Source organism: Mustela nigripes, chromosome 4 (genome assembly GCF_022355385.1).
Source record: "Mustela nigripes isolate SB6536 chromosome 4, MUSNIG.SB6536, whole genome shotgun sequence".
Classification (NCBI taxonomy): domain Eukaryota; kingdom Metazoa; phylum Chordata; class Mammalia; order Carnivora; family Mustelidae; genus Mustela; species Mustela nigripes.
In genome coordinates this window covers 16,601,988-16,674,076 of record NC_081560.1, presented here as the reverse complement: position 1 = coordinate 16,674,076, position 72,089 = coordinate 16,601,988, and positions in this window count along the sequence as shown.

Genomic DNA, 72,089 nt, shown 5'->3' with positions numbered 1-72,089 from the left:
GGTTGTTCAGAAGGCCAGAGAATAGTGATTCTATAAATAATAGAAAATTAAAAGGAAAATGGCATTTTTAATGGTCATTCTAATTGCACAGTGACTCCAGCCAGCAAATGGTCATCTGTTCACTAGCAATCCTTAGCAAGTCGTGGTCACACCACATAATGTACTTTTCTGTAGGTTCTGTTGCTCGAGAGAAATAATGCACATGGACAGTACGTGGGTTTAAATGTTCTTTATACAGAATTCTGTCATAAAGATGGTGAAAGAAATAAGTGGGGCTAAGTATTTATACTAAAATGGAAATGCAATGAGGATTAAAAAAAAATCAGCTCCTCTAGTAAATTTCCAGTATTGGTTTTTAATATGACTCAGAATTTTTTCAAGGGGCATAGAAACTTGGAATTCGTGGTCATCTAAAAAATATTAAAATATGAAGCTACACTAATTTTAATGGAGACTTAGGAAGAAACTATGACTCAATTGAAGATATTTTTACATACTCTTTTCAAAATTGCATTTATTTCTTATATACAGTCTTATATATACACTTAAAATAATGTAGATATCAATCAAAGGTAAATTTAAAAATGAGAAATAGAACTATAGAGTTGGAAGGGATTGAAAGTCATGTACTGGGGCACCTGGGTGGCTCAGTTGGTTAAGTATCTGACTCTTGATTTCGGCTCAGCTCATGATCTCAGGGTGGTGAGATCGAGCCCTGCTTAGGGCTCTGTGTTGGGGGTAGACCGCTTAAGATTCTCTCTCTCCGTCTATCCATCTTTTCCTCCCTCCCTAAAAATAGTCATGTACTCCAACCCCTCACCTGAGTTCTAATGCTTAAGCAATCATTGCTGTAAACAAACTTGAACAAAATGATCATACAATAACTTTTTTTCCTTCTTCCTCTTCCCATTGAAATTGGTCTTTCATGTTAGTTCTTCACCGTCCTGGATGAAACAAACACAGGACAGGTTGTAGTAATTTTTATGGAATGTGGAAAGATTTCCTGTTGCTAAAAAGCACAAGACATGGTCTCGATATTTAAAAAGGTCCAGTCTCATATAATATTCAGACTTTCTTTTTGTTTTACTCTTACGGATTCTCTCTCATCACAATATAGTTTTTTTCCTTGATGACTGGTCTACCTCTCAAAGATCAAAAGAGGGCATGGAGAGAGTGCTTCTCTCTGGCTGGTTATGATGTTGCTCCCATGCTCTCTACACTTGGCAGATGCCGAGAGCTCCCTCTTCGTCTGAGGGATGTTTGTGATGAGCTTTTCAGAGACTCCATCACTGGGGATCACGCAGCTCACGTTCTCTGGAGAATGGTAAATGCAGCTCTATTTCTGTTGGATACTTGATTCTTCCTTAGACCCTTTGCATCAGCAAAAATGCAAATTTTAACAAATGAGGCAATAGAACATAAATGTGCAGATGAGAGAAGTTGGGAAGTAGAAGGAGAGAAGATAGGTGTGGAAATAGATGGGGACTCTAAACTCTTTATTGTGCAAAAAGGAAATACAGAGAAAATCTCTACTTGTTTGAACAAGGAATAAATATTAACATATATTGTTTAAGTTGCAAAGATAAAAGAGAGATGAATTGTAATAGTGGATTAAATACAATAAACGAATCAGGGAGAGATTTACAGAGTTGAAACCTATCTCATTTGGTTGGAAGTTGATAATTTTTTTTAAAGATTTTATTTATTTATTTGACAGACAGAGATCACAAGTAGGCAGAGAGGCAAGCAGAAAGAGAGGAGAGAGGAGGAAGCAGGCTCCCCACTGAGCAGAGAGCCCAATGCAGGGCTTGATCCCAGGACCCTGGGATCATGACCTAAGCCGAAAGCAGAGGCTTTAACCACTGAGCCACCCAGGCACCCCTTGAAGTCAATAATGTTTGAGTAGACAAATTGTAAAATATATTAGCATAAGTGTGTTATTTTGAGTCTTAAAGGTAATTAACAAATGAATTAAAAACACAAACTGTTACAAGAGTGGAATCTAGTTTCTTGTGAGGAATAGGAGTGGGAAGGGTGAATTGGGGTTGAGTTTGTGTATTTTTTGTCTTCATCTTTTAAAAAAAATAGTGCATATATTTTTCTAACAAGATTTATTTATTCATTAGGGAGAGAGAGAGAGAGAGTGTGGGTGCACACACACACCCAAACAGGGGGAAGGGTAGAGGGAGAGGGAGAAACAAGCTCCCTGCTGAGCAGGGGACATACCCGCCCACACACAAGGCTCAATTCCAGGACCCTGAGATCATGAGCTGAGCGGAAGTTAGATACTTAACCAACTGAGCCACCCGGGTGCCTCTCTAACAAGATTTTTTAACCTTTATTTTAAAAAGATATATTTTTAATTATCTGGAAAGTATTTATAAAATACATTTTTTAATATGAAAAAGATTATTAGTAATTTAAATCTTTGCTGCAGGATATTAAATAAGTATGAAACTATAATATTTTGCTTAATGTGATACAACCCTAAGCATGTTCAGAGAGATCAAAGAAACTGAATCATACCAAGAGAGATCTTTTTGTATATCTATGAATTAAATATGTGAAAATGATATATTAAAAAAATCTTTGGGGAAGGAAAGGGTTATATAATATAGTGAGTTTAGGTTATTTGTTTTTTTTTTTTTTTTTTTTTTAATTTTTTATTTTTGATAAACATATATTTTTATCCCCAGGGGTACAGGTCTGTGAATCACCAGGTTTACACACTTCACAGCACTCACCAAATCACGACATAGGTTATTTGTTTTTAAACAAAAATTTTGTCTTCAAGTTTTATCCCATAATAAAACAAGTTCCAGATCATTCTTAACTGACAAATATTAAGCCAGCAAATGCCTAGAAGGAAAATGAGCTTATTTATCTGAGCTCTACTTTGCGGGGGGGTTCCCCTCTACTTAAACTGAAGGGGAGAATTGGCAAAAGCAAAAGCAAGGATTCAACTTATTTGGGGGAAGCGTTTAGACTTTGCACATTAAACTAAAAGATGGTGAAGAAAAGTCATTACAAGTATGAGAATGCCTAATAATATCAATTTATAAAGAAGTAATTCAATTAATTTTTATTTTGCCTTATACAGTGGTTAGGTTCCAGCACTAAGCATGAGACATGATTTTAAAAACCAATGAGATAAACCCCCAGCCTCCTGTAAATAAATGAGCAAAAACCATGCATGCTTACTTTACCAAAGACACAAATGCAAATAATTTTAAAAAGTTGGAAGAGTATCTGCCTTATTTCATGATCAAAATTTACAAGTAAAAACGAGATATAAATTGTGCTAATTAAATACACAAAATTTTTTTAAAGGGAATACCCGATATTGGGATATGTCATGAAGCGGTCACTCCGGACACTATTGAATGTTCAAAGTGCTTCAAACGTTCAAGAAGGTTATTTGGGAATATGAGTAAAGAGTTTTAAAGATGTTCATATTTTTAGGGCCAGAAATTCAATTACTGATGTTTTGGTAGGATAATTGTTAATTTATAATAGTGAAAAAGTTAAGACTTTTGGAATGCTCAGCCATAAGGAGCTGCAAAAGAAGAAACAGTTTATTTAAATTAATGTGCAGACATTAAATATGATAGTCACATATAGCTTTTAAGGACATGGAAAATGTTTATGATGCCATTTTAAAGCAGAACACAAAATGATACCAAGTAGGCAAAGCAATTTAGGTAAAAAAGTCAAGAAATTAATAACATGTAAACAATCTCTCTGGGAAACAGGGTTATGATTTTGAAATAGAAGATCTTTTCTAGTTTCTACTTTCTTCAAAATGAACATGCATTATTTTCAAATTGAGAACAAAACACAGACACTTAGCAGCTAGCTCCAGTTCCACAATCTGTTAATTGTGGGAAATTGGATAAGTAACTCTATTAGTGGGCCCTACACCATAGTCCACACAGTCTGGCAGCCAGCCATTGGACTATAATGGGCCCAGTAATTGTAAATGGTCACGAAAGTGATGATTTTGGTTGTTGTAACTTTTGGTTACACAATCCAGGACAGTTCCTCTTTTCTTGTCTTGCATTTTCTTTAATATTTCTTCATTGGGGGAAAAATCATACCCAAGGTCAGTGAAAATTTGATTCTATCAGTACATAAGCCCACCATCTCCAGACCTGGAGCTAGAAGCTGGTTTACAAATTTCAACACTTGCTTCTCCTAGCCTTTAACCTTGGATTGGTCTGCATTCCTCACTCCTTTTTAAGTATGGACTTTTGACTTCCACTGTGCACCAATAAACTTGAATTAGACAGAATGGGACATAATACCTCTCTAGAAGCACCCCCAACCTTTCTATCCTTGAAAAACAAATGGAATGTTCTCTCCACCTGATTGCCTCTTTGGATGACCTTTGGCTTCCCTCTTGTGATGGAATCAGCTTCTATGGTGAGCTCTGTGCTGTCTTGTCATTCTTGGATACAGCATTCTTGGTGACCCTGAAGGAGCCAAGGAGAAGAAATGGAGGAATAAGTTTTGGGCTTGAGGCTGGAGAGTCTGTTAGCAAAAATGACACTGGCTTTTGAGTTTGAGGAAGTTTGTTTTTGAGAGGATACAGTTGAAACTTCTTTTTGGTCCTCAGGAACTGGTGAATTCTTGACTCTTTCCAGTTGACAACATAACAACGTAATACTGAGCTAGTAGTTAAGTCAGAGCTCCATCTTTTGCACAATTCATATTTTAAACTTTAAAGAGGCTCACAACTGAGCTTTCACAAACAGTGGCTGTTTACTCTCTTTCCCCTAAAATAATCATCGCGAATACCCCTCTGAGAACGTATATTTTCAGATGCCAGGTAATCAAAGCTTAGTTGTACTCAGAGGCTTTTTTAGAACCAAATGGAAAATAATTGCTTTAAAGTACCCACTTGTGAAGATTTCTGCTCATCAGTATAATTGCCAGCAGCCACTGTCTTTCTACCACAATAAATTCACAATGATTCATTAGCTTCTATTGGGGGGGAAGAAATAGATCATCTTGTTAACATTGACTTTGATTTTTAAATGGTTTCACTAATTTCATATTGGAATTATAGTTTGTACATAAACTAAATAATAAATACCCCCCAACTTTAAATGGTATAGGTACTAGAAGAGGATAAAATTAGAACATAGCCAGCCTTGCAGGATTTAGATATGGGTTCTCAGTGTATTTACTCCAGAAGCGCGTTTACTTCTTCTCTTTTGTCCAAGGAATTTCATTTCTTGACTATAAGCCTTTGCACACAGAACCCAGCAGTTGGCAAATAATCCTTAGGATGGTCTCAAGTGCCTTTGTCCAGCCATCTCTCTGGTAGCGAATGAACAGGATGATTGCTGTAGGGAATTGCTGGATAAGAGTGCTTGTCAAGAACTCCATCGGGCGCCTGGGTGGCTCAGTGGGTTAAGCCACTGCCTTCGGCTCAGGTCATGATCCCAGGGTCCTGGGATCGAGTCCCGCATCGGGCTCTCTGCTCAGCAGGGAGCCTGCTTCCTTCTCTCTCTCTGCCTACTTGTAATCTCTCTCTGTCAAATAAATAAAAAAAATCTTTAAAAAAAAAAAAAAAAAAAAAAAAAAAGAACTCCATAATCTTGTTTAACAGATTTCCTTGGTTTGATGGGATCTTAACTAATGTATCTCAAGGCTGCTTTGTATATGCGGATATTGATCAAAAGTTAGCAGACCTTTGCTGATTTGCTGGTTTTTAAACAGCTTGGGAAATACATCCTGTCTTTACCTTTGCCATCAAAGTGGTTTGGAATGATTGACTACTTGGGCATCAGTTGCCTTGTTAGGATTCCACCAAGTCTTGGAAAGGTCACCCTGGCTTGACAAGGTCAACAGATATGGGCTTCTGTCCCCTCCAAGCTGGAACACGTCTTAGGATGTAATTTGCCAAGTGTGGGGTGGCTGCCTCTCAGTGGTACCATCCGTGTCCCTGTTCCAGTCTCAGCCTCCTCGGTCCATTGGAGATGCCATCCTCTATTCTCTGTGTCTACTGACGTGGCTGAAAGAAGAAACCTGAATAAATAAAACCCAAGATTGCTCACGGGTGTCTTAAAGTTTCAAATCCAAAGGGCAGATCGAGCTTTTCAAGATTGCTTCAAAGATAAATAAACAGACCAAGAGCCAATTTAACTATTTTAGGCTGTTTCAACATCAAAGAACAAAACCAAGGAAACTTCAAGGAAAAAAAAAATGATTTCCCAAGAAGTTATATGGAGACAACTTCAAGAGGTAACACTGAGAGGGGCTGAGACGGGCCTGTTTGTCAGCCAGCGGCCGGCCAACCACAGAGAGAGCAGGCGAGTCTGGCCAGGACCAGAAACAATGCTTGAGATGAACTCGGGCTTTAACAAGTTAATATCAAGTGTCCAGAATTCAGGAAAACAGAACAGTCAGATCGGTCTCTTCACTGGCACTGTGAGCAGGGGGCTCACTTCACAGCAAACCCAACACACCCTGCGCTGTGTCTAATCATTTGTTCAGCAGGCTATAGAGGTGGCCTATATCCAGCACAGCACCAGTGATTTATACGACTACAGTAAAGGGAAGCAAGAAGCATTTCCTTAAAAAAAAAATCAGCGGGTATTTCTGATTTAGAGTATGGGAAGCAATAACCTAGTTTCTGGGCTGGCAAAGGAAAAATAACAAAGTGCCTAATTTTTTTCAATGCTGGGTCATTTCTAGAAGAAATGACTAAATGAAAGGATACCCATCAAAGTCTTTCAGAGTTAAACCAGGGCAATTTTCAGCTGTTTAGATGAATAACCTTAATCCCCATTAATATAAGCAGCATTTTTCTGGTTGTGGAGGATCTGAAACACATTGTCATGCAAATTTAATTTGGTGGAAAGCCTGCGATGTCACTAACATTCTCAAAATCCTCATTTTAAAGAATTTTAAAGCTAGAGCTGAATAAACATGGGTACCCTGTGCATTCTCGTAGAATGATTTTTTTCCCCTAAGAAATGCTTTGTTAATTTAGATAGGGGTATGAGAAGAAATATTTGATCATATGCTATTGTATTAACCGTTTTTATCCTTAAAACATCAGAGAATAAGATTTGGAACAGAGAGTAGTGAAGGGATTATGGAGCAGCCGTATTTGTCTTTGATGGAAGATGGATATGGGTCAAAAGTGGGAGAAGCACCGATGTTTACATCTTGGCTTTATTAGCGGTTCTATAAATATTTGTTGTCTGATTGACTGGCTGAAGGAATAAATGAAGTAAACATTGTTTAGTGTCCTGTCCCATTTCTCCCGTGTCTCCTCCCTCTGTGCCTTCGAGGCCTTTGTGGTTCGCTGGATTTCCATAGAGCACTTCCCATGGACGTGAGAGGGCCAAGGGGGGCACAATCCAAACTTCTTCTGGGCGTCTACTCACCCTGTGACTCTGATTTCCACTTCTGCACCTTACAAAGCTCTGTGGGCATATCTTAATATATGACATCCTATTATGCTGTAAATTATCTATCTGTGTAGCTTAAGATTTACCCAAATGAATCAATATCTTCTTCACATTTTGGATGAAAAATGTGGGAGCAGAAGTTCCTGAGAAGAACACAGAAACAATTCGAGATGTCTGCCAAGAAATCAAGATTACTATCTGGGTTTCAATTCTCAGTTGAGGCTACAGTTGAAAAGAGAGAGTCTTCTCAGTTCAGGAAACGAATTTCTGGCTCAGATGGCTCAGTAACTATATACTGTATTTGACTGGTTCTCAGGTGCAAATTTGAATATCTGTGTTCTGTTGTAGTTCGCAATCAATAGTGCTGAAAATTACTGATGGGCAGGCCACAGTTGGTATATTTATGTGTCATTGCCTGAACTATGAAAACAGCAAAAAAAAAAAAAAAAAAGTTACCCCTCCCTCCCCAAAAAAGTAGTGTGTTAAGTGTTGACTCTTTTTTGTTTGTTTGTTTGACAGAGAGAGAGAGAAAGAGAGCACAAGCAGGGAGAGTAGCAGGCAGAGGGAGAAGCAGACTTTCCACTGAGCAGGGAGCCCAGTGCTCCCAATGCTGGGATCATGAGCTGAGCTGAGGGAAGAGGCTTAACCAACTGGACCACCCAGGCACCCTAAGAGAGAAATCTTGATTTGGGCTCAGGGTTGTGAGATCTAGCTCTCTGCATTCAGTGAGAGTCCGCTTGTCCCTTTCGCTTGGCTCCTCCCTGCCCCTGCCCCATTCCTATGCATGCAAGTGCATGTGCTTTCTTTCTCTCAAATTAAATGAAATCTTTTTTTTTTTTTTTAACTGAAATAAGTCAAGCAGATCAAGACAATTACATGGTTTCACTTATATGTGGAACATAAGGAAGAGCATGGAGGATATTAGGAGAAGGAAGGGAAAAGAGAAGGGTGTAATCAGAGTGGATGAAGAACCATGAGAGACTGTGGACTCCAGGAAACAAACTGAGGGTTCTAGAAGGGGGGGTGGGCAGTGAGGGTATGGGTGAGCCTAGTGATGGGTATCAAGGAGGGCACGTATATTTCGTGGAGCACTGGGTGTTATATGCAAACAATGAATCATGGAACACTACCTTAAAAACAAATGATATACTCTATGGTGACTAACATAACATAAAAAAATCTAAAAAAAATTTTTTTTTTTAAGTTGTAGAATGACTGTGATAGCGTCCTGGAAGGGAATTCCAAAGAAAATAGTGGATGGAACACTTTCCTAACCCTTAGACACCAAACAGTTGCAGGAAAAGGAGGTGCTCTAGCTCTTCTTGATTGCTAAAGATTCAGCATCAAAACAATTTAGTTCTGCTGTAGATTTTTTCTAAGATATACTGCATCAGCAACACTGTATAGAAAAACATGAACATCGACAACTCTGTGTTTAAAAGTAATCCCAAGAGTCAGACTCTGAACATGAAAAATTTTTGGAAACACACATTCGCCAATGTATTTTAGATATCCTTTATCTATATATATGTACAAGAGTAATAAATGATAAAAATCCGTGTTAAGACATCTAAGAGAACTTGCTCAGTTTCCATAGGATAAAATTCAATGTGACAAAACACATCATATCATTGTTTAATCAGTAGTATTTTTCTTTCTGGTTGGTACATAAAATAATAGGACCTCTTAAAATCAACCTTTGGTGTCAAAGTCAAGGGCATCTGATATATTCTTCTAAAAGTTCCATAAGAAACTTTCTTTATGTTAGGGTTTACAAATTATTCAAAGTAAAAAAAAAAAAAAAATCAATGACTTCAAAACACAAAGCCTAAAATCTAATCTACTGGTGAAGAAATCACGTTAAAAGCCAGATAGAGGGCGCCTGGGTGGCTCAGAGGGTTAAGCCTCTGCCTTCAGCTCAGGTCATGATCTCAGGGTCCTGGGATCGAGTCCCGCATCGGGCTCTCTGCTCAGCAGGGAGCCTGCTTCCTCCTCTCTCTCTCTCTGCCTGCCTCTCTGCCTGCTTGTGATCTCTGTCTGTCAAATAAATAAATAAAATCTTTAAAAAAAAAAAAAAAGCCAGATAGAATGCCATGTGAGTAGCTACAGAAAGCAGGACGGACCAGTATATTGGTAAATGTTGTGTTGGAATTTTTAGTTAATAGACCTTTACTACACCCACTCTGTATGCAGCATACTACCCTAGGTTATTACATTTTCCCTGCAGCTAATCTGAGATTGCTTCAGGTTCTGACAACCTAGAGGGGGAAATAGTCCATTCCTCTGATTGTTCGGCTAAACTCACCATCTTTTTTTTTTTTTTTTTTTTTTAAAGGAAGGACAAAGTTATTTATAGACACTATTAATTTAGCTTAAATGATTCTAGTTACTGGCCATGTGTAATCAGCTTTTTCCTCCTTTCTACTTAGAGTTGGCTAGAAATGCATCAGATGGAAGAATTAGAAAATGTATTGTTTAAGAGCATCCATAATGGCATCTAATGTCAGAATACAAGTGGGGTTTCCAGGCCAAATGAAAAATAGGCAGATTTAGCCCTCTGTGTAGGAGGCCAGTTTTTTGGCTCCTGCTTACAAATGTGTGGCCAGAGAAAGGCTTTTAACTTGAGAAGGGCCCTCTAAAGGTCACGTGGAATGGAATCTGAGCATACTTTTCTGTATTTTCAAGCACACGGAGTTAATTCACAATAGGAAAAGTTTTAAAAGATATTGAAGGAGATTGCTGCTGAGAAATTAGGGGAGAGATTATTTAGGGGGGACCCCTGGTGGGTTTTGTTTTTTCCTGGGTAACAAGCCTTCTGGTTTACGTAGTGTCCATCACTTAATTCAATGGTCCCAACTGTGTTATTATAAGAGAAGTAGGGGCCTGTTGCCTGTACCATCCTGGGTGGATGAGCAGATAGGGAGAGAATTTGGGGTTCTCGCTGATGGTGGGACCAACTGAGCCCTCTGCCATCAACCTGGTCATCCCACTGGGTGACATGCTCAGGAGGTGCTCAATCTGGTTGAAAACTCTGAAGGACAACTCCTTTCCCATTCACAGAAGGGTGCTCTACCCCACAAGGGAAGAACTGTGAAAGGACCTTGACTTTGTTTTTGAGGTAATTTCAGATTTGAAAACAGTTTTCCAAATGTTACAAAACATTTCTATTGAATTTAAAGATATATTAGCATCTTCTCCTATTTAATTTATCTTCTCCCTGTCAGGCCTTATAATTCTTTTTTTCTGTCTACAATATAAATTGTATCTATCTCTAGCATACACACACACACACACACACACACCCGCCCCCCCCAATGATTTCAGAACTTGGACGTGGAGGCCAAGACTGATCTCACCACTTCCAGCTGAGGGATAAGATCCTCATCAGCCCAACCTGGCTCCAGATTTTACCATCCTTCCATCTTGAACAACTACAGGGCTGTCCTGCTCCTGGTTCCCGTGGCATGGTCTCACCTGAATCCAGTCTGCTTAAATATCAGCCTATTCCTGATTATGCTCCTTCCATGACAGAACCCTCAAAGTTTGGTATCAGGTCTCCCCTTCTTTCCTTCCCAGGCTCCACACCTGTCCATTCCTACTGTCCCCACCTTCAGCTCATGGAACTGGGTTGGCTCTTGTGAGCAGGTACTCTCAGCCTCCTCTTGGTCGGGGACTTTGCATCTTTCTTGCTAGAGCTGGTCCCTGAATGACAGCCTGTGGACAGGCTTCCCAACCCTATGTATCTTATCTTTTTGCATTTAGACTGAGCATCAACGCCCTGATGGCCTGTTGTGAGGTTTTATGTCATGCTAGAACACTGGGCCATAGCTGATGTTTATTTATCCTTTCCTTTCATTCATACTTAATGATTACATCATTTAAACTCACCTATTCTGACTTACTTGGATTTTGACCACTTATTTCTCTCCCATTTGGACACTGCTGTTTGAGTTCATCCAAGGCATCCACTGTCAGCCTTAGCACATAGGCCTCTTTGCCTCATTACTGCTCATTTTTGTGGATGGCCCATGAATCTTTGTATCTTCTGTGATTCGAAAGTGCAAAAATGGCTATTTCCCCACCAAACCGGTCTTACCTCTGCACTTACGCAACACATATCATGGAAGGATTGACACCTCATTTAGATCTTAGCTCTGCTACTTTCTATTATGTGGCCTGGTATCTATTCCTTAACACTGTCTACAATTAGTTTTCCTCATTTGTAAAATGGTGATCGTAATAGCTACCTCACATTTTTTTGGGCACGGACTAAATGAGATTATCTGAAGCCTTAGGAAAGGTGTCTTGTAAATAGCAACTGCTTAACTCGTGGCATACTCTCTTGAGAGGTAAGGAGGAGGCAGTTCAATAAAGCTCTTTGGAAGAGGCAACAGTTCAGTTGCACTTTGAAGGATGGATAGGTCTTTGCCCGAAGGAGCAGAGGAGTCCATTCAATGAGGCCAATATTTCCTAAATCCAGCACTACTAACATTTTGGGCTTCAAAATTTTTGTTGTGGGGGCCTGTCCTATGCATAGTAGAATGTTTAGCCCTAGATGTTCTCTACCCACTAGAACCAGTAGCAGCACTTCACCCCTCCAGTCCAGCCATGACAATACTAAATGGCCCCTATGGGCTCATCCCCAGTTGAGAATTTTCAGTTGGTCCCATGGGGCAGTTAAAAACCTTAGAGTTGCTTTTGGTGCTTTCCCATTCTCACCCCTGGTCTGTCAGCCTGCACTTTTAAGAACATGACACATTAGTCTGGTGTCTTAACTCTAAGTGACCCTATTTCTCATCAGTCCTCCAAATCACATGTTCACCCAACTCGCCAAGATTATTTGGTATTTATGATGTGTCACAGGCTGTGCCAAACACCGAGGACACAAAATCCTTCCCCAGTCATAGTTAATGGCTGAGGCTCAGAGCTTGAAATTTCTGTCCTTCTTTTAGTTTTATACACACCAGGCATTTTTTCTGAATTCTGTTCCAATTTTCATATAATTCATTTATCACTGTAAATCATTCATTAATACGTTACTAGTAATCATTAACTCATGAAGATCATAATCGCTCATATAATTATTAAACATAAAATATTAACCACCTATACCTCCATCGATTTAATAATTACCATTAACTCTATGCCCTTCTCACTTTGGCTGCTTTAGGCTCTGTGCCTTCATATTGAGGCTCTTCTGGACCCTTCTGACCTGTGAGTCCAGGAAGGGGTGTTAACTGCCGTCCCAAGATCATACATCAAATGTTGATTACCCCAGGTCTCTTCTAGTTTCTTTTGCTGAACACCCATGTTGTATTCATACCCTGTGGATTGATCTGTTTTCTTTAGTTAATACCTGGCTCTTTATAGCATTACCATTCACCAACCCCTTTAATTAAACATGCATAGGATTTTTATTTTCAGTAATGAGACCAACAAAATTTGAAGGCACACACGTACTTAGACATTGGGATCGGGCCAGTCATGACAAAGTGGCATCTGGGATGTGGGCTTGGGTACAACGTGGACATACATATACATTTAGCCATAATGATTGCAAAGGGTTCAAGAGCAATTCCACTCTCTAAATAATATCAACTGAGAACTCTTAAATACCACCCACTCTGAATATTAGGTGTTTTATAAAAGGCAGAGAACAGCGAGTCCTCTACAATTGCAAGGTAGAAGATGGAGAAAGGTGTGCATGCTGTGTGAACGTGCAGGTTAGTATCCTTGGATCAGAGGCCTGTGTATTTTAATCTTCCCTCACAGCAGCTTAGGGATGGAACTTGTGGTCCTTGTGGAAATGGCATTACATGAAAGGACATCCCAATTGGGGGTGCTCACAGAATTGGAGAAGGACCGGTGCTGGTATACGGCAAACAATAGCTACCACACTTAACCAGCACAGATCCTACTTTAAGTTCTTGTAATCCAAGAAACGGATTTCCCACGGTTACCTTTACTCTCCTTCTAGTATAGTTTTGGCACTTTCTCAGGCTGGAAATTGATATGGAACATAAAAATGTTTAGACAGTTCCCTGGGAAACTTTTAAAAGCCATTAATTTAGAAACAATTTTGCTTTTATATTTTATTTCTCAATTGGTTATGATGGAAGTAATTGTCATACCCAAAGGGCAGCTTCGTGACTTCAGGCAACACATAAACAGCTACCCTCTTTGGAAACAAAGTCTTGTTTTCATGTAAATGTCCTCAGTGAGAAAGAAAAATAGAATCGATCTGGAAAGCATAATACTATGACAGAACCCTTTTTCAAAAATAATCAGAGTTGTCAGGTAATAAGAGAAAAAGATGTATTTTATTCATCAAGTCTTACTTGCTGCAGACATTTGATTAGGTCAGGCTGTATCTACGCACTCTCCACTCATTCTTTAAACACGCCACAAAGACATTCTTGATGTTACCAAACACCTGGGATTTCAGTGGCAAAAACATAAGTTACCTAACCTCTCTGAATTTTGATGTGCTATTTTAAGAGTAAGAACAAAGGTCCCTCCCTTGTGGAATTGTTGGGGGCTGTAGAAAATAGCACATTTAAATCAGTTAGTATATGCTTTGTGAATGCTTAATGACTGGTAACTATTTCTGTATATGGGTAGATAAGGTCTATGTGCATTTCTGTGGTAGATCATCAGAAGGACAATCAATCCTGGCCCTTCTGTTTTTGAATTTGAATTACAAAAAGTGGCTGTAATCATTAAAATAGTATGACAACAATGTTTTTTCACTTTGTGATACATCATAAAAGGCTTTGTTCACAATAGCATTCACGAAAAATCTGACCATGTTACATAATCTAACATTAGTTTTATCTGTGATGCTCAAGAGATAATACTAGTTTGCTCAAGAGCTAACATGGTATATTGGTATATTAAATAACTGGTGAGCCATTTCAAAAGTGTGAAACTGTTCTTGTCTGTACACCTAGCTTCCGGTTGTCTGTGCTGCGATTAGTTTTCCCATTTAGAAAACAACCATTCAGCAAAAGTCATTGAACATCTATAACAAGGGAGACAATCTGAGAGAGAAAAGAGATGAATGTCACAAATCTGAGTAGAAATTAATTGCAGTTCAGTTTCCCTTAGGGAAGTAAGTCTTCACCAAATTGCTTTATAGAAAGAACTTAATCAAAAGCCTAGAGGTTAGGTGAAGACACGACCTGCAAGCTGGAAACTGTATTTCAGCCTTCTCTGACATGAGCTTGACTGAAAATGGGCCGATGAGATGTGAAAAGTAATACGTACAACTTCAAGGTAATATTAAATCTGAACTGCTCTCTCTCTCTCAAATTCCATTTTCATCTTCTTGTACACCAGTCACAGATCCTGACCTTTGAGCTGGAGGCAGGAACCAGATGGGTCTGTGGAGTATAAATTCTGGGAAGGAGGGTTGAGGAAATGGGTGGGGAGATGAGTTCAGCTGGATACTTGAGTGGCTGAAAAGTATTTCCCATGGCAGATTCTTCTCTTTGTGCCCTAGCACACATTTCCTCTTTTGTCTTTGAAAAAGAGAATCTTTAAGCTTTAGCCTGGACACATGCATGACCATAGGGGGACTACATTTCCCAGCTTCCCCTGAAGCTGTTGGTGGCAGTGACGTATCTAAGAGTTGGCCAATGAATGTCTGAGAGGATGGATCCCCTCTCTGGTCCAGAATTTCCTCTTTCCCTTCTAGCAGGCTGGAAGATAGTTATGACTGTGAACATGGTTTTGATGGATGTGATAACTGTGTAGATGAGAACAACAGCCCAGAAGATGGTGGAGCAACAAATTGAAAGACATGTGGATACTTGAATGGCATCATGGAAGACAGTTGCTCTATGTACAAAGATACCCCCAAAATATCTTTTGGGGGTATCTTTGTACATAGCAATGTATTCCATGATTAACTAAACTCCCTCAGGTATATATTGTTTTACTAAACACTTTTAAATGTATTAATTTATTCTGCTGATTTTTTTTTTAACTGAATGCCTAAGGTAGGGTCAGTCTTACCCTAGGTTCTGAGGATACAGAAATGAATCACATATTCATCACAATGGGGCATAGTCGGAAAAGAAACAGGATGTTTTTTAGGATGATTGAAATCTGGGAAGACAGGCAAGGTGGGGCTTGCCACAGATGTTGGGGTTTCCCTTATGCTGAGGGAGGTTCATCTCTTTTCCTTTATTCAGGGGTTCCAAGCCCGTGTTTTTTGGCCTAGCAACATCAGCTGCATCTAAAAATTTCTTAGGAATGTGAATTTTCAGCCTCCCTTGCCTGGACCTACTAAATCAGAAACACTGGAGCCTAACCATCTGTGTTTTAACCAGCTCTCCAGGTGATTCTAAGGCATGCTTCAACTTGAGAATCGCTGCTTTAATCCTTACAGCAACTCTGGAAGCTAATTGAGGAAGTTTATAACGTACCCATTTTATGTGCAGAAGAACTGAAGTTTAGGGCATTAGGCAATTTGCCTGTGGCTAGTGGCAGACCCTGGATTAGAATCCATGTTCCAATCTAATCTCCATGTACTAGACCAACTTCACTATTCCAGTTCTCCATTTAAAAGTTTGGGATGATTCCGTATATGGTATTTCAACACAGTAGCAGCACGGAAGTGGATTTTAGACTAGAAACGGAAGTACAGTTACCGTTGACTTCTGCAGGTGGAGAGAAAAGAGCATTTTGCATCTGCTGCTTTGGTGTGTTTTGTGTTGACTCCACAATGGGCAAGAGTGGGCTCGGGGGCCTTTCTACCCAAATCTGTTGTCTGTTCCTGAGAGGGTATTGGCAGCCTAATGTGCCCAAAAGGACCTTTCTGCACAGGTTTATGTGGCCATGGTGACTTAGTGATTGCCTTTTATGTCCCCCTGATTGGTAGATGTCCAGGTGGTATCAGTTCAGAAACAGTATAATGAAATACTACCATGACTGTTCAGAAGGTACCGTAGGTAGACGTTCAAAAAAAATTCTTCCACATCCCCTTTCAAATATAGGAGTGACAGGCACTTATCACAAGCTGGTCTTTCATCATAGACAGAGTCGACCTGCATACGTATGCTTAAAAAGTAAGACAAGCAGCATTTCTTGGGGTTTTAAACTAGATGACCATTTCCAAGTTGTCGTGATACCTACAATGAATGAATATGAAAGTCATCAAGTTTTTTAAAAATTTCTAATCTTCCCTTTTCTTTCTAATAAGGCAATAGAATAGGATGTGATGACCTCGGTTAAAATGGTGAATAAGATTTTTAATATGGCTTCTTTATAAGTCCATTTTTGTTGGTTTGTGTAAAAAATGCTGCCACTAAATTGTCAGAAGTGAAGCCATTCTAAGTTCTGTTAAGGGGAGTGTTGTGGTAAGAGACTTTTCTATATAAAGAGAGAGATGACAGAACCCCAGAGGTACAATAGCCATAGCTTCTGTGAAGCTTCTGAAGGAAAAAAAGAAAATGTGCTCAGAAGACAATGCCCAGACAAGCAATATCGGGTTATTACCTGGGGCTTTGGGCCTAAACTGCATTGTGAGCCACGATCTTGCCTGTATTGCGGGGAAGGCAACTTTAATCCAGGTCTGAAATAGATCTATGTTCTCCAAATATGTGAGCACCCCCTTCCTCCTAAGTACACCCAGGAATCTCATCCCTCTGTGAGAAAGCAAGCAAGCCGACGAGGAGTAAATAAGAAAGCAATGACCTTAAAATCCAGACTTCTGCTAGTTCGGGCAGGCCCCCCTCAAGAGGAACCCTCTGGCAAGTGTGGCATCAAACACATCTTGGCAAGAGGAAAGAACACCTTTCAGCCAGGCTCACTGCAGCGAGAGCTCTATACTCAGGCACAGCTGATCAAGAAAACGTTTTTTTCCTTGACCCTGACCCATGCTTGGTGGAGAGCCGAGAATGGGGTGTGAGATGAAAACTGTGCCCATGCCGGCGGATGAACACCGTATCCGTGCTGTTCAGAAAACTCAATGGGGAGAGTATCACAGCCATGAGAGTTGCCTTGCAGACAAGTAACTTAACCGATGGAATTTTTTATGTTCAGACTTATCTTAGAACCCAGAAAATTCTAATTTCTTCCTCCAACAAATCTCTGCATTGAGCACTACCTACCAGAATAGCATATGTGGTTGCAACGATCACTAAGAAAAAGTCTTGACATTGTAGAGCTCCTTTCACCTTCCAGAAGCACGGTCTCTGGGGAAGATACCAAACCGAGGGACGGGATCCAAATGGAGGAAGAAAGGGAGAATGCCAGCTGAGCCTTCATGCAGGAGGGGTGGTCTCACTTCCTTGGAAAACTAACCCTTAAGAACGTCAGGCTCCATTCTCTGTAAGATACATCGAACAACTCCATGGGCTCCAGTGTCTCCAAGATGCCTGATTCATTCTCTCTCTCTCTCTCTCTCTCTCTCTTTTTTTTCCTTTGTTCTTTGTTTTTCAGAACTGACCTTTTCTTAATGATATTTTATTGTAACCCAGGTTCATGTTCCATCAAATAGTATGTTTAAAAAAAGAAAATCCCATGGGACTTTCCTGGTAATTTTGCAGAAGTTTATTAGAATTTTAAATACTTCAGAAAATGGCCTTAAAAACCCCACTTGAAAGAATTTGAAAGTGAAAAAATATTGACCTTTATAATAAATTGATATTGTTATAAAAATATACCCTAGAGGAGACTGAAAATGGTCATTGAGAGTTGGACACTAGCAAAGTGAGATCTTTAATGTATCTCATAAATATATTTTATGTGCCTTTCAAATGGTGAGAGAATAGTACAGGCTATTTTTTTTTCATCCATAATTATTTTCTTCTCATCATAGGTGTCTGTCCGGTATAATTTGTCCATGACATTTAGGTAGAAGTGGGAACATTTCCACTTCCTGTTTCTAAACACTGCAGCATTAACAATGTCAACTAGATCCTGTATATTGTAATAATGTTGATTCTAGGGCTGGTCATACAGTGAGAATAATTGCATGATGCTCTCTCAGAGTTTTTACCTCCAGAAAAGTAGTCATTGTTATTGCAGGTTTTTTTTTTTTTTTTAAGATTTTATTTATTTATTTGACAGGCAGAGATCACAAGTACGCGGAGAGGCGGGCAGAGAGAGAGGAGGAAGCAGGCTCTCCGCTGAGCAGAAAGCCCGATGCGGGGCTCGATCCCAGGACCCTGGGATCATGACCTGAGCTAAAGGCAGAGGCTTTAACCCACTGAGCCACCCAGGTGCCCCCGTTATTGCAGTTTTAACAAGGAAATAATATCTTGCCTTTTCAAGTATATAAGGAAGATCCTGGTTTGAGATTAAAGAGAGTTCACCTGGGCATGTTTCGGGATAGAAGAGGAATCACACTCCCCAAAAATGTTCTCTGCCTCTACACACCATGCCTACTATATCTCTTCTTTTTTTACCCCCTCAAATTCAGACTCTGAGTGCCGGTGGATCAAGAAATAAGGGCAGATCTAAAAGATCACCTAGAAACTTGGAGTGGAATCCTAAGTAAAGAACAGACAAGCCAAGGAAAGGGATTCATTAGGCAGAGACTGGCAAGATCTGCTGAGACAAAGCAGTTGTGCTAGTCAGGATATAATGTTGTGAAGAGTAAGTCCTCAAATCTTACGACTTACCCATTACGAAGGTGCATGTTTTACTCTTTAAAGTGCAACAGTGGTTGGTGGGGGGCTGACTTTTCCCAAGACACAGGACAGCAAGAACTTCTCAGCATGTGAACTCTGCAGTCGCTGTGGCAGAGGTCAAGAGGGCCAGAGGGCAGCTCATCCTTTCTTACTTTGGCTCAGACAGGATCAACATGTTTTCCATCATTGCCACTGACTACTATGAGTGGTCCCATTTGCAAGGGGTGAGGAGATATGCATTTCGTGACCAGCATAACTATCTGCCATACATTTTAAAGGATGGTCCCCAATATGGAGGTTGTACATGTGGCTGAGCCAGCAGCTCAAAGGAGCTACTTGGGGCTTGCTTTGGTTATCTCACTGTCTGGCTACAAGCTCAGCCCCTTGGTTTCCAATTCTACCTTTGCCTGGAAGGCTGCTGCTCTCCCTTGTGTGAGAGTGACCCTGGGTCAGACTGGTGGGCAGAGACCACACATCAACCTGCTGTAGGTTCCTGATTTATTTTGCCAGTGATACTGGTGGAGGCAGGAGACAAGGGAATGTGTTTGTGTGTGGGATTTCCTTGGTCTGTAGTCTCCTCTGGACTATGTATTTGCCTACAACATGTTTAGCACAGGGAAGAGTATACCAGAATTCCTCAAGAAGCCAAATTCTTTTGCACTTGGCCTATGGCCCCATTCCAGGAAATTTGCACATACAATCATAAGGCAGAGCTTACTATAATTTGACTCTACTAGTTCAGTATCTGCATGGCCACCTCCTCACAAGGGGAGGAAAATGCTCAATGCCAGGTACCTCTCGGCCTCCAGCTCTACAGCAGTTAAGAAAAACTTGTCAGTCCCCATCTTCAGACCAAACCAGAATCTTGACCCCTGTTTGTGCTGGTTGGGCAAACCTCCCCCAAGAGCAAATGAAAAGTCATGGCCAGGTGTTCTTGGCTGTACAGGTGACTGTGGAACACATGATATCCTTTGTCTGGTCATCTTCTGGTGAACTTCTTAGATTTGTATCAAATCTGATACAAAGCCTCTCCCTGGAGGGCAGCAATGGAAGACCAAAACAAACAAACAAACAAGAAAACATGTAAACAGGGTTAGAGCATGAAGAATTCAAAATATCAGCAGCGTTCATGTCAAAAAATCTCACAGCAACTGAAGACAATGCCAGCAGCTTTTTTAGGACAAGAGACTGGAAATTGAGCACAAGACTCATGACATCAGGCACAACTGCCCTCTGCTCAGATGTCAGCCCTTGACATGGGGCACTGGCAGCCTGGTGGGGAGGTGGCCAGGCCCTCTCTGGCACTCTCTGTGATGCCTTGCTAGGGCCGGTGGGGAGGCTGTGGTTTTGGAGGGCCCAGCTGCAGATTTCCTGCCATTGGTCTTGGCAAAGATAGGGGAGTAGATCCATAGACAGCAGGGCCCAAGGGAGGAATAAAATGGCCTACACTGTATGGCAGGCGAGAAGGCTGGCTCACAAAGCAAACCAGAGACTGTACACAATTCTCAGAATCACCTGGGAGAGAGATGAGGGGTCGAATATGCAAAAACACTTTTGGCCTATGAAAGTGACCTCGGACACCACAGAGACATATGGGCACAGAGGTGGTTCTTCTTAACTTTTGTTTCTTAAGTGTTCATTTAGCACGTAGTGGGGGCAAGTAAAAGATAGAAGCCCTCTTTATTTTAAGATAAGGGATTTTATATTATTTTATTTTATTATGATGTATAATTTGCATTTTGTTGATGATACCCATTTACTATGTGCCCATTTACTAAATTGTTTTGAACCCAACAACTTTTGGGGACTCATTTGGCACCACATCAGTTGATAAAATGAATAACTTATCTCTGTTGGCAGCCCTGAGCTGTACCATACCCGGTCCCAGAATACCAGTTGGTTCAGTGACGTCAGCAGGTAATTTAAAATCAGCTATGGCAGAAGTAGTCACACTTAGGGGAATCAGTGAACGTTAAAATTAGGGCTCTTTTGAGGGGGAACCAACAACATTATCCCCACTTACAGTACCATCCTCAACTATTATGAGGCACAAAGAGTCGAATCATGTTGAATTTTTCCTGTAGGCAACTGAGAGCTTTTGAAAGGAGGAATAATGTTCGGAGGAGGGTATTACAAATATGGATATTTATCTGGCATTGATACATAGGAAATGCAAGAATTGAGCGACCTGTGTGTCTAGTAAATAGTTAGGAGCCTCTTAACATAATCCAGGAACAAGGAATTAAGTACTTGAAGTTGAGTGTTCATGGTATAAATAAAAAGGAAGAAATGAGCCAAAGAATCTTTTAATTAAGACCTTAATTTTGGCACACAAGGTCAGGGTGATTGGAGCTTAGTAGATACTCTTTAAATACGTGTTGCACTAAATTGAATTTGAATGAAATTTTTATTCACAAATTTAATTCTCCGTTCTTTTTCTCCCCCACCCCTTCCACCCACCTTCTCCTGTCTTGGGTCTTTCTTTCATTCTCTTTGTTCTTTGCCAATGCCAATTTCTGTTTCTTGGGTTGCTATTCCCCTTTCCCCCCATCATTCTATTTTTCCCTACTTCCGTTCTAGAACAATGTGCTCAGAAATGTGGATAACAAAATCTCCTGGCAGGTGGGATGATAGAGCTTTCCCTTCCAGAGATCAGGTAGCTGGTATTCCCCAACAAAGATATATCAACACAGGCGATCTCTGGATTGAAAAATACTTCCAATGCTCGGCATGCTCCTTCATCTCATTTCAGTAACATTTTATAGGTGGAAACAACAAAATGAATGAAATATAAGTCACCTTTAAAACTTGCAGTGTGCCTGTCAAATTAATCGCAAAACCTACACACCAAATTCACTCCTTTAATTGAATGTCTTATAGGTGCCACCCTTCAGCACATGCTGTGGTTAATGATCAATTGTTGCTATAAATGATTTAACATTTGTGTACACATGAGATGACATGCCATAATTCATGGAAATGCCAATGCTGTGAAATAACCACAAACAGTGATAAATGGGCTGTCAATTTCTATATAATTACCCCAGATCTATCATCTTACTTTGGTATGTTGAAATGCATTAGTGCATAACAAATGTGCATCATCTCCGTGATCAATATGCTATTTCAAATGAAAGTGTGTTACTGTATAATTATCATGTTATATTTTCTGATGAGTTTTCTGTCCAGTTATGTTGTATTTCAATTTAAAAGTAAAAGCACAGACTGTGTACCTGGATTAGAATGACTACACCGGTCATAATTAGCACATGGTTTGATATGTGCAATTTTAATTTAGACATTAAATATGGCTTGTGACATCAGTTAGATGTGAGATGGTTTAATTTGTCCACTTGAAGTAGAGTCTTTGAAATAGCTATCTTATACCTCAGATAAATCTCATTCTCTGGGCCTTTGATCTGAAAAAGTTTTTTTTTTTTTTTTTTTTTCAGTGTATTAGCATGGTTTTTTCCTTCCTTCCCTTCTTCACTTTGCTCTCAGTTTCTTGATTCTGTTTATTTGATTTTGCTGAGGTAGGATTTTCTAGGTTAAAGACTGAGGTCAATCAGTTAGAACCAGTAATGAACAATTTAAAACTACCTCTTTGATGGGCAAAAAAAAAAACATTTTTGTACATACAGATACTTCAAATAATTTTCTGATAGCTTCTAGAAAGAATAGAGGGAATATAAACACCTCAGTTTTGCAGATAACCTTGGCCTAGGCCTGTCCTCATAAAGGGGTTACAAGCTACACCCTTGGTCTTGCTCAGGACCTCTCAAGATGCATGACAGGGAGTCCCCAGTAATCTGATCGACACATGAGTCTGGTTGGCCATGCTCCAAGACTGTCCCTCAGCTAGTGAGAGCATGGCTGGTTCCTAAGCAACTACCTCTCAGGGCTGCTCTGTTATTCTCTTCTTGCCAAAACGACCAATTTCATTTGTTTTTTTGAAAAATTTTATTGGGTAAATTTGACACCTAACATTGTATAATTTAAGGTGTATATGGTGTTACTCTGATTATATATTGTAATATGGTTGCCATTGTAAAAATATCATATTACACATTATACAATATTATTGCCTATTCAATTAACTTATGTTAAATATCTATGGCTATCTTAGTACTTATTATAAGCTTGTACCCTTAAATACCATCAATCTTATCCCCCCAGTCCCTATCCCCTAATAACCAGTTTTACTCTTTTTTTTTAAACATGTTTGACTTTTTTTTTTAAGATTTTAAGATTTTTTTTTTAAGATTTTTTTAAAGATTTTTTAAGTGATATCATACAGTAGTTACCTTTCTCTGTCTGGCTTATCTTACTCAGCATAATTTGCTCAAGGTCTGTCCATGTTTTTGCCCATAGCAGAAGACCCTTCTTTCTTGTAGTTGAGTAATAGACCATTGTGTATATATGTACCATATCATTTTAGTCCAGTCATCGGTTGGTGGGCATTTGGATTGTTTCATGATCATGGCTGTTGTGAATAGTTCTGCGATAAACATGGGGGTGCAGATATCTTGTTGAACTCCTCTTTTCACTTCTTTTGGTTATATTTCCAGAAGTGGAATTGCTGGATCATAGGGTAGGTCTATTTTTAATTTTTTGAGGAACCTCCATATTGTTTTTTGTAGCTGTTGGACTAATTTACATTCCTGTTGTGCACAAGGGCTCCTTTTTCACCCACACCCTCATCAGCACCTACTGTCTCTTGTTTTCTCGATCATAGCTATTCTGACAGGTGTGAGGTGAGAGCTCATTATTTTTCTGATTCACTTTTCCCTGATGATGAGTAATTGTGAGAATCTTCTCCTGGGCCTCTTGGCCAGTTTGATGTCCTCTTTGAAACAAAAGTCGATGTAGTTCTTCTGCCTATTTTTTAATCAGATTTTTTTTATTGTTGTTTTTAGTTGTGTTTGTTTTTTATGCATTTTTTATATTATCCCCTTATCTGATATATGGTTAGCAAAAACTTTCTCCCACTCCGCAGCCTGCCTTTTCATTTTGTTAATTGTTTCTTACACTGGGCAGAAGCTTCTGAGTTCAACCGAGTTCTATTTGTTGATGTTTGCTTTAGCTGTGTGTGAAAAGCAACCATTTTTAGAAGTTATATAATCTTAGTTTCTTTTTGGAAAAAAAAAAAGTCATTCACAGAGAGACAGTATTCTAGTAAAGGCTTTTCAAAAATGAATTAACTTCTTGTCTGAATGTCTAGGCAGGAAAAGCGTGATGTTGGAAAGAAGCATCGTTTGGGAGGAGGTGGAAGACTGGAGAACCATAGGAGTCTTTCCCCGAGCTTGGGGCTTGGGGCTCTGCAAACGTGGGATACAGTGTGCGTCCGTGTTCCGGCTCTGTGGCACCGCGGTGGGGCAGCAGTGGGGTTTCTCTGAAAGTTCTCTGACCTCTCCGTGACTCTAATAAGCTCTCTCTGGGCAAGGGAGTCCTGTATTCACTGACAATACAAACAGTCCAGAGAACACACAGGTGAGCCCTTCAGGATGACTCTCCTTCAGCCGCGTTTCTGAGGGCCTCCTGACCCCCAGGACTGTCTCCCACTCGCCTTTCCAACCTGCAAGCCCCATTCCGTGTCTCTGCTCCCTGCTCTCTCTGGAAATAAGCCCTTTAAGTTCTATTTTTCAAAGCTTGCATCAGCAACTGAATTCATTATCTGAATTCTTGCTTCCCTGCCCTGTCACTTCTCAATATGAATTTTAAAACGGGCCCTGAAGGCCCCCCTAACCTGATTTCACCCCCCATTCAAGCTCTCTTCGTGCCAAACCTTCTGGCCCTCGTTCTGTCCTATGAGCGGGACACGCTCCATTCTCGGGCTTTTACCTGAGCTAAACAATTCTTGTCTCCCATTCTTCCTCCGTTAATTCCGATTTGTCTGCTAGACGAATCTCGGCTTAAGTGTCCCTTTCCAAGAGAGGTTCTTCCTTATTTTCCTGACCAGGTGAAACGCTGTTCTTATGCATCACTGCATTATAATTTTACATTTAGTTGATTATCGGGTTAACATCTTCCTTCTCCACTGCTGCAAGTGGCCCAAGGGCAGGGATTAGCTGGGTGTTTGTTTGTTTGTTTGTTTTTAAGATTTTATTTATTTATTTGAGCGATAGAGCAGAGAGTGTGCATGCGCGCACCCGAGGAAAGGGAAGGGCAGAGAGCAGGGCAGATTCTCCTCTGATCCCAGAGTCCAATGCCAGGCTGTCCCACGTTAGTCCCAGGCTCCATCCCAGCACCCTGACATCACTACCTGAGCTGAAGTCAGACGCTTAGCCGACTGAGCCACCCAAGTGCCCTGATTATAGCTGTTTTTACTCATAATACTTGCTAATAGCCCCTACCGTGTGTGCGCCTATGTGTGTGTGTCCATGTGAGTGTGTGTATTTAATCTTCTGGATGGATGGAAAGTCATTACACAAATCTGCAGTTGCATTGGGAAATTATCTAATCTTTACACTTAAGGAGAAAAACAGATAGCAAATATGGCCATTTGCAACAAAATTATAACTTTGCAAGATAATTTCAAAACTACTCTAAAATAAAATATACTTAAATCCATACAATAATGCATTTTTAAAAACAGAATATACAAAAGACTTTCCTCAGAACTGGCCCATCTCCATTTCCAAGACAAGGAAGGTGAGGTCAGATAAGATAGGAAACTTTTTCAAGGACAAAATGTGAACCCAGATGTCTGATTCCTAACAGACCTTTTTCCTCAATATGAAACTGCTGTTATTTGTAGTATGAAATAATATAATATTCTTAGTTTAATAGCTGACTTCATATTGTAAAATGGCAAATTTTAAATTTTAATGATGTTTTATAGTAGAATTTTCTTTTGTGGGAATCTTTTGTTGATTGAAATTGTAGGGGTTCAGAGCCAGCCACCCCAAAATATGAGCCAGCCACCCCAAAATATGCCATCCTGGCATATTGATTATTTTGAATTAAAGACAACTGAAGAACAACAGATGCATGAAGGACATGCTGACCTTACTTTTTCTTCCTGAAAGCAGGAGATATGAAAGGTGCCTAATTTGTACCAGGAAGAAGGAAAACATTCTTATCACCTAGACAGAGAGTCAAGGCCAAGAAATCTGTAGAAACAGACTTTGTTAAACTAACTCTTATCTTCCTAGTTATTTTCCCATAATTAACTGCCCTGACCAAACCCCTTTGTCTTGTCACATTTTCACAATTTACTACTCTTTGCCCAATCTAGTAAACTTTTGGCTCTAACTGCACCTTTGTGGTGTTCACTTTTCTTGGGAAGGCTTCCATGGACATACCAAAATTACTAAATAAAATTCATATGGTTTCTCCTGCTTAATATCAGCTTAATTCTTGGGCCCAACCAGAGACCCCATGAGGGTAGAGGAGAAATTTTCCCTTAGGAGGTCAATAGAAAGATTGGAAACTTTACCTGAAATATTTTTCATGTAACATTTTTCCATAACGCTGCTAAAAACTAACATACTACAGCTGTTTTTCCATGACATAAAATTGAAACATTTTGCTTTTTATCTAGAAATTTTCAAACATCCCATATGTTCAACATCTTCTTGAAGACAGCAAGTCTGAGATAGAGACAGGCATTTCTAAGATGAGTATCATCAAATGGATACAAAACTGTGATATTTGTTTTCACTCACTCTTTGTGGTCAAAAGAAAATCACAAATCAGGAAGAACACAATGATGGTTAATTTTATGTATTAACGAGATTGGGCCATTGGGTGCCCAGATAGTTGACACACATTATTTTGAGTATATCTTAAGGGTGTTTCCAAGAGAGATTAACATTTTCAGTGGTGAACTGAGTAAAGCAAATTGCTCTCCCCAGTGTGGGTGGGCCTCATGCAATCAGCTGAGTACTGGAATAACCCTAAAAGCCTGAATAACAGGCTGGTGACTGTTGGATCTAGGACATGGTTGTTTCCTGCCTTCAGACTTGAAAAATTGGCTCTAAGGTCTTGGGTCTTAAGCCTGGTGACATTCAGACAGGGTACAATTGGTTCACCAGGTTGTAAGGCATTTGGACTCAGACTTGGACTATAACTACACCATCAGCTCTCCTGGTTCACCAGCTTGCTGAAAAAATAAATAAATAAATAGATAGATAAATACATTATAATTTATAATTATATAAATAAATTATAATTATATTATATATTATAATTAATGATTATATAAAAAATAAATTTGTAATATAATTATAATTTATGTATATATTTATAATTTATATTATAAATATTTTATACATACATACATATATATATATATATATATATATATATATATATATGAGAGATGCTGCACCTCCCTCCCCCATGGGCCTGGAAGGCAGGACATAGAGCCAAAGAAGATGATTCTCAAACCTTAACATCTAATAGAATTTGCCTTGTTAGCTTTTGAACTTGCTTGGGATTTCTCCCTTGGGAATGGGAATGTCTATGCTATACTTGTTTCACCACTGTATTTTAAGAGCACATAATTTGTCTACTTTCAGAAGTTCACAGCTAGATATGAATTTTGCCTCAGGGTCAGTTGTACCTTTTGACTTTACCCATATTTGATTTAGATAATTTGGAGGGAGAATTGGGACTTAAGAATTGATGCTGGAACGAGTTAAGACTTTGGGGCTGTTGGGAAGAAATGAATTTTTTGCATGTGAGAAAGATGTGAATTTGGGGGGGTCTAGGGGTAGGATGTTATGCTGAATTGTGCCCTCTGCCAATTTGTATGTTGGTTTTTGGAGATGGGGACTTTGGATGAGGTGGTGAGGTAATGTCTTCGTGGTGGAACTAGTGCCTTTGTAAGAAGAGACATCAGTGAGCTTATTGGCTCACTCTCTCTTCTCTGCCCTCATGTGAGGCCAGAAAGAGAAGAGGCTAGGCTCTCTATAAGCCAGGGAGTGAACCCTTACCAGGAACCAATCATGCTGGCACCTTCATCTTGAACTCTTAGCTTGCAGAACTGTGAGAAAATACACTTGTTGTTTATGCCAAGTGGTCTGTGGCATTTTGCTACGGTAGCTCCAGCTAAGGCAATAAACATTGAAACTGCCTAAGACACCTTTTTGAAATCATCTAATTGAACTCAAACTCGCCAAGTTCTTCTTCCTTTCTCCCTGGAAACTGAAGTTAATAAAAATACTTCGTAGGAAAAGTCACTAGTTTGCTGTGTTTTGCAGAAGGCAGGCAACCTTTCATTGACTGCCTATCCTCTGCCCACTGGGTATCTGGATGCATTCTCTCATAACAGCATGCTGAGGCTGGCAATAACATTTAACTTTGTTCATTATTTGTTCAACAGTCTCCTTACAGTGATTGAAAGCCAGGACCAAGTTTTTTAACGCTAGGAAAAATCACCAGCAGATGTGTATGTCTTTCAAAGACTTTGTATACATATCTCCTGGCTTCTTACTGTTCACTCTTTTTAAAAAGAAAAAGATCAGGATAACTTGAGAACTCTTGTCCATGATGTGTGAAATTAATTATTTACTCTAAAAATATTTTATTGAAACTTTTTCAAAGAGGTGATCAGATAAAAGATCAAAGTGAGTACAAAGTTAAATTGTTCAGAACTACCTTTTATTAATTTTTAATATAGGGATGTCACAGAAGAATTAAAGTGTTAAATGGCTCTATGGGACCAAAATCAATTTCTCAGAATGATAATTTTAGATCGAAAAATGACAGAACTGGGGCATCTGGGTGGTTCAGTGGGTTAAGCCTCTGCCTTCAGCTCAGGTCATGACCTCAGGATCCTGGGATTGAGTCCCTCATCAGGCTCTCTGCTCAGCAGGGAGCCTGTTTCTCCATCTTTCTGCTGGCCTCTCTGCCTACTTGTGATCTCTCTGTCAAATAAAAAAGCAAAAAATCTTTAAAAGAAAAATAACAGAACTATAACCATCTAAAAATACTGTCTTTTGCTATAAGTGAAAGTGCATTGAATTTTAAATGCATATTTTAAAAATTATATACATATATCTCTCTTGGGGAAAGACATTTGGAAGTGTCTCTGTTTATATATGTGTAAAAATAAAACCCAATATTACAGGATTCTATGGAAAAACTTGCTCTTAAAAATTTAAGTTGATAAAACACTTGAATTCTCATTGAAGTCAGGAAGAAGGCAATGATGCCCTCAGTTGGGAGTATGCTTCTCTCCCTCTCCCTCTGCGCCTCCCCCTAGTCACACACACACTCTCTCTCTAAAGTAAATAAATAAATCTTTAAAAAAATAAGAGTAATATGGTGATAATAAAGTGAGAGTAATGAAATACATTTGGCCTTAAGACATGAATAGATGCATTGACTAAACTCTGGTGTTAAGCAAATTGGATTCACTTCCTGGTTTCCTCACTCAGAGCTATGTGACTCCAGCCAAATTATTGCCATATTCTCCTCACCTGGGAAATAGCATAATATTAGGTAAAGTAAAATGAAACTGGAATACTACTTTAAAAAAAGAAAGGTAAGCTAAATAATAATATTGTTATAAGTATAGCATTTCTTAACCAATGACAAAACTGAGAAAATATTAATTAAATGATAGCTAAAATTTTATTTTTTATTTTGAAAGATTTTATTTATTTATTTATTTGAGAGAAAGCATAAAGAGATGAAGGGCAGAGGGAGAAGTAGACTCCCCACTGAGCAGGGAGCCCAGTGCAGGGCTCATTCCCAGGACCCTGAGATCATGACCTGAGCCAATTAAAAAACATGAAAAAAATAAGTCAAATCCAAATATATTTTTTAGTAACAGGTAAAACTTCCTTTATATTCATATTGATAAAAGTAGATAAATTACTCAACAAGAACATTGGCAAAGCCCATTATGAAGTTTCACAGAAAAAGACATACACATACCTTATAGTCTTTTGACAAAGACTCAAAATCACTCTCAATTAAAGAGAAGCAAATTAAAATAGGTATACTGTTTGTAATATACATTGTTGTGGAGGATATAGAGTATCTTTCCTATAGTTCTGTAGGGTATAAAATTGGCAGAGCCTCTTTGGAGGGTGCATTGATAGACTATTTCAAATTTTAAAAACATACCCATCCTTTCACCCAACGAGCCCATATTTAAAATTCATGGATTTTGCATATACATGCACAAAAATGAAAAAGAAACAACACATATCAATTAATAGAAATTAGTTTAATTTGTGTTTCACATTGACACATTGATATTTGCAAATGACACATCAGATAAAGGGCTAGTATCCAAAATTTAAAAATTGCCAAGGGAGTTTATCTTGATGAAATCCCAACAGTTCATTTATGCCCTTGCTTTCCTTGCATTTGGCGACGTTTCTAGGAAGATGTTGCTACAACTGAGGTCAAAAAGTTTGCTGTCTGTGTTCTCCCCAAGGATTTTGATGGATTCCTGTCTCACATTTAGGTCTTTCATCCATTTTGAGCCTATTTTTGTGTGTAGTTAAAGGAAATGGTCCAGTTTCATTCTTCTGCATGTGGCTGTCCAGTTTTCCCAACACTGTTTGTTGAAGAGACTGACTTTTTTTCCACTGGACATTCTTTCCTGCTTCGTTGAAGATTAGTTGACCGTAGAGTTGAGTTTCCATTTCTGGGTTCTCTATTCTATTCATTTATCTGTGTGTCTGTTTCTGTGCCAGACCCATACTGTCTTGATGACTACAGCTTTGTAATAGAGCTTGAAGTCTGGAATTGTGATGGCACCAGCTTTGGTTTTCTCTTTCAATGTTCCTGTAGCTATTTGGGGTCTTTTCTGGTTTCATACAAATTTTAGGATTATTTGTTCCATTTTGATAGGGATTGCACTAAATGTGTAGATTGCTCTAGGTAGCCTAGACATTTTCACAATATTTGTTCTTCCAATCGATTAGAATGGAATGTTTTTCCATTTCTTTGTGTCTTGCTCATTTCTTCCAGAAGTGTTCTATAGTTCTCTGAGTAAAGATTCTCTGCCTCTTTGGTTAGATTTATTCCTAGGTATCTTATGGCTTTGGGTGCAATTGTAAATGGGATTGACTCCTTAATTTCTCTTTCCTTGTCTTGCTGTTGGTGTATAGAAATGCAACTGATGTTTGTGCATTTGTTTTATATCCTGACACTTTACTGAATTCTTCCTGTATGAGTTCTAATAGTTTTGGGATGGGGTCTTTTGGGTTTTCCACATAAAGTATCATATCATCTGCAAAGAGTGAGAGTTTGACTTCTTGCCTATTCAGATGCCTTTTATTTCTTTTTGTTGTCTGATTCCTGAGGCTAGGGCTTCGAGTACTATGTTGAATTGCAGTGGTGATAGTGGACATCCCTTCCATATTCCTGACTTTATGGGAAAAGCTCTGTTTTTCCCCATTGAGAATGATATTCACTGTACGGTTTTCATGATATTGAGGTATGTACCCTCTATCCCTACACTGTGAAGAGTTTCAATCAAGAAAGGATGCTGTACTTTGTCAAATGCTTTTTCTGCATCTAATGAGAGTATCATTTGCTTCTTGTCCTTTCTTTTATTAATGTTGTGTTTCACATTGACTAATTTGAAGATGCTGAACCAACCTTGCAGTCCAGGAATAAATCCAATTTGGTTATGGTGAATAATCCTTTTAATGTACTGTTGGATCCTATTGGCTAGTATTTTGGTGATAATTTTGGCATCCATGTTCATCAGGAATATTAGTTTGTAATTCTCCTTTTTGATGGGGTCTTTGGAAATAGTCAACAAAACCAAAAGACAACCGACAGAATGGGAGAAGATATTTGCAAATGACACATCAGATAAAGGGCTAGTATCCAAAATCTATAAAGAACTTATCAAACTCAACACCCAAAGAAAAATAATCCAATCAAGAAATGGGAAGAAGACATGAACAGACATTTCTGCAAAGAAGACATCCAAATGGCCAATGGACACATGAAAAAGTGCTCCACATCACTTGACATCAGGGAAATACAAATCAAACCACAATGAGATACCACCTCACACCAGTCAGAATGGTTAAAATTAACAAGTCAAGAAACAACAGATGTTGGCAAGGATGTGGAGAAAGGGGAACCCTCCTACACTGTTGGTGGGGATGCAAGCTGGCGCATCCACTCCAGAAAACAGTAGAGGTTCCTCAAAAAGTTGAAAATAGAGCTACCCTACAACCCAGCAATTGCACTACTGGGTATTCACTCCAAAGGTACAAACTTAGTGATCTGAAGGGGCACATGTACCCCAATGTTTATAGCAACAGTGTCCACAATAGCCAAACTATGGAAAGAGCCCAGATGTTCGTTGACAGAGGTGGATAAAGAAGATGTGGTATATACATATCTATCTATCTATAGATAGATACATAAATACACACACACACACACACATGTACATATATATACATACACACACAGTGGAATATATGTAGCCATCAAAAAAATGAAATCTTGCCATTTGCAAATATATGATTGGAACTAGAGTGCATTATGCTAAGCAAAATAAGTCAATCAGAGAGAGACAATTATCATATGATCTCTGATTTGTGGAATTTGAGAAACAAGGCAGAGGATCATAGGGGAAGAGAGGAAAAAATGAAACAAGATGGAACCAGAGACAGAAACAAACCATAAGAGACTCTTAATCATAGGAAACAAACCGAGGGTTGCTGGGGGCAGGGGGAGGGATGGGGTAACTGACAGTTGGACATTGGAGAGGGTATGTGCTATGGTGAGTGCTGTAAACTATATAAAACTGATGAATCACAGACCTGTACCCCTAAAGCAAATAATACATTATATGTTAATAAAAAATGGTAAAAAAAAAAAAATTGCCAAGGCACATTGCAGAATGAGAAAATCAAAATGACAATACCATGTATGCAAGGCTTCCAAAATGTATATGTGTGTGTGTGTGTGTGTGTGTGTGTGTGTGTGTGTGTGTGTGTAAATATACATGCATTATGTAGAAAATTTGGGGTATGATAATTATTAAGTTTAAATAAAAGACTATTTAAATTCAGAAATAAAATACACTGAAGAATCCTAGAGCATATTTTTAGAAAAAAATTAATAGATATTAGCAAAATCTAAGAAAGAATCCTGCAAAGCTCACCAAGAAACATGAGAGGATTCCCAGAGAAAAATATGTAATTCACAAATCACTTTATATTTTGGGATTTTCTTAGAATTAAAAATATAAAAGAATGTAGAATGAACATTTTTCTTGAAGTGTGAACAGAATAAGAGTATTTGAAAATAAAAGTACTGAACACAGAAGAGATTCTTCAGATATTATTTAAATTAATTAATTCTTTGTAATGCTATCATGATTTAAATTACAGAATGACATTAAACTAAAGCAACAAAATAAATGGACCAGAAAAAGTCTTTTTCATAAAAGGAATGATTATATGGTGGTTAAAAATCACAAAGCAATAAGAGAGCTATGGATCATTCAATAAATCAGATGAAGACTGATTAATCAATATCAGTTATTAAATTATTAACCAATGCAAATTAATAACACTAGAGTATTTGATGACATTTTTAACATTAGAAGTTTAATAAAATTTCAAACCATGAAAGACCAGAAACATACAAATAAATATCAATATCTGGATGGACATCTCCTATTTTGAAAAGCAATGAAAGAAATTACTTTGGAAATGATAGCAGATTTCACTACAATTAAATATGCCTTTTGTTTGTTTGTTTGTTTTCAGAGAGAGAGAGAAAGAGCAAGTACAAGGTGGGGAGGGACAGAGGGAGAGGGAGAGAGAACCTTTTAAAATTTAAATTCAATTAATTAACATCCAATGTATTATTAGTTTCAGAGGTAGAGTTCAGTGATTCAGTTGTATATAACACCTAGTGCTTAGTTACCCATCCCTTCACCCCCTGCCCTTCCATCAACCTTCAGTTTGTTTCCTATGGTTAAAAGTCTCCTATGGTTTCTCTCCCTCTCAGATTATATCTTGTTTTATTTTTCCCTCCATTCCTCTATGCTCCTCTGTTTTGTTTTTTGTTGTTGTTGTTTTTTAAGATTTTATTTATTTATTTGTCATAGAGAGAGAGAGGGAGAGAGAGTGAGCGAACACAGACAGGCAGAGGCAGAGGGAGAAGAAGCAGGCTCCCTGCCGAGCAAGGAGCCCGATGTGGGGCTCGATCCCAGGATGCCACCCAGGCATCCCTATGCTCCTCTGTTTTGTTTCTAAATTCCACATATGAGTGAAATCATGTGATTATTGTCTTTCTCTGATTGATTTATTTTGTTTACCATAACACACTCTAGTTCCATCCATATCATAGCAAATGGTAATATTTCATTTTTGATGGCTGCATAATATTCCATTGTGTGTATATATACCACATCCTCTTTACCCATTCATCTGTCAATGGACATCTGGGCTCTTTCCATAGTTTGGCTATTGTGGTCATTGTTGCTATAAACATTGGGGTGTAGGTGCCCCTTCGGATCACTACATTTGTGCCTTTGGGGTGAATACCTAGTAGTGCAATTGTAGGATAGCTTTATTTTTAATCCTTTGAGGAACTTCCATATTGGTTTCCGGAGTGAATGTACCAGCTTACTTTCCCATTAGCAGTGTAAGAGTTTCCCCAGGGAGAGAAAGAGAATCTTAAACAGGCTGTATGCTCAGCATGGAGCCCAATGTGGGGCTTGATCTGATGAACTGAAGCCAAAATCAAGTGTCAGATGCTTAACTTACTGAGCCATCCAGGTGCCCCTTAATCATGTTTTTTTAAATGGTTCTCAAAATTAAAGACCAATTTACTAAGTAGCTTACAGATTTGGAGATATTTATAATATATACTAAAGAGAAAAGGCCAAAATGTTTTAGTATACAAAACTTACATAAGACAGACATGTATAAGTTGCATATTTAGATTAAGATACACTAAGATTTCAAAAAATAAGATGTCAACAAGGAGTTTATAATAGTGGAAATTCGAATGGTAAAGGGGTTGAAAATATGGGAAAATGTTAACTCTGAGTGAATAAAATGTCAATTAACTCCAAAATAATATATTTGATTATGAACTTATCAAAATTGTAAAATGTAAATTACTTAATACTGACAAGAGTATTTTTTCATTCACCACTGTGGGAATTTAAATCAATGCAGCCCTTTGGAAAGCATTCCAGAGTATATTGAGAACCTTAAAAATATTAGTAGTTTTCCATTCACAGATCGAAATTTGTCTAAGATGAAATGCTTCATGCATAAAAATGATCCTGGAAACATACCCATGCATGCATATGAAAGAGGCTTACATGATAAACAGTAACAAGATGGTTAAATGAAATGAGATGAACAAGTATGGAGACATTTAAGATGATGTTTGTAAAGAGCACATGTTATAATTTAAAAGAAATAGAAATAGATAATATATGCATATAGTTTGATCTTAACTATGCAAGCACAACACATATAGTAGATAGATTAGAATGAATGAAAAAAATTTTAATGGTAGAACAGTCAGTAACTTCCTTGCTTCAATGTAAATACAGTTGCAAGATCATGTTGTTGTTATTAAAATTTAATAGATTTACTTTATGGGAGCAGGTGTTAGTGCCCATCTATGATGATAAGAATTTGATTGAACAATAATGTCTTTTCTGTTATTTGTTAGTGAACTTGGGAAAGCATCTACTCGATGTCTTAACCTTAGGTTCTTTCGCTCTCATGTGCTACTAGCAACAATAATACTTCACTCTCAGGGTCATTTGAAAGATAGAATAAGATCTGAATGTGACAGTATGCTGTGAATGGCATGCAAATGTTACATATCTTCATTAAATAGTTGATAATTATTGAGTATCCCAAAGTCCTGCCTGGGTCTATGGCTGAATTCTACTGATATAAACTCAATCACACTGTTAAGTCCATGGCTATCATTGAGTGGTGTTCCTGTAAAGAAGTACCTTCGGGGGGTGCCTGGGTGACTCAGTGGGTTAAGCCTCTGCCTTCGGCTCGGGTCATGATCTAGAGTCCTGGGATCGAGCCCCGCATCGGGCTCTCTGCTCAGCGGGGGGCCTGCTTCCTCCTCTCTCTCTGCCTGCCTCTCTGCCTGCTTGTGATCTCTGTCAAATAAATAAATAAAATCTTTAAAAAAAAAAAAAAAAAGAAGTACCTTCGGAAGTCCACCAATGGTACAGATTTTTCCGTCAACATCAAATCAAAGTTATATTCATGTCAGCAAGATATTACACCCAGAAAGAGCTGTCAGGTTGTTAATATAAAAAGCACTGACTAGTTTATAAAAGTATTCAGTTGAAAGATAACGGAAAGACAAGCTGCCAATATTAAGAGCAATGTGAAAGTGAAAATTGGAGCATGAGAGCAGAAGTTGTATCAGGAAAAATCTTTGAAGATTTTGGTATAAGGAGCAAGAATGACAGACACAAAAGTGATGAGTGACAAGCCATTGAGCAAGTTCTCTTGACTGAGTAAATATTTTAATCATTTTTAAATGGAATTATTTTCATTGTATAGGTACAACCTATTATAAAGGGAATAAAATCCAGAGAGAACAGAAGAAAAAGGAATGGATGCAAATGCAATGTGAGTAATGGGAATGGACAAAAATCCCACCACTGCCTCTCTCTGGAACTCTGAAGTTATAGCAGTGGTAACCACAGATGAGGCTTCAAGCATCTTCTTTACATAAGTCTCAAGACAAGTCTTTTCAATATCTCCCTTTCCCTTACCACAGTACATTGCCCCTTAAGGTTAAATACAACCAGGAAAAAAGGCAGAAATATAAAGCTTACATTAGATAATTATAGTGTATGGAGTGGGAGAGGAAGCAGAAGAAGTCAAATAAATAGAGATATGTTTATGCATTTGAGGAAGAGAAGTATAAACACTACACACTTGACATCACTCTTCCCCCATACGACCAAATGGACATGACCAGGCTCTGGTTTCTGGAATAAAACAATTACCTCCTCTGTAGTCTTGTCCTGCAGCTGGACATGTGAAAGGCCAAAATATCTAGTTAGTATGCCTAATTCTATCACAGCTCTTGCCAACTAATTTTGAAAAAAAAAAAAATCAGTTCAACTAATTAACTGACTGAATTGACTGAATATACCATTTGTCAGAAAACTGGCTGCACATCTTTTGCTTGAATTTAAGACCAGTGTGATGTCAGAGTTGGGATAGAGTCCCATGCTTGGCCTCCTTGTTGATATCAAGTTCCCTATCATTCAATAAATTTTACTTTTTGTTTTTTATAAGTAATACATTTTATCTGAACTCTCAAAATATGGAAAAGTAGGAAAAAAGATCAACATAGTTCTATTAGTAAAAGCTACACAGAATTGCTCAAGGGTTGTATTTTTCTGTGCATATTTTTTAAGTATGTATTTTTGCACATTTATCTTAATAATGTAATTTATATTTTTAATTTAATAATTCTGTCACATCTTTCTTAATGTATGTCTTAATGACTGTTTTATTACCTCTGGTTGGTGGCATCATTAACTATTGGTTCACTAAGACCTCTAGCTTATGGCACTAGATTGTCCTACTACAACTTACACAGTGCTAAAAATCTTTGTATTTGATTGTTTGGTACAGTTGAGATGATCTTCTGAGGGTTGGTTTCAAAAAGCAGAATATTTTCTGATTATTTTTCCTAAGAGTTATCCATGAATGATTCCATTATAGCCCTACACCTTAGGAACAACTGGATTACGAGTTATACAAAGTTGTTAAAGCTTTTAAGATGATAAAATATATCTTTCTCATCCCAAAGCCAGCAACTTCTTAATTAAGAAACATTAGACACATTTTCACTAAAGTAAGTGATAAAATAAATATCCTCATTAACATCACTATTATTAACATTGTTCTGGGGAATATTAACTTATGCAATTGAACAGCAGCATAAAACATTGGACTTGAGATAAAAAATTAGAAAGGAGGTGTAAAATTATTCTTTGATAATATGACCATATTGAAAAGTGAAAATCCACGTTGAAAAACTACTCAAACAATAAGAGAACTTAGTACTATAGATAGGCATAAATTACTGTTCAGAAGTAAATGAAAAGATAAAATACTTAGAAATATACCTTGCAATAAAAGTGCAAAACAAAAATGTACAAGATTGCAAAAACAAACCTGCAAAAGAAAAAAACAACAGATAAACCACAAAGAAAACAATACACCATCTGTAGTAAAATCAATTCTGATACATTGTTGAGGAAACAGTAAATAGTTACTTCTTTTGGAAAGTGATTTGGTGAGTTATGTGGTCGATTGTTGGAGCAATGGTCCTAACTCTTACCCTCTCTCTCTATCCACATGATTTGCAACAGGTACTTCCCACTTCTCATCAGTGGATTATTAAATCACTTCCTCACCCCTGAATCTGAACTGGTCTTGTGATTTTCTTGGGCTAACAGAGATTTTCTTGGAGTTTGCGATTCAGTATTAACATCTTTTCATGCTGGCAAGTTCAGTATATTGTCATGTGACAAATATGATTGGTCTCATTTTTGTCTTATGAAGGTATTCTTTCTGTTTTAAAAACTTGTTTTGCTGTATGGCCTGCTTATTCAGACTGTGTTGTGTATATGTATTTTTGGTTTTGCTCTATAAATTATCATTACAACTCTAACTTTATTAAAAAAGTTTTAATGCTTGGCTTTAGATGGTCTCCATTGACTCCTGACTGGAAGCAATGATATAATTAGGGTATTTATTCCCCTCTTTCCTCTCCATCTTCTCTGCCCATCTTTTAGTTGATTGCATCATCTTTATTAGTGTTTACCTTTGTGCTGTTGAATAACTCTTTGCTTCTTTGACTTGGTTAATGAGAAGAGTTGAATGAAGGGGCTATTTATTCATGGAAAGGAACAGGCAAGGTTGAGAGATTTGACAACTATGAGGGAGCATCTAAGACTAGCACAAGTCAGAAGCCTCTGGACCTCCCTTAGGCTTGCAGGGACAACTGGAAGGAACGATCATGAGAATGTGATGGGAGCTGCAGCCAAATGAGAAGGGCTGCTTGCCAGGAGCTGTGGTTTAGATGAAAGAATACAGTCATAGCCAACAGTCCTGTGTTTTTATCATCATCACTAAAATAGGAAAATAACTATCTAATAGTGTAGCTGTGATTAATACATGAAAATGAGATATATAACTATCCTAGCTTAGTAGTCATCAAATCAGAATTACCACTAGGCAATTAGATGTACAGATGATGGATGAGGGGAAGTGTGCTCATGAAGGTACATCTAGTGAGGAAAAAAGTGAAGTGAATACTACTACTCCAGGAAGGTGTCACTCTTTACAATGAAGTTTGACTTGGTGCTAAGGTGAGTGCTCACACTTTGTGTTGACTTAGTCAACTAGAATCAATATTTCCTCTCTACAGTCACTTAACTCCCACTAATCTGCCCCTATGACACGCTTTCCACATTACAAGTCTTGGGTGGTGTTTCTGTGGATGTGTGCACAGGAGCCAGTCCTTCTTCCAATTTGTGTAGCACTCAAGGTCCAGTTCCACTTGGGTAACCACACAGTGATGTCTCATTGCTGGGGAAAGAAAACAAAGAAATCAGTGTAGGAAATCGTATTTCACTAGGAAACATTATTGCCCATGGCACTCTTAGGCAGACACGTTTAAATGTGATTGGGGAATCCCATGGCAGTCAGTGCACTGGAGCACTCCGTGTCGTGCTACAACACAAAGACTGAAAAGATGAAAAATTTTTGTCTGTAAAGAGCTTTTACATTTGATCACGAAATGGTGGCGGTACAGATGGAGTGATTGTTATTCTGCAAGAGTAAGACAGTAGAAAGGATTTAAATGATCTGGAAAAATTAGAATTGATTGAACAAGTACAGCAGAGGGCAGTTCTGGGGATGCGGGCTGTGGTGTTAAAACAAATATCAAATTCTTAAATCAGACTTATAATAGAAGGCACCAATGGACGTGTGTGTGTGTGTGTGTGTGTGTGTGTGTGTGTGTGTGTAAGAATTCTGGGTGGAAAGACTGTGTCTTGGTTTGGAGAGCTGTGTTTGTAGGGAGGTTAAGGAGTGGGTACTAGACTCTTGTCTCTGTGGCACCCAAGTGTGGAAGGGGTCCTGTCCTTTGTGGCTCTGAACTGCTCAAAAGAATCAAAGTCTCTGTGGGTCATTAGAGGGACATCAGAAGCACATTTCCCTTTTGTTTACACACTGAGATCTCTTCACTTTTGGAGGGGCAACGAAGGCCTATATTTGGAGGATGAATTAAGACCAATGCATTTTTTAATTTGGAGACTTGTTTGCCTTCTGTTTATAGAGCCTGGAAAGGGACATAGAGAAATAGCTTCTAATGGTTCAGTAATTCATTGTTTAGCCTGAAGACCTGTGTGATGTCAGGTGTCACGTAATGTGAATTTTCCATTATTCAAAGGCCATCGTCCTTTTTTTTTTTTTTTTTTTTTTTAATCCTTTGGCTTTTTCTTTTTCTCTGTTGTCTGATGTTTGGGAATAGCTGTGATACCTTAGGGGGAAAGGGAAAAGATAACAAAACTTTTTCAGTTTTGCTTCTTTTTAGCAGATCTGAGCAAATTAGAGAGAGGAGGTATAAGTTGCTACTTAAAAAGAGGTTCCTGAATTGTTTGTGGATAAAATTTTAGCAGTCATATAATGAGACAAACTAAAATCTTGTCCAATGTCCCATTCTATGCTGGATTTGTAGCTATAAAAATCTATCTTTTTTTATATTAAAGCTCTTTACCAGGCAAGGATGTCACATGATTAAAGGAAAAGATGCAAAATGCAGATTTTTCAGAAGCTACTTTCCTCTTTTTTCAAGCAATAAGGTTTCTTTAAAAATACAGCAAAAGCAGAACAAACTCAAATGAGGTATTGGAAAAAAATGAGGTATTGGGAATTGGGTAAGGGGAAGTACACAAAGGACTGTAAGTTAATTGGAAGTTAACTTTTATTTTATTTTTAGCTCAAAAGTGTATGCAGAGTATGAAAAATATAGATAATAAAAGGAATAACATAAAAATTATACATGTTCCACAAAAGTCAGAGGTAGATTTCTAAAAGATATTTTGGTGGTTTATATACATCTATAATAGTTATTCTGTGAATATTTCCAATGCGAATTGTGACTTTTCCAGATTAAATCTTGGGGAGGTTTTAGAAAAGCACATCAGGGAAGTGGGATGAGGAATGAACCTACAGAATCACAGGAATGACTTCTTAGCTGGTTAGAGAACAATGAAACATGGTGAAAGAATTGGGGGGCTGGGACATAATAGTGAAGGGATTTTAGGCAAAGTTAGGTGAGGCATGACTGATGTGATATAGGAAGTCCTGGACTGAAGTCCAGAAAGGGAGAAATGTTAAGACTTAGTAGTAAGATAAGGATTTACATCAGACACATTTGATTTTATTAAGTGTGAATTGCTCTTGATTTTGTGAAAAACCACTTATCTGGGTTTATTTATCCTGTGGCTTTAGCTCTGTAGCCACCACGTTTAAACCTGGATGGCAGCTGAATGTGGAGGTGGTGGATTTTAGCACTGGGCGCTCTGGCAGAGAGGCTTAGCTATCTGACAAAGATCTGTGCTCCCACTCCACTAGAGTAGTTGTCACTGGGAAGGGTCAGCGCAGGCAACTTCTGTACTTCCCAGAATTCCTTGCATCTAGGTGCAGTCACATGACTGAGTGCAAGCCAATGAAATGTGAACCCAGGTGACCTGTGCCTCCAAGTTGGTTACCCCAAATAGCAACTAGTTTTCTTTCTTTCTCAACTAGTTTTCTTTCTTTCTTTCTTTCTTTTTCATAATCTTTTATCTTCAAGGTGGCTAGACTTAAAGGTACCGCAGGACAAGCTAGGAAGCCCCCTACTGCTGACGGCAGAGCCTCTACTAGCCTGGATTCCTGAATAGGTGGATCAAGGGGCTGCAGACTTGTCCATCTGCCCAGTATTGCTGTGAGAGCAAAAATACACTCTTACTGTGTGAGAGTCTTCATACTATTGAGGACTCTTTTCTTAGAATAGTTTGGCAGCCCTAACTAATATAAGTGTACAGCATCATTTCATCTTAAGGAAGAAGAGGGCCTTTGAAAATGCAAAAATATTGAAGGGTGATTTATTCATTTACTCAACACCAAATGCATGCTTATTGTATGACAAGCACTTTTTTAAGGGCTGGAGATACATGAGTCGATAGAATAAAGTTGCCTGCTTAAAGAACCCACAATGCAATGGGATTAACAGACAGTAAGTATTCAAGTAGACAGTCATTCCAAATGGTGTTTTAGGAAGAAATAGAAAAAGTGTGATAGTTTGTGAAATGGTGAAAGGGAGGGCATAGTGGTCAGAGAAAGCCTCTTTGAGTAGGGGATTTTTTTCAAGATTTTATTTATTAATTTGAGAGAGAGAGAAAGAAAGATCATGAATTGGGGGAGACACAGAGGGAGAAGAAAACTCCCTGCAGAGCAGGGAGCCTGACCAGGCTCATCCCAGGACCAGATCATGACCAAAGCTGGAATCAGACACTTAACTGTCTGAGCCCCCCAGGTACCCCAAAGAGGGGATCTTTAAAGTGAGAAATAAGTGTTGAGTCAGAAGCAGCTCCATGATGATCTGCAAAAAAAAAGGCATTCCAGGCAGAAGGGATGAAAAATGCAAACATCCTTTGATGTTTGAGCTTAGCATGTTCAACAGAGAAAGAATGCTTATAGCATTGAGCAAAAGAGGGAGAATAATGGGGGATGAAGTTCTGGAAGTCATGAGTGTTGGAAGCTACAGGGAAGGGCTTTAGAGACCAGGGAGGGTTTTAAGCAAGGCATTGACATAATCTGAGTTTCTTCATTGAAAGATCTGTCTGGTAGAGGAGCCTGGGTGGCTCAGTCAGTTAAGCATCCAACTCTGGATTTGGGCTCAGGTCATGATCTCAGGGCCATGAGCTCAAGCCCTGTTCTATGTGCATTCTGCTTGAGAGTCTCTCTCCTCTGCCCCTCCCCCCACTTGTGCACTCTCTCTCTCAAAATAAATAACTAAAATTAAAAAAAAAAAAGTTTTCTCTGGCTAGAGTGCAGAGAGTGATTACAACAGGGCACACCAAAAAAATGAGACCTATTGTAGGGCAGCCATGACTCAGAGACTGCAGAGACAGCTTGGGTTCAGAGAAACTGTGGCTCAGTTCTAGCCCACCACCATAAAGCAAGTGAGACCAATGACTTTTTTTGGTTTCCCAGTACGTATAGAAGTTGTATTTACTGTATGCTGTATACTGTAGTCCATTAAGTGTGTAATAGCATTATGTCTAAAAAACGATGTCCAGTCTTACTTAAAAAGTACTTTATTTCTTAAAAACGCTATCATCTGAACTTTCAGTGAGTTGTAACCATTGCTCACTGATCACCATAACAAATGTAGTAATAATACAAACATTTGAAATAGTGCAAGAATTACCAAAATGTGACAGATACAAAGTGAGTAAATGCTGTTGGAAAAAGGGTAACAATAAACTTGTTTGACTAGGGTTGGCACGAAACTTTAATTTGTAAGAATCACAGCAAAGCACAATAAAGTGGAGCACAATAAACAGGTTATACCTGTAATCCAAGTAAGAGATGTTGGGGTTTGCACTAGCATAGAAACAGTGGAGATAATGGCAAGAGACCAGACTTATCACATAAAAATAAATAGCACTGGATTGCATTGCTACTCACTGTGACGATTAGGCTACAGGAAAAATGAGAACTAAGAAAACATGGAATGAATGAATATGACTTACTATCTCCATACTATTATCTGATTCTATTAAGACTGTCATATTAATATCTGATTATACTAAATAGCCAGGATCAGCAAACTATAGCCTGTGGTCCAAATGCTGCCTGTTGCCTGTTTGGTAAATAAAGTGTCTTGGAACATAGCCACCAGATTCATTTATGCATTCCATATGGCTTCTTTTGCATAATAACAGCAAAGTTGAAAAGTTCCAACAAACACCTTATGGGCAATAAAGCTGAAGATATTTTCTATCTGGCCCTTTACAGAAAAAGTATACAGACCCCCTGCTAAAGAGAATTATTCTCTACTTCTAATAATTGAACTTTGTTGTAAGAAGAATCTGGAATTAAAATAATGTAAGCACTGAATTCTCAGGCAGATTTTTGGATCTCTCAGGATTCTAGCTTGGTTCCAATGGATTTCACCCTTTGGTAACATATGTTTGCTCTAAGGCAGTCACTAAAATTGAAATTAATGCAAATCAACTACACAAAGATTATGTCTTAGATTTGGAAGAAACCTTAGTCAGCATCTGATCTGAGTATTTTATTGGTATTTTAAAGAAGAAAATGGGACTCTGTGGTCCTTGTGTCACCAGCTCAGGGTTGCAAAATGAGTTGGTAGCAAAGAGGAACCCATCATTCCTGCTTCTCTTCTTCCAGCCCATACCCTGTCCACATTACTATACTGAATGCCTTAAAAATAGGCATAAGGGAGCACCTGTATGGCACAGTCGGTTAATCATCCTACCCTTGATTTCATGTCAGGTCATGATCTCAGGATCCTGGGATTGAGCCTTGCGTCAGGCTCTATGCTCACCATGGAGTCTGCTGGTCCCTCTCCCTTTTTTTTCTTCTCCTGTGCATGCTCTCTCCCTAAAATAAATAAAACGTTTTAAGAAAAATAGACATAAGAAGTGATAATCACAGGTATGAATGGATGAAGATTTCCTTTAAACATCATTGGGTTTTTTTTTCAAGTATCCAATGTGTATTTCTTTTGAACTAGGTTATTCTTTATTTTATAAAACAATCCCATTGATTCTATCTTTAAAATTTATACTATAGAAATTTCTAAACAAGTATAAAAGCAAAGATAATAGCAAAAGGAACCCCTGTGTACCTGTCACTCAGCTTCTACAATTAACCTGTGGCTCATCTCATTTCATCTAATTCCCTCACCCCGTCTCCCACCCCCTCCCATTTCATTATTTTGAAGCAAATCCCAGCTATTCTATCATTTAATCTGTGGACATTTTATTATTTATCTCTAAAAGAGAAAAACTAAAAAATTATAAGTCAAAAATTAAATAATAATTCTTTAATATCACCGATATCCAGTCAGTGTTTTGAGTATCCCCAATTGTCTCATAAATTTTTCAAGTTAATATGTAGATTCCCCATTTGCTATTAACACAAAACAAAACAAAACCTGGACGTTTGACCTTGGACTGTCCCATTTTCTGAATTTTATAATGACATCTCCATAATGAAGTGATTTAATTAAAATAGCTATCCTTTAATTAATTTAAGCAATATTTGATTCTGAAAAGTGTAACTTAAAAGAGTTTTTAGAGGAACACATTTATTGCTGAAAATGTACTCTTAGCATGTGTACACAGAACCTACCCTCCCTCTTTAAAACTCACCTCAGGTCAGGCCACTTGTCTTCTGGAAACTCGTGTTTTCCCATCTTATCCAGAGCAAGAGCTACCGCCTGCCTCTAGTTGCAAGGCCCTATGTGATTTATCCTTAACTCAGCCCTCTGGCCTTCCCTTATTTCATCCTTCATTTGTTGGTATCCAGCCAACTAACTCACATCTTTGTTTCTCTAAAACTCTTGTTGCTCTAAAAAGTTTTACTTTCCCAAGAGGTTGATACTTACTGTTCTTTCCCTGAAAAGTTCATCTCCCAGATGCCACCATGGCTCATTGCCTCTTTTTCCAAATATCCCCACAACACATTGCCTCATCTTCTTCCAGTCTTAGTCAAATGTCATCTTTTCAGTGATTCCTTCCATAACCAAACTATTTTAAATGACCCACTCTGCTCAGCACTCCCCATCCCCTTCTCTGCATTGTTTTTGCATATTTTGTCCATTTCTACATTTTTCAGTACCTCGGACAGAGCTTGAGTCATAATAAATATTCACTGAATATTTGTTGAAGACATGAATGAGTATATGTAGACATATTTGTTTAGTAGGATTTTGTCAAAATGAATAATATTTACTCCAGATTATAGTGCCACCCCTGAATTTTTCTTATTCAGATTAATTAGAAAGATTAAGCTGGACAAAAATCTATAAGTGCCCTTAGTTTTATCCTTTGATTCTGTGACCTAGAAAAATGTAGAGTAAGTCCTAGTACATGGTTACTTGTTTCTTTTCCTTTTTTCTGGATTCAAATGGACTAATATGTGCTCTTTAGAGATATAGTTTCTTCATAAGCTAAAGGCACCCTCGGTGGGGGGGGGGGGTAGGGAGAAGGAGAAAGTCAACATTAGATAGGAAAAGACTCCCAAGCCCCCTCTCCCATGAATCTTCACAGTCATGATCACTTCACTTCATGAGGGTAGAGAAAGAAGAGAATATCCATCAACTACCTGCTTCATTTTGGAGGATGATTCAAAAAGAACTTACCCCCCAGCTATTTTTTCCTGTTTATAATATATGCTTTGTTACTATCCTGGTTTCAACAAATGTGTCATTTCTTTTCTTTTGCCTATCCCTCCATCCCTTCTTATCCTGTGACATCTACTATATGTGATGCTTTTCGGGGAACCTTAAATCTTCAGTGAGATGGGAAGGTGACATCAACAGCAGGTTAAGGAATTATCTTTTCAATTTCTAAATGAAAAACAACTGAGTGGAGGCGGTATGAACTCAGGCTTTCAGAGTTCTTATTTCAGTATCTTAACTTTGTTGCTTACTATTTGTACCACTATTTGTTGAAATTAGACCTCCGTGGATATTGCACTCACTTGTGCTATCTCTAATTATTTTCATATGAGTAAATTCTCTTCAAACTTGAAAGTGTGGCTGATTTTCACAGAGTATATCAACCTGATTGGCAGGGACATTTTTTGTTGGTTGGTTCTTCATAGTTTGGGAACTCCAAAGACTCTAGTATAGGTACTATGTGGCACTGGATAAATATTTATTAGATTGATGAAAAAAATATTTCATGGACATACAATATTCAAAAAGAATCAAACTAATAATTTCAAATAGAGAATGGGATATTCAACTTATTATCAAAGTTTAAAAGAGAAAGGTTTAAGCAGAAAAAGAGGGGAAAACTCCCCAAATAATTCTATCAAAAGGTATTAAACACTCATTAATTTATTTACTCATTTCTTTCACAAACACTTGTCAAGTTCCTACTTTGTGCCCAACATTGTATTTGGTACTTAGTATACAGGATGAGTTAAGCATATTACTTGTTCTTAAGGAATGTTCCTAGTAGGGTTAGCAGATAGCTAAATCAACAATTACAATGTACTTTAATAAATACTATAACAGAGACAATAGAATGTTATTCCAACATACAAAAGTAATACCAGCTCTGTTTAAAAGAGGATAGTCAGGGAGTGATTCTTTTCTTTTAATTTTTTATTTAAATTCAATTAAGTTACATATAGTATATTATTATTTTCAGGGGTAGAATTTAGTGATTGATCCATTGCATATAACACTCTGTACTCATTACATCATGAGCCCTCCTTAATGTCCATCACCCAGTTACTCCATCCCCTACCCACTACCCCTCCAGCAACCCTTAGTTTGTCCCTATAGTTAGGAGTCTCTTATGGTTTACCTCCCTCTCTGTAATTATCTCCTTTTATTTTTCCTTCCCTTCCAGGGAGTGATTCTTAAGCTGAATATTAAAGGTTGAGTAGGAGTTAGATAGAATGATGGATGGGTGAACATAAGAAAATGGGAAATCATTCCTAGATGTAGGAAGAAGTAAGTCTAAAGCACAGATGTGCCTTCTAGGAACAGCCAGTATTCTGGCTGGAGCTTATTGAGCCATGTCTTGAAATGGGGCTGAAAAAGGAGAAAACATGCCATGGAAGGATTTTGTATGTCATTGTGAGGAGTTTGGACTTCATCATCAAGCTATGGGACACCTTGAAAGCTTTTAATGGTGGGGATAGGTGAAAGCAGAGAGACTGGATCTTACAAGAGTAGAAGCCAAGAGCAAGTCTGAATGACCGTGGAGAGAATACAGGAGAAGTACACTGTTAGAGGTACACTTGACAGGGTTGATTGAATGTAGGGCATGGGCAAGCAAGGAGAGAAGGAGAACAAGGAGATGCAGGAGATATATAGGGATCCAGAGAGGGATAGAAGTTAAAATGAGGGGCAGATTTTAAGAAAGAAGAGATAGTTAACTCCTTGTTTGGCAACTAGGGTTTAGTCACCAAACTGTGGAAAGAACCAAGATGCCCTTCAACGGACGAATGGATAAGGAAGATGTGGTCCATATACACTATGGAGTATTATGCCTCCATCAGAAAGGACGAATACCCAACTGTCGTAGCAACGTGGACGGGACTGGAAGAGATTATGCTGAATGAAATAAGTCAAGCAGAGAGAGTCAATTATCATATGGTTCCACTTATTTGTGGAGCATAACAAATAGCATGGAGGACATGGGGAGATGGAGAGGAGAAGGAAGTTGGGGGAAATTGGAAGGAGAGGTGAACCATGAGAGACTATGGACTCTGAAAAACAGTCTGAGGGTTTTGAAGGGGCGGGGGGGTGGGAGGTGGTGGGTATTATAGAGGGCACGGATTGCATGGAGCACTGAGTGTGGTGCAAAAATAATGAATACTGTTACGCTGAAAATAAATAAAAAATAAATTTAAAAAAAGGATTAAATTGTAATCTGTGTCATCGTAGTTTCAGAGGAATAGTTACATTAGAAGCCATTTTTCAGTGCATTGAGGTATGAATGGGTCCAAATTTTGGGTTGTCTTCAGCTGTATAATTTGGGGGGCTCCTCCTTTATAAGAAAAAAGATACACAATTATGAACTTAAAACCATGTATAGAGCCTTGGGGGGAGTCCATGCAATGAGAGGTCCTGACATACAGCTTCAATTACCTTTTGACAAATTCATTTTGGGGCTGAAGAATGGGTGGGTGATGATGAAACAGCAAGTGTTAGTTCTTTCTTCCAGAACCTTGGCTTTAAAGGAAAGAAGAAAAATTGGAAAATTACAGCATATGGAGGTGGAGAACAGAGGGTATAAGAGGAATGTGTATGTGTTTACTTCACGGAGAGACATGAGCATGCTTGTGACGTGACTTGAGGTGACATGACTTGAGCATGAAAGGTAGACAGAATACCTGAGGTAATGGGAGAGGATGCAGTCAAGAGAACAGAGGGAAGAACATTCTAGGAGTGACCCGAATAAAAGGATTCAAAGGAGGAGAATCTGAAGGTGTTCTCACACATGTAAAATCATGGTGGTGGTGGAGGAGTCACAGAGTGTCAGGAAGGAAATTCAGGAAAGTCTTGGGAATACAGTGCCAGAAAGTGTTAAGTGTAGCTGAGAGGTCCAAAATGAAGACTCAGCAAAGCCTACACCATTTGACAACCAGAGGGCTATCGCTGACTTTTATGAAGAAAATGTTATTGTAATGGTGGGGATAGAAACCCAATGATGTTGTGTTGAAAGGGAAAGGGAGGTGTAGCAAATCAGCAGGGAGTGTGGCCTCAGGATTTGACATGCTTGTGAGAAGTGGGGAGACAGGGGAGAAGCCAGGGGACCATGCAGGGTCAAGCAAAGATTTTAGTATTTACTTATTCCAAGTGTGTTGGAAGACAGAGCAAGCTTCTGTGTTGGGGAAATTCAATCACAAGAGAGGGAGGAAGGGGACAAGGGGAATGTATCAAGGAAAAGAAAAGCCTTTGTAAAAATGTTTTTGCTCTGATTCGAAAAACAATCCGTACAGAGAAAGCATTCAAATAATCTAGAAATAATGTAGTATGTGGGAATCCACTATAACTATATTTTCTAACAGTAAATACTGATGTTTTTCTGTTTTTATACTTCAGGCATTTTTCTGTTGTGAATACGAATACACATACAAACATCCAGATATACATGTGGAGAGATTTTTTTTTTTTTACAAGATTAAACAAGACATCAGTATGCTAATTTTATTTGACCTGAAATTGTGAAATGGTGTTCATATAAATTTCTAGGGCTATACATTCTTTTGGTGACAAATTATTGTTTTTAAAATCAGTCCTCTGTTGATGGGTATAATTGTTTTCAGTTTACCACTACCAAAAGTAAGACTATAATTACCATTTTTGCATGTTTATAGGAGTATTTGTATAGAACTTCTTGCTTAAAGCATATTGCTAGGTCAAAAGATATTTAAATTTCTATTTTTACCAATTATTTCCAAATTTCCCTTCAAAGGGTCATTATTCTGATTTCTGCTCCTGCCCATAATCCATTGAATGCTTAGAAAATCACGTTTTGACCTTAAACCTAACTCAGTGAAGAGCTGGAGTGATCACACTCTAAAGTCCTCTGAATTAGCCAGAAATCCTTTGTGGAAGTGTCTCAAATATCTTAACTGCTGACTTGTCTTCCTCTGATTAAAACTTTTATTGAAAAAGCTGAATTCAATAGTGAGTAACAAATCATCTCACACTGAATTTCATTATCATTGGACTTCTAATAATTTTTTAAAAACATGAAGGAATGTGGCTGTCTCATAATAAGGCCCAAATATATGATATCTAGAAATTTAGAAGCAGAAGGGATTTAAAGAACGCTCAGATCATGCTTGCCATTCCATAGCTTAGAAAGAACATTGATGGTCAGAGTAGCTGCCCCCTCCCCCACAGTAAACCACATGAGTGCTTCTTTCCAATGTTGATTTTACCTGGAGTGCCTTCTTTTGCTTCTTATTCATCTCCTTTGTTCTATATAACAGCATCACTCTGGTTTCGCCTGGTATTGGCAGAATCCACCATTATAATAGCTTGCTTCTGTGTTTGTTTCTTGTTTCCTACACCTTTTTTGTTTAATCTTTTCTTTTAGATTTTATTTTATTTTTTAAAGATTTTATTTATTTATTTGACAGACAGAGATCACAAGTAGAGAGGCAGGCAGAGAGAGGGTGGGGGGCAGCAGACTCCCCGCTGAGCAGAGAGCCCGATGCTGGATCCCAGGACCCTGAGACCATGACCTGAGCCAAAGGCAGAGGCATAATTCACTGAGCAACCTAGGCGCCCCTGTTTCCTACATCTTAAGCTATAAAATCTTTCTGAGCAAGAGCAGGTCTTATTCCTATTCGCGTCCTCTGTTCCTATTTCTAGGGCATACACATGACTTGCCTAAATCTTTTTGAATTTCCCCCAATGAATGAATCTAGGCAATTATTATAATGGATTATAAATCATAAAATAGAGACTTTCAGTCTGTAGGTGTCATCTAACTAAGGAACACAGACCACTTCTAAGGGATTCTTGCCAAAGGGAAAGGAATAAAAGACCCCAAACCCAATCAAGCCTCCAGCTAGACTATCAATATATACTGGACAGAGGGACTTGCTAAATGATAACAAGGATGAAATCGCCAAAATCTAGACCAGTTCAAATACACAGGACAAATAGTCTCATTTTTTCCAACCAATAAACTGTAATGAGGAGGGAAAAAACGATGGAGAGAAGGCTTCAGAGACTTGTCTACCAAGTACAGTACAGTTTGATCCTGATTTGAGTGTATAGATTGTAAAAAAATTCATGAGGCAATTGGAAATTTGAAGATTAATTGGATATTTGATGCTACTGAGAAATTATTGCTAATATTTTAGGTAATATCATTATCTCTGTTTTTTAAAGAAAGGGTCATGATGTCATGTTGTTTTTAGAGGTACATACTAATGTATTTATGGACCAAATGACATAACAATTGGAATTTGCTTCAAAAGAATTCGAGTTTGATAATTGGTAAAGCTCGGTGATGGGTATGTAGAGATGATTGTACCATTTTCTCAACTTTTGTATATATATGTTAAAATTGTCTATGATATAAACAAAAATATTTTTGGATATAGATAAATAAATATTATAAATTTATTGTTTAACTTAAGCTGGAAAAATTTTCCTCATGCCCTCATACCTTCATTCTCTTCTAGTCACCTGACTATGAAAGAAGAGTTTTTTAAATGAGCTTGAAGCTAGGAAGGATACAGACATGGTTTTAATGTAAGATATAGGAGATATGTTGGTAGTAGAATCATGTTTTCAGTACATAAACTCATACTGGTCTTCAGATATCCAGCTTGAAGCCCAAAGAACCATGATGCTTTCTTCCATCCCCTCTTTACTCAGGTTTCAGGATCTAAACCCTTCCCACCTTCTTCAGTGTGGAAATAAATGGAAGTATGAATGGTGGACACCTCACACTGGAGGATGCACTTCAAATGAGTTGGGACTTTGAGATGAGAGGAAGTAGAGGAGAGTAAGGGGAAGTGGGGAGAGGGCCCATGAGGGTAGAAAAGAGCACAAGGCCTTTTTTTTTTTTTTTTAAACTGGATAATGACTGTTTCCCTGGCTCCATTTTTTTTTTTTTTTTTTTTTTTTTCGGATGATTTAACTCTTAGGAGTCTTCTAAGATTTTCTGCATTATCAGAATTTCCTGACCCCTAGACAGACTTGGGCATTTCTGAACACCAGGTTACCTTCTAGAAGGGACCCCTGTTTGTACCAAATTTTCCCATGTTGTTGACATTGTACATTCTGGGACTACAAGGATCATCTGAGTTCGGGGACCCATTGATGAGAATGTTCTGTGTCACTTAACTGTGTGTCAGTTAAAAAAAAAAACAAACTAGTTAAAAACAAATGAAAGAGTAGGTCTTCAGGGAATACCTCTCATGTACCAAGTATATTTATGTGACACACAGTTTCCTTGGTAACTCACGGAATGGGGAGCAGGAAGGACTTGTGAGCTTGCTCCCACAGAGATGGAGGGTGGTAGTTGTGGGAGGTTATGGTTTCTTTTCCACATGGTTGAAATTCACAGAAGGGTTGCTACCAGCCTACTTCTGTACTTGTGGGATACTAAGGGAATCACTTGGAGATGAGATTCTTCCAACTGCACATTTCTATATTCAAACATTTAGGAGAAGAAGTTGCAAGACTTACATTAATTTTCACTATTAGAGACTGGTTAGAGTCTTTTTTTGGGTTCCACCAGCTTAGACTTATGTAGACATTTTAAAGATTCTCTAAGAAACTAACCAGGCATTTAGTTTTGAAAATAATAATTCTGTGTGAAAAGACTATTGGGATGGGGATTATTTAACCTACAAAAATGGACACAGATTTTTTCAATGTCTGGAGACAGATTTGGTTATTTCTAGGTACTTGATAGGATTGAAATATCATGTGCATTTAGATTATAAGTTGAGGTCATAATATACACCCACACACACATTAAAGGATGGGAAAGGAATGGTAATAATAAAAACAAAATAAAATGAGATTCCTGAAGACCTAAAGAACCTGAGGAACTGTTAACATACTTACTAAGGATAATAAGATGTTAGAATTGGTACCCTCAAGATTTTCTTTTAAATCCGTAGTTTCCTTTATAACCCAAGTGGAAAACTTTTAGCCTCATTCTTTACCTGATGGCTGAAAATCTCAGTTCCTGTTTGTAATCGTCCTACAGATTTTGGATTATATAAGAATCCCCCTGTTAGGCCTGTTTCATGTGGGAAGAAAGATTGAGAATGAATCTTTTGTTCAGAAAATTGACTGGAACTAGCTTGGGGGCCACTTCCTGCTTGTCAATCATGTTCTTGTCTTTTCAAGACAATGCATCTGTTTTTTTTTTTCCTTCTTAGCTCCTGGCTAAGAAGTGATCTGAAAACTAAAAAATAACAAAAATTATCTGTAGCAGCAAGCTTAGCCATATTAAGCATATATTCAGCTAAAATGCTTCTCCAACTTACAAGGTCTAGGTATTCAGTGTTTATTTGTTGTTTTGAAGTTACAGGTTATGCTGAAGAAATTGAGGTCAGCTATGAAAAATAATTAAGTGGCCAAGAAAGTGTTTCCCAGTATTTTCTTAGTAAAAAATCACATCTTTACCAGGAGAGGGCCAATATTATTTTCAATAATTTGAGGTCTAGAGAAGAATGAAAAATTTACCTAGAGAACCTCATGATGTGGTAGATATGTGAGTTTCTTTCTTTTCTTTTTCTTTTTCTTTTTTTTAAATTTAATTTTAGTTTTTCAGTGTTCCAAGATTCATTGTTGGTATACCATAGCCAGTGCAATGCATGCCCTCCTTAATACCCACCATCAGGCTCACCCATTCCCCTCCAAAAAACCCTCAGTTTGTTTCTGAGTCCACAGTCTCTCATGGTTCATCTCCCCCTCCAGTTTACCCCAATTCACTTTTCCTTTCCCTCTCCTAATGTCCTCCCTGTTGTTCCTTATGCTCCACAAGTAAGTGAAACCATATGATAATTGACTTCTCTACTTGACTTATTTCACTCAGCATAATCTCCTCCAGTCCCGTCCATATTGATACAAAAGTTGGGTATCCTTTCTGATGGTTGCGTAATATTTCATCATATATATGGACCGTATCTTCTTTATCCATTCATCCGTTGAAGGGCATCTTGGCTTTTTCCACAGTTTGGCCATTGTGGACATTGCTGCCATGAACACTGGGGTACATATGGCTTTTCTTTTCACTACTTCACTACTTTTCACTACTTCACTACCTAGTAGCACAATTGCAGAGTCATAGGGTAGCTCTATTTTTAATTTTTTTGAGGAATCTCCACACTGTTTTCCAAAGTGGCTGTATCAAGTTACATTCCCACCAAGAGTGTAAGAGGGTTCCTGTTTCTCCACATCCTCTCCAACACTTGTTGTTTCCTCTCCTGTTAATTTTTGCCATTCTAACTGGTGTAAGGTGGTATCTCAATGTAGTTTTGATTTGAATCTCCCTGATGGCTAATGATGATGAACATTTTTTCATGTGTCTGTTAGCCATTTGTATGTCTTCTTTGGAGAAGTGTCTTTTCATGTCTTCTGCCCATTTTTTGACATGATTATCTGTGTTTTGAGTGTTGAGCTTGAGTTCCTTATAGATCTTGGGTATCAGTGCTTTGTAGTGTCATTTGCAAACAGAGTAGAGAGCCCAGAGAAGGACCCTCAACAATATGGTGAAGTAATCTTTTCTCTTTTTAAATTTAAATTCAATTAGCCAACATATAGTACATCATTAATTTCAGAGGTAGTGTTCAATAATCAGTTGCATATAACACCCCGTGGTCATCACATCACGTGCCCTCCTTACTGCTCATCACCCTATGTGAGTTTATTTTGCACCCAACCATACCTTAGGGATCACTGTCTATCAATGTCATGCCTACCTCAACTGGCTGGTAGCTGCAGCCTTATCAAAAACCAAGTGGTATTTTCTAGAAAATGCCCATTTATTAAGCATAATGTTGCCTCCTGTCCTGATGCTTGCAGAATTAAGTCTATGCACTTCTGATCTGATGTCCATCCTCTCTCCTGGCTGCCTGCCTTCCCCCTCCATGTGAACTAAATTATTTCTTTGGCTAGCCAAATGGTTATATTAAAGGGCAGAGATAAGAAATAGGAACTACAGAGAATATTTTGTGAGATCAGTGTTTACTTTAAGACATCAACTGTTGAAAATTATTTTCATGACTGAGGGTGACAATCAAAGTATGTCATGGGTCTGAAGAGTCCTGAAGCAATTTACTTGGGAATGCTGAAGCAGGAGCCCTTGTAAGAGCTCTTACAGATGTGGCTTTGTCTACCCCACGATGCAACTGAGCTCAGCAGAAGCCATTCTCCTGGTGACATTAAATTCCCTTGTTACAACATGGTTTTATGTAAGAACTGAACGGAGACTTCTATCAGAGACTGAAAAACAGAGGGAATAAAATTGTAATCTGAGAGCATAGAATGAATATTAAATATTTATTTTTAAAAATAAGGATCTGGGGGCACCTGGGTGATTCAGTTGGTTAAGCATCCAACTCATGATTTCAGATCAGGTCATGATCTCAGGGTCATGGGATCAAGAACGCCTCCACCCTCCGACAGTCTCTGAGCATGGTGCAGAGTCTGCTTGAATTTCTCCCCCCCTCCCTCTGCCCCTTTCCTGCTTGTGCATGCTCTCTCTATGTCGCTGTGAAATAAACAAACAAATAGATAGATAAGTAGATAAAGAAGAGGATCTGATAGGATAATTAAATCTATTAATCTTGAATCTCTAAAATCATTACAAAGATATGGACATTTTTAAAGAAAATACTCTATTGTCATTATTTTGGCATCTTTTTAGTGAAAAAAATTTCATAGGAGTGTTTTCAATGTAAGAGTTTAAAATTATTGCTAGTATATGCTAATGGAAGAATGGGAATGGGAGGCCACCATTTTCACTCTAAAGCTCTAGAACAGAACAGTAATAGGTATTTAGGTGTTTGGGTTGAATTGCAAACTATGAATAAAGGAAGAGAAGAATATGTTTTCATAATTCTGTAGAAGTTGCAGGTTATTAATTATTGCTTTATATAGGAGAACTAGGTAAGTGGTGAAAGCCATTTGGGACCAAATGGGAAACTGGAAATAAAAGGTCTCTTCAGTGCAGAGGAGGGCTGAAAAAAACTGCCTAAGAAAAAGTTTGCCTTAGAACAAGGTGAGAATCAGGTACAACTAGCAAGAGAATGTTCACTTTATTCATGGAGAAGTACTTGATCAGGAGGGGAATGAATTTAGGCAGGTAGAGAAAGATAAGCAGAGCTTGAAGGTTGTTAAGTGCTGTAGTTTAGAGGTGTTCAGAGGTTAGTGGTTGTAAAGTACAATGGTAAACTCTACATCTCCATTAAGCCCTCGTAGCTGACTCTTTGCTTATTGTATAATATGGTCGAAAGATGTTATCGCCTAAATAACTGGCTGTAGAATTGCTCTTATAGAGGGAGCTGTCTTTGGCTGGAATTTTATTTAAGTGTTCGCAGAAGGCATTTTGGTGCCAAGGCATCAGAGAGAAGGGCAAATATGCTAGTGGAAAAGATTTTTTGTTCTTCATGCAGTGAGAAGAGAGGTGAGGGCGCAGAGAGAAGAGAAAGATGGAAGAGAAATAAGGCATAACGTGGTGTATATTGGATCTGTAGCAGGAAAGGTCCAGCAGGCTGACCAGAAGGTTCTTTAGAATAAAGAAATTTCTTAGATTCAAATGCCTTCTTGGTCAGCAACAACAAACAACAAAAACAAAAGGAAACAAAAGCCCACACAATCTCAGCCAAAATAGTGAGTTTGTGCACAAAAACATCTTCAAAACGTGTTCCCTACCCACCTCTTCTTCTAACATGATTGCTATTCATAATCTCCTCCTATGCAGAAATTTGAAGCTGCAACAGAATCCAGTTTTTTAAAAAAAAAATCTACTATACTCCTAAATTCTTTGTGTGGGTTGAGTTTTGGGGGCAAGTGCTTTAGAAGCTAAATTTCATGTTCAGAGTGATTCTGTGCAGAAAAAAGTCACTCATTAAGTCACTAACTCCAGTCAAGCTATTTTTTTCTTGAACTGGCCCTGAAATGTCTTTCTTTTAAAAAGATACTAGAAACATCATTAAATCAGACCCAATCTATAGCTGCCTATCTGACAATTTTCCCAAACCAGTGATCGCCTCCTTGTTTTCATTTTAATAGTTCAAAAGTATCAAGCAAAAACCAAGTTGAGTGTGGGATAAACAGATTCCTCCCATCGCAAAGATTGATATCCTTGATCAGAGAAAAACTGACATTTCCTGGAGTCGACATACCAATGTCTATCTGAATAGATGAAATGTATTGTCGTAATTCCTTTTTCCAATTCGGAAATATGTGTATGGTGACATAATGGTTATAAATAAGTAGAAAAAGCACTGGGACATCTCGGTTGTAAACCAAGATTTACCAGTAACTTCCTCTGTAATATTCATAAATCAGTCTACATTTCTGGATATGAGTTGCCAGATTTACAAAATAGCAGGGCTGGATTTGACTCTCCTCAAGGACCTTCCTCTGACAAGTATCTATAAATGTTTGAAGTTACAACCAAATCAAATGACTGTTTTGAAGTCTTACAAAAATATCCTAAGGCTGCAGTCAACCCCAGAAAGAACTAATGCCATTATTTAGGTACTTGAAATTATTCAGTTTATTTAGTTCAATCCCTAGATAATTAAAACAAGTGAGTTAGGAGCAATAAAAGAATTTGAGCAGAAAGGCAAGAGGAATTAGATCTGATCACCTTGGAAAATAATCACTCCCTAGAGTTCATCCAAAAAGACTACAGGAAAACAGGTAATTAATTATTACCGTGGCCACAATCTGGCCTACGTTTGTAAAGTAAGGCATATCTTGGAAGAAGAATGAGTTTATATTAGGATAACTTAGGCAAGAACAAGATAAAATACTCCCCATCACCAGGCACAGAAATATAAGTTAAAACAAGAAAAATGTTTTGCTAGTGCGATTTGAACAGTCTAAAGGGAACATAGCAACGAATGCCAATGAAGGTTTAGTGAGTGCTGAAATGCAAGTTAGAGCAGCCGATGCAGAATTACTTAGAAGCGAAGGAAAATAACGGCTCAAGTATCACCATCCTCATTAACCTCAGTAGTCGTCAGAGAACAGCCTTGATACAAATCAATGAAAGAAGTGGTGTCCTTCACATATGTATGTATAATACATTGTGTGTGTGTCTCTGTATATATGCCTGTCTGCGTAATCCCTATCTATCTATCTATCTAGATGAGTTTCTATAGTTTAAGAGAGACTTATTCTTCTACCAGTAGTTTGCTTTCTTTCTTTTACACGTTTTAGGTAGGAATTTTAAAAAAAGATACTGAGATTTAGAATCTTAAAAGCTACGGTAAGAGTAATCAATCAGTGAATTCTGTAGGGTTTAAGAAAAAAGAGAGAATCGATTCCAGGTCATTGGATAAATTCTAAGGGAAACTGGGGTTGAGATGGCAGTGTCAGCCGAGGAGTACTCTGAAGCTTTGGCTGTGAGGGCTGATGGGGCAGGGAAAGTTGATGGCTACTGAGCCCTGCCTGATGGAGGGTCGAGCCCTCCAGAATTGTCTGTGATGCTCCCACACACTCCATCTCACCAGAGAGAACAGTGCATGTCCCTTTCAAAACAGGTGGCAGCAGTGGATGTTTAAAACCTGAGGACTAGTCTGCCATATAAACATGTTGAATTTTGCAATTAAGAAAATGCTTCAGGGCTCTATGTGTCAGAGGTATGAGGTCTCACTGGGGAAAGCTGTTCTTCATACAGTCCTCTTGAACAAAAACATGGAGGTCAGAATTTTTCATGAGAGATGGTAAATATTTCTCCCAGCTTAGCTTAAGTAAGAGTTAGGAAATCTTGGACAAGACTCTTATTTCGAGTAGGAAACCAGGCTACATAATCTTCTGCTAAAATACCATGAGATCTTTGATATATTGCCCAAAACACAATATTTAATTCATTATTAGGTTTGCCATGAAGTTAGAAAAAAAAATCTAAGAGCAAAAGTCAACTAACAAAAATAAAATCCGGTGAACGGAAAAGGGAAGTTAGTTGTAAAAAGGACAGCAAGGAGGGAATGGTAAGGTATGGTTACATGAAGGAAAACATCTATAAAGCATTGGGATCCAGAAGTCAGCCCCTGGTAAGGTGAGGAAGCCAAACCTGAGAATCCTGCATTAAGCTCTACCAAACAGTGCTTTTTAAAAAAACTTTTTTAAACTTTATTTTTTTCTCCTTGGAAATCTGGTGAAATCCATAGTTTTCTTCACATACTATTGATCCCTAGTGCATAAAATAAAATACGTAAAAGTATGAAGAAAACCAATTACCTAAAATAGAATTATCAAGTAATTGTTTTAATTTGGGATTTAGTAATATATGTGCTTTCCTTGTTCATTTATTGAATAATAGTATCTAGTGGTCACTCTAATAACTATAATTTTAAAGTACTTATAAATGTACATGATGTTTTGAGATTATGAAACTATAGAAATATAATATGAAAATATCTATAATTGTTACTAGTTGCAAATATTAGTTTGGCTTTTTTACTACTGTAAAAGAAATTAAAATTAATGGGCTAATTAGTCATCTTAAGAAGAGGGTAAAAAAGCAGCACAGTATACTCAGAATATACAAAAAAGTCTATAATTATGTTAGAAACATAAATTAATAAAAGAAAATCAAAGATAAAGAAGTGAGATTGACAAAACCAAAAGTAGTTTATTAAAAAGATTAATAGAATAGGTATCTGATGAGATCAATCAAAATTAAAGAAGATAAAAATATCTAAGATTAAGTATAGAAAAGTGTTATATTTACAGATACAGGAAGTATCTGTATCAAAAAATAATAAGAAAACACCAAGCTTTGGCTTATGTCAATAGATTTAAAAACGTAAATGAAACATACAAATTCTTAGAAACATATATTTTTACCTAAACTGGCTCTAGAAGAAATAGAAAGCATGAAAATTTCTGTAACCATTAAATCAACTGAGTAATCTTAATTTTCCCACAAAGAAAAGAATACTAGCTGCAGGGTGTGTCCCAAAAGAATTCTACCAAACTTTCAAGACGTAGTTCTAATATTTGACACCTGCCAGGTAATAGAAAAATAAAAGAATATTCTCTCAACACATTCTAGGAAGTTAATGTAATCTTGTTTCTAAAACCACACAAGAGTACCATGAGAAGAGAAAATAATAGGCCATCTTACTTGGGAACATGGATGTATGTAAATCCAGAGCAAAACATTGGAATGCTAAATCCAGCTATGCATAGCAAGATCACATATCCTTAATAAATAGTGTTATTTCCTCAGAAATACAAGAATATTTTATTTTTTTATACATTCTAGAAATTAAGTTCACTACATCAACAGATCAAAAGAGAAACCAAACATGATTTTCCCAAACGATGGAAAAAATTGATAAAATTCAACACTCATTTATTATAAATATTTTTCAAAGTAGGAATAGAAGAAACCTTTCTTTTTTTCAAATTTTTATTTATTTATTTATTTGATAGGCAGAGGTCACAAGTAGGCAGAGAGAGAGGGAAGCAAACTCCTTGCTGAGCAGAGAGCCTGATGCAGTGCTCAATCCAAGGACCCTGAGATCATGACCTGAGCCAAAGGCAGAGGCTTAACCCACTGAGCCATCCAGGTGTCCCAGAAGAAAACTTTCTTAACATGAAAAAAGTTATATATTAAAATGTGTTTTAAAACATTATTATTAGTAAAAAAAAAAAGAGAAGCTTTGATGATATTGAGGTATGTGCCCTCTATCCCTACACTTTGAAGAGTTTTGATCAGGAAGGGATGCTGTACTTTGTCAAATGCTTTTTCAGCATCTATTGAGAGTATCATATGGTTCTTGTTCTTATTTTTATTGATGTGTTGTATCACATTGACTGATTTGCGGATGTTGAACCAACCTTGCAGCCCTGGAATAAATCCCACTTGGTCGTGGTGAATAATCTTTTTAATGTACTGTTGAATCCTATTGGCTAGTATTTTGTTGAGTATTTTTGCATCTGTGTTCATCAAGGATATCGGTCTATAGCTCTCTTTTTTGGTGGGATCCTTGTCTGGTTTGGGGATCAAGGTGATGCTGGCCTCATAAAATGAGTTTGGAAGTTTTCCTTCCATTTCTATTTTTTGGAACAGTTTTAGGAGAATAGGAATTAGTTCTTCTTTAAATGTTTGGTAGAATTCCCCCGGGAAGCCGTCTGGCCCTGGGCTTTTGTTTGTTTGGAGATTTTTAATGACTGTTTCAATCTCCTTACTGGTTATGGGTCTGTTCAGGCTTTCTATTTCTTCCTGGTTCAGTTGTGGTAGTTTATATGTTTCTAGGAATGCATCCATTTCTTCCAGATTGTCAAATTTATTGCCGTAGAGTTGCTCATAGTATGTTCTTATAATACTTTGTATTTCTTTGGTGTTAGTTGTGATCTCTCCTCTTTCATTCATGATTTTATTTATTTGGGTCCTTTCTCTTTTCTTTTTGATAAGTCTGGCCAGGGGTTTATCAATTTTATTAATTCTTTCAAAGAACCAGCTCCTACTTTCGTTGATTTGTTCTATTGTTTTTTTGGTTTCTATTTCATTGATTTCTGCTCTGATCTTTATGATTTCTCTTCTCCTGCTAGGCTTAGGGTTTCTTTCTTGTTCTTTCTCCAGCTCCTTTAGGTGTAGGGTTAGATTGTGTACCTGAGACCTTTCTTGTTTCTTGAGAAAGGCTTGTACCGCTATATATTTTCCTCTCAGGACTGCCTTTGTTGTGTCCCACAGATTTTGAACCGTTGTATTTTCATTATCATTTGTTTCCATGATTTTTTTCATCAAGATCAAAAGCTTTTGCACAGCAAAGGAAACAGTTCACAAAATCAAAAGACAACTGACAGAATGGGAGAAGATATTTGCAAACGACATATCAGATAAAGGACTAGTGTCCAGAATCTATAAAGAACTTAGCAAACTCAACACCCAAAGAACAAATAATCCAATCAAGAAATGGGCAGAGGACATGAGCAGACATTTCTGCAAAGAAGACATCCAGATGGCCAACAGACACATGAAAAAGTGCTCCATATCACTCGGCATCAGGGAAATACAAATCAAAACCACAATGAGATATCACCTCACACCAGTCAGAATGGCTAAAATCAACAAGTCAGGAAATGACAGATGCTGGCGAGGATGCGGAGAAAGGGGAACCCTCCTACACTGTTGGTGGGAATGCAAGCTGGTGCAGCCACTCTGGAAAACAGCATGGAGGTTCCTCAAAATGTTGAAAATAGAACTGCCCTATGACCCAGCAATTGCACTATTGGGCATTTACCCTAAAGATACAAACGTAGTGATCCAAAGGGGCACGTGTACTCGAATGTTTATAGCAGCAATGTCCACAATAGCCAAACTATGGAAAGAACCTAGATGTCCATCAACAGATGAATGGATCAAGAAGATGTGGTATATATACACAATGGAATACTATGCAGCCATCAAAAGAAATGAAATCTTGCCATTTGCAACAACATGGATGGAACTAGAGCGTATCATGCTTAGCGAAATAAGTCAAGCGGAGAAAGACAACTATCATATGATCTCCCTGATATGAGGAAGTGGTGATGCAACATGGGGGCTTAAGTGGGTACGAGAAGAATAAATGAAAGAAGATGGGATTGGGAGGGAGACAAACCATAAGTGACTCTTAATCTCACAAAACAAACTGAGGGTTGTTGGGGGGAGGGGGTTTGGGAGAAGGGGGTGGTATTAAGGACATTGGGGAGGGTATGTGTTTTGGTGAGTGCTGTGAAGTGTGTAAACCTGGTGATTCACAGACCTGTATCCCTGGGGATAAAAATATATGTTTATAAAAAATAAAAAATTATATTAAAAAAAAAGAGAAGCATTCTCTATAAAATTAAGGAGAAGACAAGAATAAACAATAAAACTGTCTCTAGTCAATGTTATTTTCTTGGTTTTAGTGTATTAAGGATAGCCAGAATAACACAAAAGAAAAATAATGAAAGATATGAAGAAAAAATTGTTATTATTTGCAGAAAATAGTTGTCCAGATAGAAATATCCAAAATGTCTTCAGACTTGTTAGAATTAATAACGCAGAGATATTAACAACGCATTTGGCTATACGACATACAAAAGTTAACTGAATTTTTGTATGCTATCTACAAACAAAGATGTAATACACAAAAGTATAAGGGTGCATAGGATTAAATTAACAAATACTACATAAGACTTTTTTAGCAAAAATTAGAAAACTTTCTGAAAGATGTTAAGGAAGAATTAAATGAATAAACAAATGAATCCAATGAATGAATCAGAAAATTTAACATCACAAGATACCTGGTTCTCTGTAAGTTAAGTTAGAGATTCAATGCAATTTTAATAAAAATACCAATAGGAAATTTTGAGAAACTTGACATGCAGATTCCAGATGTTTAAGGGAAGTTCAATGGCCAAAACTTTCCTAAGAACAATCTGGTGTGGAAATTTGCTCAATAGCGTGTCAACTTACTCTGTATTTGCTGTGTTCATTGCTGCAGTGTTTGTGCTTGGTACACAGCCTGACTCATGAGTAAGGATCAAGATATCAAGATCCTAGAAACAGAACCTACATTTGTGACATTTTGGTTTTCAATAGAAGGAGCACTCTAGATTAGTAGAAAATAAATGCTAACAATTTATCATGTTGGGAAAAAATGAAATTAGATTCTTACCTCACACCGTACACATAAAATGATTTTGGCTTATATCTCAAAGGCAAAAAAAAAATTGTAAACCTTTTAGGAAAAATGTTTTTTTTTTTCAACTTTATGATCCAAATATTTCTTAAACAAAATACATAAGAAGCAAAATGTATAAGAAAATTTTAATCACACTGCATCAAATTAAGCACTCTTTTTTTGATGTGAACTTACTAGCGAAGAAGTGAAAAGATAAGACATTAATTGGGAGATATTTAAATAATATGTAACCAACCAAGGATTAAGAGCTGTGTGATGGATACATGCAGAGAAGGTTAGGATAACCAGCTTTCAGAACATTACTTGAAGAGCTCTAAAAGCCATGGTACCTTTACACCACATTGAATCAAATATTTTAAAAACACACCTAATTTCCACAGCAAATCTATTTTTCTATAAAAAATACTGAAATAATTTATTATTTAGTTGTTGAAATTCTTTGTCCATAATGAATTCATCTGATTTATGATAGGATTGTATCTTCATCCCAAATTCAAGCAATTCAGGCCACTTCTATCACACCACTGATTTGTTCTTCAGAAGACAGAAAGGCAAACAAACTAGGAAGGTTATGGGCCTGAATTTCATACAGCTTTCTACTCCTCATTTTGGCCAAGTTAGCCCCACAAGTTCTGGGATTTCAGTTAAACCATGCGGTTTTGACTGTTGACGTGGGCACAAACTATTTTTGACTTGGCCTGCCAGTGGGCAGGACCCACCAACTGCTCACACACTAGCTAAACACAGCAGCTGCCTCTCAGGAGAGCTGCCAAATGTGATATTTCACTGCTTTAAATAATCAGATACTTGTGAGTCACGAATGGTGCTTGGGATGCCAGCCTGTTGGGTGTTTGTTGGTGCTGAGGCTTACTAAGGAGAGAGCAGAGCACGGTAAGTGAGATTTAACGCAAGGATCTTTCCTTGTATTATGCACAGATCTGAGATGGGGGAAGGTGGAAGGAAGGATTCCAAGTCACATGTTTACCATTTCCCATCCTAGCCGCAATTCTTAGAGACTGGTTAGAATTCACCAGTTGTTTCAGCAGAAACCAACTGCTCATTTGTTGGGGGTTCTATAGCATGAATTTCCTGACCGAATTTAGAGATTTGACCAGGCTGACTTCCAATGTGTTTTCCAGCTAGAAATTTCCTCATTGTTAGAAAGAAAGAAAGAAAGAAAGAAAGAAAGAAAGAGAGAGAGAGAGAAAGAGAGAGAGATAAAGAGAGAAAAGAAAAAAATCGCATTTGTAGAAATATTGTGGTAAGAGGCAGGTGATTTTCCATAGAGAAGAAAAGGTTTTTTCACATTAAAAGTAGCTATGGCTTCTGAAAGGAGATCGAAATACATTTAATACTACACTGGGAACTATAAAATATCAACTCCAATCTGTGCTCTCGAAAATTACTGGACTGACCTTGCAAGTGGTGTCTTGTCTCTATCTATGCGGCACCAAAATATCTGGTCATCTCAGTGGGAAGATTAATCAACTGATTATTGGGGGCAGGGCAGTGGTTGGGTCTTTCCTCTTCACTTATTTTTAGAGGGCTGCATCAGCATCTTTGAATGCGTGAAATGCCCAGTCAGTATGCCATTTTCATTAACATGATGCAAAAAGCTTGAATTGCACCATTATGAACCAGTTTGGAATTTGGCAAATTATAGTCCTATTTTAGCTTTACATTTTTTAAAAAGTAAAAGAAACTCGAAGTGTATTTCGAGCTAACATCACTAACTTAGGTGGTGGTAGAACTTGTGAAATTCAAGGTAAATGAGGACTATGTCTTACCCCTAAAAAATAAATTGCTTTCCCTTGTGATGGTCATTGTTTTCCCGCATCTCTCATTCCTCTTGGGAGAAGGGGATGGTAAGATCCAGTAGGAGTGAACAGCTTCCTCAGGCCCAGGAGCCTGATGACATATTTTAAAGATAACAAACCGGGGGCCTGTGGACATGTTTTGATTGGCCTACAGAGAATTTTTAAAAATTAAAAAAAAAAAAATGTTGCTAACGGAAGAGTTTGATTTCACACAAAAATTTTCCAACTTTTCTTGAAAAATCAGATAATATGACAATTCTAGTGCCAATTCCTTAGTGGCGACCATTAGCTGAGACAGAGTATCCATCATTGTCTTTAGGTGGGAGAGTGCTCCTTTGGGCCTCGTCTTACCCATCACTCCCTGTCCTCTGGTTTGGCTTCCAAGTCATTGACCTTATGTGCTTGGTCCTGTAAGATAACTGAATGTACTCATTATGACATAGAATCTTTATCTCTAGAGCTCCACCTACCAGGGGGAGGAGGTCTCCATTCAGTGGAGCTCTCCACAGCCCATTTTCTTGGGGTGTCTGTTTTCTGTCCCCTACCATCTCTTATTAATTATGACATGCTGTAAAGCCCAGTGGGATCCCTAATACCATCGTTTCCTTGCCTTCATATTCTGTATGATGGCTCCATAGATGGTTTTCTGGAATCCCAAGTAACAGTAGTTTCTGTTGGCCAGGAATCTCTGTTCTATCAAATCTCTCTGTGGTAAATAGTAGGGGTTTTTTTTTTGTTTGTTTTTTGTTTTTTTTTTTTTTTTTTTTTTTTTTTTGCTTTGTTTTGTTTTTTTTAATCTTTATCCCTGCTCTCCTCATTGGCACTGGCTAATACGTTCAAAATTTATCACTTCAGATGCAGTTCCTAGTATGTATTAGGTTCATTTTTTGCTTCCCTGGTCAGAATCAAAGCACTGACAAGTCATCTCCATTTTCTCTAGATCTTTATGTACAAATGGCCTTCCATGGAATCCTCCAGAGTTAATTCCTCTATGTTGTAGAGGTTTTTTGGGGGATATCTCTCTGGGGGAAGTTATTCAAGGTCTTTATGATTGTTTAGCGGAAGGAAGGCAATCCCAGCTCTCTTATCTTCTTCAATTTATTCTTGACTCAGAGTCAGCTAACTTTATCCCTATTGGAGGTTTTTTAATGAAAATAGTAGAGAACACATTTCTTTTTTCAGCAACATCAAACTTTAGGTTTCTAAGGAACTTAGCAATACTTTCAAGGTTTTCTACCTTTGTACCATGTGCAATAGGCCATGTATAAAATAGAAAAAGACCTATCCTTAAAACCCAAAGTAAATATTTGAATTGTACTCCAACATCTACTCAAATAGAAGTGATCTATGTGGATAAAATTTATTTGTATTATATTTTCAATCAAAGCTTTTATTTAGTCAGTCAGTTTGACAAACCAAACTAAGCTCCATGTTATTGGTATAAAATCCAATGTTATATTTTCCATAGTGGTCCCTACTTTTATGTTGGAGTAGTTTTTACTTCTGTTTTCAAATTGACTTTTTGATGTGTAGAAATCTTAGATTTGGAAAAAAAAATACCTATATTTAGGAAGGCAGAATGATGTTGCTGCATGATAAAATCAGGAATTATTACCCAGTTTAGCATAATATGTGATAGGTTATCAATAGGACCCAAATCAATAGAGGTAAAACATTAAATAAGTATAAAGATTTTAACCCAGAAATTCCACTTCTAGAAGTTTGTTCTAAGAAAATAACTATGGACTTGTTTATAGATTGTGCTAACAGATTATTGCCAGAGCTTTTTTTTTTTTGTGGTAATGGCAAAATACTGGAAATAAATGTTTGAAAACACAGTATTAGCTAAATTGCCTATGTTTCATCCATGTAATTTACCTGCTAAAAATAATGATTTAATCGAAGAGCTTAGAGACATTGTAGATATAGTTTAATAGGGTTCTGGCTGATTATCAAAGAGTCCAGTCACACAATGGAATATTATGCGGCCATAAAAGAAGAATGAGACCCTCTCCATCAGCTGATAGGGAATGATCTCCAGGATGTATTCTTAAGTGAAAAAAACAAGGTTCAAAAGAGTAAATTTAATACATAACCATTTGTGTATGCATCTGTGCATGTATATAATAAAATATTGGAGTCAAAAGAGGAACTGATATAAAAGCAAAATCTTCCTGAAAATATCTTGTTAAATAATGTTGACCTTTGAAACTTAGAAATAATTTACATTTGCAAAATTAAATCAAATTGAAAACATACAATTGAGTAACTCCTACAAATTAAAAGACCGAAATGAATGAACTTTACTACATAGCAGGTCAGTGGTACTAATACCAGAGAGCTTGAATTATCTCATGTGGCTTTAGAAACAGTCTCTTGAGGACATGTATTTGGTGTAAAGTTACTAACACAATTTCAGGTTTATTCAGTCTTCTGGTTGTCTGTGATGACATTAGTGTTATTATTTTAAAGCTCGTTTTCATCTACTATAGGATCATGTAAGGAGGCAGTACTTTTAATATCAGCAACCACAATGTTTCATGTCATAGAAAAGAGATACACATCCTTTAAGGCAGCTGAACTAACTTCCAAACAGCCTCATTTTTTCTTAACATCTGGATTCCACTCAAGCAGCCTCCCTCTCTCCTAGGTACACTTAGCTGACCAGCTAGGTTGCTCTTTGTTCCCAAAGGGCTGCCTCTGGGTTTTACTCCCATTTGGATTTTGCACACACACCATTGCTTTCCATATTTGTAAGTGTGGCTACTTCCTGACCCAGCCCAGCCCAGCCTCCTGAACCTTTCCAAGCTCTGGCCGGCCCTCCCTCTCTTTGTCCTTTTTTTGTTTTGGTTTGGTTTTTTTTAGATTTTATTTATTTGAGAGAGAAAGAAAGAGAGCAAATGCACATAAGCAGGGGAGAGGGCAGTGAGAGAGACAGGCTCCCCACTGAGCAACAGCCCGATGCGGGACTCGATTCCAGGACCCTGAGATCATGACCTGAGCTGAAGGCAGATGCTTTACAACTGAGCCACCCAGGTATCCCCCTCTGTTTGTCCTTCTTAAAGCAAGCATTCCTCCCAGGACCATGGCTCTTTGGGGATGGAGCCTATTCCTGCAGCTATTTTCAAGTAAATGAATCAAGGACCGGATGAGGTACAAATGGAATTTTAGAAACATTACTCACATTTCTGGTCCCATGTTAAAATCAGCAGTTAGGCTGGTTCTAGTTCTATCAGTTGCCCTTCCTTCCTTTATTTATTTATTTTTTAAATTTAAATTCAATTTAATTATCATACAATATATTATTAGTTTCAGGAGTAGAATTTAGGGATTCATCAGTTGCATGTAATACCCAGTGCTCGTTAAATCACACGACCTCCCTGATGCCTATTACCCAGCTACCTCATCCCCGTACCTCCAACAACCTTCAGTTTGTTTCCTAGAGTTGAGAGTCTTTTACGGTTTGTCTCCCTCTCTGATTTCATCTTATTTTTCCTTCCCTTCCCCTATGTTCCTCTGTTTTGTTTCTTAAATTCCACATCACTTGATATTTTGTCTTTCTCTTGATATTTTGTCAAGAATCACTTGATATTTTGTCTTTCTCTTACTGACCTCCTTCGCTCTAGTTCCATCCACATTGTTGCAAGTGACCAGAACAATTGCCTCAACTTTAAACAAACCCAGCACGACACAGAAGTATAGAATAGATTACAGAATGATCCTTTTCAAGAGGGGGACTCATGTTTCAGAAATAAGTTGATTCAATATGTTTTTATTGGAACTTGACCAAATGTAGTGCAACGTAGTAGGTGTTGAGGGGAAAGGTCTTACGCAGAACTAACTCTCCGAACTAGAACGGATTAATGGGAATAGAATATCATAGGCTGGCATGTTACCAAGTCCATTACCAGACACTCAGTATACTCAAGAATCAATGTCATGTGCTATTTTGAGGATAACACCCAGAGAGGAGAAGTTGTGTGTTTCATTTTGGAAGGATTAAATTTACTCGGAAAATATAGAAAGCTGTGTATATAGCTAAAGCATGTGCCGCATATGCTCAGCCACACGCAGAGAAACATACACTTTCTGGGAGAAAACAGAAGAAATAATTAAAAGTGGTTAAAGCAGAAGAGATACAGGCCAAATGGAGTCATCTTAATATTCTTCCATATTATTTGAAATTGTAATGTGTGCAATGTTTTATTCTTACAATAATAAAGCACATCGTGGAAACTTATCTCTGTCTATCTAGCGCCTGACACAGAGCTAAGCAGAGAAGAGGTACTTAATGAATATTGGATATCTCGCTCTGCGTGGGAAATGACTTATAAAATGTTAAATAGGATAATGATCCAGTTTAAGATTAAAGCAGTACAGAACAGAGGAGAGAGTGAGATGGTTGGAAGAGGCCGATTAATGGGAAGAGTTGAATTAGTGGCATGATCATGGTGACTTTTTTTGTTTGGGGGACGAGGCTTCTATGCATAAACAAATTTGTAAACCCATTTGGTAAATGCTTCCCCAGGGGCTTTGCATGCATGTCTGTGAGTTGGGTCCCGCAGAGAAGTCAGGGGAAGAAAGCTAAACAGTAATTCACTTTAATCTTGGGCTTTGCATTCAGATGAATATGCAAATAGGTTCAGTGAAGTGAGCCCGGTGGGTGACGGTATCACTTGGAAACCTACGTTAAATTATTCTAAGTGGGCAGGATACAGTCCAGCTCAGGAGTTTCTCTATTTTTTGAATCATGGGATTTTTGGCATCATTCTAAAGTGCTTCTGATGAGTGCATTCAAGGACCTGCATGAGGGATAAAAAGGCTTCTTTATGCTTATTTTGTATGATACACACCTATCTATTTTTATGTACATTACACGTGCACTGAAATTTGAATATGTAAATGATCCTGAAAGGCAAATGTATTTTCATGTGTGTATCTAGAGATGCACATATATGTTTGTGTGATATTTCCGTTTCTCTGTCTGCCTGCCCACCTGCCTCTCCAGCCAATCCATCCATCCCCTGGTTTTCGTAGAGGAAAACAACGTTATTCAACCTTTAGATCGAACATGGAAAGCTCATTTACTTACCTACCCACTCATTAATTCCTTTATATCCATTCTTTTACACCCTGGGTGCCAAGAGGTATGAAAATAGGAAGAAAGGAAAATGTTAAAAGTCGCAGTGGTGCCAGGCTGGTGGCCTCCTAGCTGCTTCTGAAGTTGGTCCCTGCTGTCGCCCCTTAAATGGTAGCTACTTGGGTCTGGGAAAGACAGGGAATTGACTGGTGAGTTGTGATTCAGATCAAAATGCAGGATTTTCCCAGGAGTAGCTTGCACGATCAGATAGAATTATAATCCTTCAGAATAAAAGCAATGAATTTGTAAAGAGAGAGAGAAGACAGAAGAGGGACATGGTCACTTTCAAAAAAAAAAAAAAAAAAGCACTAAACCATAACGGAGCCCCCTGCATCTTTCTCTATGATTCCCTGGCCTCTTTGAGCCTTAATTTTCTGAGACACAACATGGTGATGATGATCCCACACAAGAAAACTTCTGGAGGGATGATCATCAATACCAACATGGGGAAGTGGGAAATGCCCCGCCACATCTCAAAGGATGTTGCTGGAAACATAGTTGTCACTCAAAAATGGGGTTCCAGTTGCAGCATCATTGGCATCACCAGCAGCTTGATCGAAATGCAGATACTCAGGGCCCTCCCAAAGCCATCAACCTCAGAATCTGCATTTTAACAAATCCTCCAGGTGTTTGATATGCCTCTACAAATCTGAGAAGCCCAGGGCTAAGAAACTGGCTTTCCCTGGGAAAGATTGCTTTTGAGAAGCTGACCAGCCAAAGCTAAGGAAGAGGAGGCACAAAGTCCCATGTCACAGAGACACCCATAGGCAGCTGGGAGGGGCTTATGTTCCAGGGGAGGCATCCTGCCCCCTGAGCTATCTTCCTACAATGCGAACATGACCTTAGGTTTCCAATCAGCTGTCAGGGTTAGAACAGCAGCTGCAGGGAAGCGTTTGGGATCCAGCTGCAAGAACCTGGAGACTTTCTGAGAG